The 72089-nt window shown below is 40.5% G+C and overlaps 1 long non-coding RNA gene across 1 annotated transcript; it reads left to right on the forward strand.

Annotated features, from left to right (window-relative positions):
* The first annotated feature begins 8728 nt into the window (after positions 1 to 8728).
* Positions 8729 to 29257, forward strand: LOC121322136. Its single transcript, XR_005951005.1, has 5 exons — positions 8729 to 9013; positions 20533 to 20558; positions 23205 to 23267; positions 23451 to 23524; positions 25782 to 29257. It is a non-coding gene; the product is annotated as an uncharacterized LOC121322136 (long non-coding RNA).
* Positions 29258 to 72089: the final 42832 nt, after the last annotated feature.

Consider the following 72089-nt stretch of genomic DNA (forward strand, 5'->3'; position numbering starts at 1 on the left):
AATCAAACCAAGTAGTGTACCAAGTTGCTTGTATCCTTCATGACATTTTTCAAATCAAGTAGCTTATATGTGTATAAAAAAACCACAGTAGAGTTGCAGCCTGTGTCATCTTACTAAAGGCACTCAAGCTGAAATTGTAAAGTAATTTAAAGTAGGCTACAGACATGGCAGTGGACTATTTCTCTTCAGCGCACACGCAAGAACTTGCAGACTTAATACAGCTGTGTTGAGAATTTAAAAAGAAAGCATTTTATGAGACATTTAACTGGAGGTTCCGGGAATATGACTCTGCATGCCCCAGCACAAATTAAGCACTGGTTTGCATGTGGGAACAATACATTTTTGGAAATTATTGCACATATGACAACTGCCGTCAGATCACGAGCATTAAAAATCCCAAAAATTGAGTATTTTCATTATTCTTTTTAAAATAGAAATAGCAGAAAGTGGTTATTGCGGTTCCATTGCTTATTGTTTGGGCTCTTCCTTTCCATTGCTTATTGTTCAGGCTCTTCCTTTCCATTGCTTATTGTTTGGGCTCTTCGTTTTATTAAGAAATTATGTCGGCTTGAAACAAACTTAAAGGGACATTATGTCATAAAAAATAAAACCCCAAAACGAAGAGCCCAAACAATAAGCAATGGAAACGAAGAGCCCTACTTATAGTCGAGCTTTGTTACAAAATACAGCACAGGACTGGATTGCACATATCACACACAGTATAAGTGAAGTTTGCATGTGTGTTGCATTGCAAACTTTTGGCATTCAGGACAATTTTTTCAATGCAAATAAGGGTAAAAAAAAATCTGTGTTTTAAACAACTTCCGATTTTGCCCTGCCCACTTCTGGTTTGACGAATACACATCTGAATTCGATCTGCCATTGTTAATAATAATAATAATAATAATAATAATAATACAAACTTTTAAAATGTTAAAATGTTTTAAAAATGAACAATAGCAAAAAGTATCATTATCAAAAAATATGTATTGTTTAATCTCAAACTTGTAGATTGTTAAACAACAAAACACGTTAAAATACACCAAGAGGTTTGTATCTGACCTATTTTCAACGTGCTTAAAATTATCAATAACTTTTAGTAACGTAATAACTGCATTAATCAAATTTGCATTACATCTATGCCTATCTTAAATTACATTTTCTATTATTGTTATTTATTAATCCTGAGAGTCACTTTCATGCTGATGTCACTAGCAGTTCATTACGCTCAAGCTCCTCCCCTTCCTCAGCTTCAATGGTAATGACAAAGACCTAGCATTTAGCAGAGATCCAACATTTATTTACAATGTTTCGCAGCAGACCTGGCAGATATTAGACACATGATTATTTGAGACCTGGCAATTACTTTGGTATTTAAGTAGTCCAGGGTAAGACTTGTAGAGAGTGAGGGGCTGTATGGAGGCCTGAGTGTATCATCAATGAAAATATCATTTGACTATCTATAAATAGATAAAAAGTTAATAGCAAAAAATCTCCAGGTTATTAAAAGTTGTTTAGGCGTTAAATAAATACATACATTAAAACAGTACATAGCCTTTAAACATTCAAACCTCTCAATCAGGTAACAAAACAAACACCTTTCAAAATAGGACCTCAAAATCTCTCAGAACGTAAATAATTAAAACAGTACAGTGACACTTTTTATATTGAAACTCACAAATCTATGCTATATTTTAGCAGGCTAACCAACCCTTTAAACAGACACCCCTCTCAATCAGTTAAAAAAAACAAGAATATTTTCTAATTAACAGAAACCAGCACATCTCAGAGCATTAATAAAAATAAGTGTTATTAAACAAACACATTCTGACATTACTTAAACATGCAAACTTCAGAAACCAGCACATTTCAAACAGACAGTGCTTATGTATTAAAGAACTACAGTAAAAATAACAAGCAGAATTATGATCAAACTCACCCTCAGTAGCTTTGAACATTGTTGATTTTAAAAGGTGTTCTGGTTAATTCAGTCCTGAAAGCAGTTTATATGTGCTGTGCCTGTAGATCGAGGGATGTGTGACTCATTAGCAGGGACCAGAGGGGTCATTTTGCATATGAAATGTAGTTATATTAAATGTCTTTTTAAATGTTTATTTTTGTTAAATAATGTCTAGGACAAACAATATATACATTTATTTTAAGTCTAAGTTAAATAAAATAGCCAGTGACTCTTTTTAGAAGTACTTCGGGGACATTTAAAACAAAAACAGTAACAGCACATCACCCATGCTGCTCAGTGTTCAAACAAAAGCTGCTACATTTATATTTGTAAGCCTTGCTTAGAATCTGTTCTAATAGGTGCTTGAGTGGCCAGTGGGTTCCCGCCAAATTATTGGGATAGCAAACTTCATGGCTCTCTTTTCCCCTCTGTACCATCCTACAAAAATACATTTATTTCACCCATGACTAATGCGTAAGAGAGTCTCGCAACATTTTTCATATATGATATATTTTTTCAATAACATTGAAAATTGTAAAACATTTTAAAATTAAAAACTTTTACAATTTTAAAAATGTTAACAAATTTTATAACATAAAATTCCGAGCAACAATTGTCCATCTTACCTTCCAGAGTTTTTTTGCCCCGCTCGCAGGTGAAATGAGGTGCCCTGGTTTGTCTTGATCCCCGACAGGCATGCCGAAATATGCCTTGTAGGCCTCACACATCTTAACAGATGCTTCCACGGAGTACTTTTCGCTCGTCATGATAAATTGGCCGCAGACATAGCAAAATGCGTCTGCCGGATGCTTGCAGCCTCTTGATGCCATCTCAGAAAAATGCAGATATGTATCCACTTAGGCAGCTGGAACTAAACTGAACTGGTGGGCTTAAGGCCCCTGTATTTATACTACTATTTATATTACTGGAAAGTTCTAGAAAGTTCTAGAAGTTACTCCAAGTTTACTCAGCACTGAATCTATCTGGAATGTTCTGGAAAATAGGTAAATTTCAAAATATCACTATTCCTGGTCACAAAAGCAAAGTTTGTGGGGAATAATAGCCATTTTCTATACTTTTGAGGCATAAGCAATTAGGAAATAACACTTACTACCCAGGAACAAAAATTGTTTTACATAGTGTTGTTCAACTGGAGTCCCGGTACAACTGCATGTGAATTAATAAAGTGCAATTCCCTGTTCTCACATATTATTTTACTTGCACGTGAAGTGCTGTGCAATCCTCGTGCCTAAATACAAATACACATATATTTTAAACACTTATATTTATATCCTGTGTATTTTATACATAAACACCAACATTAACACACTACAGACAACATAAAACACTCCACCACAGTTCCCTTTCAAGTACGACATGTAACCATTACAGAATGGGCAAGATTGCAGAATGATCGGAATTCTATAAGGCTAAGCCTTGTAAGGACTGACTGGGAAGCAACCCTTAAAACTAGTTAAGCTATACATCAATATAGAAGTTATAAAAAGGCAAATAGAATGTTAGGTTATATAGCTAAGACAGCTGAATTAAAATCAAGGGATGTTTTGTTAAAATTATACAATGCACTGGTACGACCAAACCTAAAATATTGTGTCCAGTTCTGGTCCGCTTATCATAAGAAAGATATTGAGGCATTGGAGAGAGTACAGAGGAGAACAACACAATTCCAGGACTGAAAGAGTATTTCATATGAAGATAGACTGAAAGAGCTGAATCTGTATAGCCTAGAAAGGAGGAAAGCCAGAGGTAACTTAATGGAGGTAGTTAAAATTGTCAAAGGGCTTACAAAGTAACTGCTGAGAATTATTTTTCACAGGTCACAGAGAGCAGAACCAGGGGCCAAAGACTATCGGATCCTTCAAGAATAGACTGGATACTGTCATGAACATTACTCTGTAACAATCTCTGTGACCATAATAAGACCTTAGTTAGCTGCCTCGAGGAAAGGCGGTCCGTTTAGCCAAGGATTCCCGGAGGTTTCATTTCCCCTAATAAATAAATGGTTAGGGTGTTTTTGTTTTTCCTCTCCTGAGTGTTAACGGACCACGCTTGCATTAAGCGAGCAAGCATAGGTGGGCCGAATGGCCTTTTCTCGCTCTAGAATGTCTTATGTTCTTATATTCAGACTGTAGAACCTAGTGAAGGTATTGGGAGTAGCCCACATGCACCACAGTATTGCATATGTCCTTGTCAGATGCATCCTGGAATAAAGCGCACAAATTTGCAAGGCCCCTGGTGGAATGGGCAGTGAGCTTTTCTGGACGGGCAAGTTGGCCAATTCATAGACATTCCTGACCATGTCTGTTATTCATTTTGAATAACAAAAATTTTAGGACTGCCTCCAACTTTTCATCCTGTCAACATAGTACACCAGGCTTGAACTAGGCAGGCGTATAAAGCTGTTGCTCTCTGTCAGACTGGAAAGGAGGTGGATGGAAAGGCTCCAATTCCACAGACTTTTGACATGGAACAGCAAGATAGTCTTTGGCAAGAAGGCAGAATTGGTGTGGAGCATGACGTTTGAAAGAAGGCTTTCGCAACAGAGAATGCCTGCATCTCACTCGCCCACTTTACAGAGGTGATGGCAAGCAAGAAAGCTGCTTTAAATGATACAAATTTCAACTCAGCTGAATGCAGGGGCTCAAATGGAGGCTTCATAACCTCTAGTGAGGAACAATGTCCTTGATGGGTAGCTGAAGGCACTGAACCACTTATAAAATTGCCACGCCAGGAAGTGAGCTCCTGAGGAGACCAAGTCAATCTTAACATGGCAAGCTAAAATTGCAGTATAACTGCCATGGGACAATTCGTGGGGTCAAACCCACGAGGCAGACACCACCTCTTGAAGAAGCCCCACTTGTACCCATACTTGGAACGCTTGGACGCTGCCCTGGCATTCTGTAAGATGTCAGTATCCCTGTTGGAAAGTCCCTAATGGTTCAAATGCAGCCATTCAGGGGCCAGACCCAGAGCTGCTGGTTCCGGTTCAGTGGCTTTAGCAACAGGTCGGTACAGTGATGGTACTTTGTCAGAACGGGGTCGTTTCGGTACTGGTTCGGTACCAGCTCAGTGGCTTTGGCATCGGGACGGTACTGATAATGGTGCAGTAACCTCAGCTGTGGTTCAGTACAGGGTCGGGAGCGGAAGTGGGTCAGTGACCTCGATACCAGTGGTACGGCTCCAAGCTTTAATAGCTGTTCCCCAATGTGACATCAAGACACTGGTTGTAATACAACCAACAAAAAGCCGAAGTTAGTATCTCGGTCATGCGCAGTGCTGCTGTACACATGCAGAGCACCACATTACAGAAATAAAACAATGAGAAAAAATTATCTGCTTCAAAAAACAGTAATTTAACAATTGCGTATATATATATATATATATATATATATATATATATATATATATATATATATATATATATATATATACAGTCTCGTATTGGCAATAGCAACAAAAATGAGACAAAATAATAAGCTCCAGCTGGAGCTATGCAGCCTGGAGGGAAGATTACAAAGTCAGACGATTTTTGTCGCTGGGTCCCTGGTAAGGAGCGACTCTAGCCACTGGCCTCAAGCGGGGCACAAGGCCGCAGTGGGACATAACTAGCAACAGGCTGTAGTGCACACAGATACAACTATTACTGCAATTTCTTTAATTATCACATACAAAATAAGTAAAAACCCATAAAATGTGAACTATATACAGATGGAAGAAACTCAATTGTACCTATCTGAACAAGGCTCTCAGTCAGTTCAGTGTTGAAAGGAAACATGGTGCTGAGATCTGTGATCATAGTCCTTTTGATCCCTCTGTGGCGGGGTCAATACTGGATCACAGGCTGAAAGGAGCAGCTTTGGTATACAATTTTCAGGAATCTGGTCTTTAGGAGGTAAATACCCATTTGGTATTGATTACATTTCGTACTTGAAAGGGAATATGTATTACAACATTTTAAAAAGCCGCATAGTATAAAAATAACAATTAATTATAGCAGAATCTTTTTGCCTTAAATTAATGACCCTAGACTTCATTAGTAAGGAGATAAATATGACAAGTTCTCAAAGTAGTGTAAAATCTGATTAATGTTATAATTTAGCATATGTAGCAGCAAATGGGTTTTGTGAAATTCTCATTAGGAATTTATGGGGCTGAAATATATGAAATGGCACTTAAAGCAAACTTTTCTCTTGTCTGATAATGCAATTTTCAATCTGTTTACTCTTGAAATGCAAATGCCAGTCTGTGAAACAACACAACTTTTAGAGAAACAGACTAAAATGGGGAATTCCCTTAAAACTTTTCAATAACTCTTCCTTGTCAATAGGATTAAATGTCCCAAATGAACGGCTTAATACAAACCGTCTGTGTAATTGGTTTTCTCAAATGTCATCAGGTATTGCTTTCATTTTAACCATTTCATTTATTGTTAAATATCTTACTGTATTTAAGCTTCTCTTCTGTAATGCACTTCAATTGGTTATTTAGGCCTTAAGTCAAATTTTGAAGGAAACACATGTTTTAAAAAAAAAAAAAAAAACATGAGGGGTGGCCTGATTTAAAAACTTGTTTTGGTCCTGAAAATGACTGTGGGTGGCACTGTCAATGGACTTCACAGTTGGGTGCAGACCATATTTGAAACCTGACAACTGCATGTTTTCACAAGGCCTTCTACTGAATTACATTTCTTATGGAGGATCTGTTGTTGTCTCTAAGTCTAACCAGAAGTAAAAATAAAATTAAAGAGCTCTGAAATAAACCTAGAAATGTACTCACAAGCCTGGGACTTTTTTTATTGTTTACTAACAGGCTGCAATGCCATTGAATCAGTTGGTCATTTTATTAAGACACAATTTTTTTCTCCCTAGGGATTGTTCCCTCACTTACATAAAATATACAGACATAATAGTAGCCAATAAACAAATTCTTCATCCAGGTGATAATACTGTAATTTAAACAATAACACAATGGAAATTTCTATTTTCATATAAAAGTAATGGATATGGAGAGGAAGTTCATCCTCACAGAACCACTGGACCACTTAAAATGCACATAAAGACAAAACAAAAGTTATTACTGTATATCACCGGGAAACAGCTGATTCAAGTTCACACTGGTATTTCAGAACACAAGGCTCTATTTGGTCACTGTTGGAAGTCAAGAGAGTGTAGTGATTGAACATGAGAAATGTATACAATGTTTTTGTCCAAAGTATTAATCCAGTAGGTTGTAGTAGATTATATGGCATATGATTTGTACAGGTAAAATGGCTGTTTTTCTCATTTAGATTTTTCTTTATTTTTTATTTTTTAGTAAGTGTTTTAAATAAGAAGCATGAGGTCTATACTGTGGTGGAAGTGTCAGCTTTGGCATTTTTTCTGATACCTGGAGATACAGTTATGTACTGAAAGTTTTCTTCAGTTTCATCTAAAGCTTAATGTACAAGGCAACAGCTCAGTGGAACCACATTTACAGGCTATAATTTAATCAGGCAAGGCAGAAATATCCAGTCATGGGAAAAAAAAGAAAAAGCTTTTATAAAGATTTCCAGCTGACAAGACAAACACAACCTGCAGTCATTTATTGCAGTTTATCTGTATGTAAAAATGATATATACCATATTGAAATATTTTAGCAGACAAAGTACCAGAAAGAAACCACTTGTGTGTAATTATAGCTCAGTTCAAAGATTTTTAATATATGTTTGCAAGCAAAATTAATAATATTTTAATAATAATGGGACAGGGAAACACTAGTTTAAATCGTCCAACAAGGTTTTCATCTCTGTCACTAAGAATTACAGAAAATCTGGCCACCACTCTCCGATATCAGAAAGATTGAAACAATATTCAAATCTCTCCTGCTCTCTCTGATGACACGGATGTTGGGCTTTTAAACAAGGTCTGGTTCGCTATACTACATTACTATTTTGCTTGCCTCGGACGGGAAGGACTGCACAACCTGACACGAAAGTTTCTCATCAATGCAGATGAAAATGGCCTGGAGTTTGTGACCCTGTCGTTTAATGAGCCAATGAAAAACCAAAATGTTGAAAAGCAAACAACATAGGCAGGAAAGCAAAGAGATGCATATTTAACAAGAAAGGCTTTAGTTTTTAGAATATTTTATTTTATCCTAAACAACGCTTTAAAATCTGCAGGATTGAAACATAAGAACAAAAGAACTTTCACAAAGACTGTCTACTTTTACGGCAGGTAACAGCAATGTATCATATCTGTAAGCAATAAGGAACAACAGGGTGTGTGATATACTCTAATATCACCACACTTCGTGTGCTTTACTAGACACGGGGCGTGGTGATATTAGAGTAAAAACTAAATTGAAAAAAAAAAAAAACACATTTTTTAATGAACAAAAAAAGTCATTTTTATTAAATATCCTGCCACCTAAAACTGAGCTATGAAAAAATAGTTCCATCAAGGAACACCTGCTTATTCATAATTCTGAATAGCAGAGCCTGGCCAGGCAATGTCTTTTCTTTTTTTATTATTAGCTCCTTTTTTTGTTTGTCTTATATAGTTATTCATGTCTCTTATTTTTAGAGCTTCTCAGGACATCTATATGTTTCCATTCAATTGTTTTGTTTTACCTGTGTTTTTTTATTACCCTTTTACTGGGGGTTTTATGGTAATGGATTGTTCTTGCTCCTCCTTTCCCTCCTCTAGTCACCTGATGGGGGGAAGGCCTTGAGTTCCTGTTTCCTGTTTTTAGGGGGAAGGGGGCGGGTAGGAGAAGGAAAGTTTTTAGAGTGTGGTAGTTGTCTCACCTTTGTTATGTTTTTTTGTTGTATTACTATACTTTTTTTTTTTATTTAGCAAAATATAGTTTTTGTTTTTCTCTTGTCAACTGCCCTAATAGCGCATGCTGCATTTTCTTGACCACCAGTTTTTCCCTGCATACCTTTTTTTTTGTTTGGGGTTCTCTTTGTTATTGCCAGTTTTTTTGTTGAAAGGATTTACAACAACTGCATTGCAGATTCACAGAACCAGCTCTGGATCAAGAGCAGCCATGGTGAGATCTTTTGCAATTGTTTATCTATTGGATTAGTTTTTTTTTTTTCTGAATGGCTATTCATGTGATTTATTTTTGGGATGTTTGCATAGGTTTTTTCTGGGGACATTGTTTTTTTGGTGATTTTTATATATTGCTTTTATTGTTTTGTTTGTTCAGGACTGTTACTGTGCTTTCTTTATTTTTTACTACTGGTGTTATTTATTGCCTTCCAAAACTTTGCTATTGGATGTTATTCAGACAACTTGTGTTCATTTCCTCAGCAGCAATAAATGTATTTTTGGTGGCCTTTGTTTGGCCCCCTTTTCATAATAATTTTCGCAGTGGCAATTGACTGCTATTATTAGTCAACTTTATTACTGAATTGGTGGCCCGTACGTAAGGGATTTATCTACGAGTTTGTTGAAGGATAATGGGCATAGGTTTTAAACATGTCTCTTACCCTGTCTACTACTGCTAGAGAGCTAGGGCCTGGTGGTGAACTATTTGAAATATCATCTATTGAACATGTGACTAGGCGAAAACCAAGAGAAGCAGTGGGGGAATTAACTACTTTATTGAGTGAACTTTGTTAGCGAGCCAGAGGAGCCTGAAGGTGTTGACATTGAAGAGCCAGTTTTGGCTGAGAAACTCGAAACTTGATCGGCAAGAGTCTGAGGAATGGGCTAACACTGTGGAGGAGATAACAGAACAGATTAGGAGCTTAGGGGAAGAGTTTTAAATGGCACAAGATAGCAGCATTAATAGAGAGTAGTCACTGTGGCAGTATATTGATACTCAGTTTCAGAGAATTGAAAATTATGTAGATAGTGTTGTCCTTTAGCTGGACAAGGCAGGGGTTGACTGCCTTCATAGGCGAGACAAACAAGGTGGCCAATACGCTGGAGAAACTAGAGAAGAAGATAAACACCTCCAAAGTTACTCTATCAACACCTTGTTCTCAACAGGTACAGCTCTGAGCCCTCTAGATTGGTGCTGGAAAATGTGGATGTCCCTCAAAAATCAAGTGTTCACTCTAAGTCCAAACTCCCTGTAAAAATTAACTTCCCAGAGTTTGGAGGGGAGAAGGAAGACATGGATGCTGTGGGATACATAGATCTCTGTGAGGAGTTTTTAGCATTGCAACCACTGGCTGACAAGGAAATAATGGCCACATTATCATCAGTTTTAAAGGGTTCTCATAAGAGCTGGTGGATGACGGAGCGGCAAGGAATTTGTACTTGGCTGGATTTTAAAAGTGCTTTCTTAAAGGCTTTTCTCAGAGTGGATTTCCTAACCAAGTTGGAAGATAAATTACGGGACCGAGTGCAAGCACCAGGGGAGAGCATAAGAGATTTTGCCTACGAATACTGCGCCCAGTGTCTCAGGTGGAAGCCTGACATTTCTGAAACAGAGATTATACGAAGAATACTGAATAGCTGCTACCCAAAGCTAGCGAACTGTCTGTGGGGAACAGTGATTTTGCTGTCAGAACTGGTTCAGGTTGGCACCATGATAGAGAGAGACTGGAACATGCAAAAGGATTACTCGGCCAAGGTAAATAGCAAGTCCTCCACTGATCGCGCAGAAAAAAAAGGAAGGGGGCTTCAAGGAAACCAGCAGAGGTGAGTGTGGTGCAAAATGTATGCCAGTTTATAACCACCTCACCTAGCCAGTCTGGACTTGCATTGTTGGTTGTGAAGATTGGAGTGAGAGATGTGAACATCCCTGTGTTGCTGGACACTGGTTGCACTTTTACATTGAGTAGAAACCAGCTCTGGAAAGAGATTCAAAAGTCCAATGATTCTGTGATGCTGTGTGGCGAACAAGCATTTGTGTTGGCTGATGGACAGACTCACTCATCTCTGGGGAAGACCTGGCTCACATTTGACTTTCACGGTGAGATTTGGGTCATAGACACCTATATCATGGCTGACGAACACCTGGCTTTCCCTTTGATACTGGGCCTTGATTTTTTAGGTAAAACAAATACCCAAATTGATATGAGAGGAAAACAATATGGAGTTAAAGGACCAAAAGGGTATAGTTTCTATCCATTTTTACCTAAAGTAGAGTGGGGGGCAGTCTGGAATATTGAAAAAAAGTCTGAATCACCATCTGTTATGCTGTACATGGCTGTCCAGAAGAAGACGGTGGCTACTGCTGGTTTCACCCCACTGATGCATGAGGAGGTCAGTGCCATAGGGCTAGGTCAGGATCTTTGGCAACTCATGGAGGAGTGAACCTCTGTGTGCACCTCACAACTGGGCAAGAGTACAGTGTGTACCCATAACATTTACAGAAGAGACGAGATGTCAGTGAGATGTAGGGCTTGTCGAGCATCGCCTCAAAAGAAGGCCCTGATTCAAGAACATCTTAGACAGATGGATGAGGACCGGGTTATTGAACCATCTTCCTCGGATTGGTCTGCCCTGGTAGTCCTCATTAAGAAGCGTGATGGATCCTTTCGTTTCTGTGTGCACTACCGGGAGCTAAGTAAGAAAACCCAGTTTGACATCTATCCCATGCCTCACAACCATGAAATTCTGGAGTCCCTCAACGGAGCCGTGGTATTTAGCTCATTAGACATGCGTTCTGGATACTGGCAGATAGCGATGGATGCAGACAGCAAAAGGAAGACTGCTTTGGCCACTCCCTTTGGTCTGTTCCAATTCAAAGTGATGCCATTCGGGCTCAAGAATAAGGCTGCAGCATTTAAGAAGAACATAAGAAAGTTTACAAACGAGAGGAGGCCATTCGGCCCATCTTGCTCGTTTGGTTGTTAGTAGCTTATTGATCCCAAAATCTCATCAAGCAGCTTCTTGAAGGATCCCAGGGTGTCAGCTTCAACAACATTACTGGGGAGTTGATTCCAGACCCTCACAATTCTCTGTGTAAAAAAAGTGTCTCCTATTTTCTGTTCTGAATGCCCCTTTGTCTAAACTCCATTTGTGACCCCTGGTCCTTGTTTCTTTTTTCAGGCTGAAAAAGTCCCTTGGGTCGACACTGTCAATACCTTTTAGAATTTTGAATGCTTGAATTAGGTCGCCACGTAGTCTTCTTTGTTAAAGACTGAACAGATTCAATTCTTTTAGCCTGTCTGCATATGACATGCCTTTTAAGCCCGGAATAATTCTGGTCGCTCTTCTTTGCACTCTTTCTAGAGCAGCAATATCTTTTTTATAGCGAGGTGACCAGAACTGCACACAATATTCAAGATGAGGTCTTACTAGTGCATTGTACAGTTTTAACATTACTTCCCTTGATTTAAATTCAACACTTTTCACAATGTATCCGAGCATCTTGTTAGCCTTTTTTATAGCTTCCCCACATTGTCTAGATGAAGACATTTCTGAGTCAACAAAAACTCCTAGGTCTTTTTCATAGATTCCTTCTCCAATTTCAATATCTCCCATATGATATTTATAATGTACATTTTTATTTCCTGCGTGCAGTACCTTACACTTTTCTCTATTAAATGTCATTTGCCATGTGTCTGCCCAGTTCTGAATCTTGTCTAGATCATTTTGAATGACCTTTGCTGCTGCAACAGTGTTTGCCACTCCTCCTACTTTTGTGTCGTCTGCAAATTTAACAAGTTTGCTTACTATACCAGAATCTAAATCATTAATGTAGATTAGGAATAGCAGAGGACCTAATACTGATCCCTGTGGTACACCGCTGGTTACCACACTCCATTCTGAGGTTTTTCCTCTAATCAGTACTTTCTGTTTTCTACATGTTAACCACTCCCTAATCCATGTACATGTGTTTCCTTGAATCCCAACTGCGTTCAGTTTGAGAATTAATCTTTTGTGCGGGACTTTGTCAAAAGCTTTCTGGAAATCTAAATAAACCATGTCATATGCTTTGCAATTATCCATTATCGATGTTGCATCCTCAAAAAAATCAAGCAAGTTAGTTAGACACGATCTCCCTTTCCTAAAACCATGTTGACTGTCTCCCAGGACCCTGTTACCATATAGGTAATTTTCCATTTTGGATCTTATTATAGTTTCCATAAGTTTGCATATAATAGAAGTCAGGCTTACTGGTCTGTAGTTACCTGGTTCAGTTTTGTTTCCCTTTTTGTGGATCGGTATTATGTTTGCAATTTTCCAGTCTGTCGGTACCACCCCTGTGTCAAGAGACTGCTGCATGATCTTGGTTAGCGGTTTGTAAATTACTTCTTTCATTTCTTTGAGTACTACTGGGAGGATCTCATCCAGCCCAGGGGATTTGTTTATTTTAAGAGCTCCTAGTCCCTTTAACACTTCTGCCTCAGTTATGCTAAAGTTATTTAAAACTGGATAGGAACTGGATGACATGTGGGGCATGTTGTCAGTATCTTCCTTTGTAAAAACTTGTGAAAAGTAATCATTTAACATATTTGCTATTTTTTTTTCTTCCTCTACGATTTTGCCATTTGTATCTCTTAAACATTTAATCTCCTCTTTGAATGTTCTCTTGCTGTTGTAATATTGGAAAAACATTTTGGAATTGGTTTTAGCTCCCTTAGCAATGTTCATTTCTATTTCTCTCTTGGCCTTTCTAACTTCCTTTTTGACTTGCGTTTGCAGTTCTGTGTACTCTTTCTGTGTACTTTCTTTTTGGTCCTTTTTTAATGCTCTGTAAAGTGCCTTTTTTCGCTGAATATTTTTTTTTAATTGATCTATTAAACCATTTTGGCAATTTAGTTTTACATTTAGATTTGTCTACTTTAGGGATATAATTGTTTTGCGCCTCTAGTACTACATTTTTGAAGAACAACCATCCTTTTTCTGTGGGTGTTTTCTCTATTTTACTCCAATCTACTTCTGTTAGTCTCTGTTTCATACCTTCATAGTTTGCTTTTCTAAAATTGTAAACCTTAGCTTTAGTCTTTACTTTTGGGGATTTAAAAAACACTTCAAATGAGACCATGTTGTGGTCTGAGTTTGCCAGTGGTTCTCTGACCTCTGTTTTAGTTATTCTATCTTCGTTATTTGAAAAGACTAAATCAAGGCATGCCTCCCCTCTAGTGGGTGCCTTCACAAATTGTGTTAGGAAGCAGTCATTTGTCATTTCCACCATTTCTATTTCATCCTTCGCGCTACCCACCGGGTTTTCCCATTTTATTTGGGGGAAGTTGAAATCCCCCATTAGTATGGCTTCTCCTTTGCTACACACATTTCTAATGTCATTGTATAACAGATTATTGTGCTCACCGTCTGAATCTGGCGGTCTATAGCATGCTCCTATTATTATGCCTTTTGAATTTTTGTCTGTTATTCTGACCCATATTGATTCGGTTTTATTTTCTTTGTCCAGGTTTAACACCTGGGCTTCAAGACTGTTTCTTATGTATAGCGCTACCCCTCCTCCTCTTCTGTCCTGCCTGTCTTTCCTATACAGTGTATACCCACAAATATTATATTCGTCCCCATCACTCTCAGATAACCACGTTTCGGTAACACCTATCACATCATAGTTACCTGTTAGTGCAGTAGCTTCAAGTTCTAGAATTTTGTTTCTGATACGTCTAGCATTTAGATAAATACATTTAATGGTTGTCTTACCTGAGTTGTTGTTCTTGTTTTGATGCGGTTTCCCTTGTTTTTTTGTTGATTTCTCCCCCCTTCCTTTCTAGTTTAAATCACATTTAAATTACATCAAGCCCGCCTCACCTTGGAGTGGCTGATGACTCAGAAGTCAAGAGCTATCCAGGAATACCCAACTCCCACCAACCTTAAGGAGATTCTGAGCTTCCTTGGGCTGGTTGGATGGTATCATAAGTTTATTCCTCTGTTTGCAGATATTGCAGCACCCCTTATCCACTTGAAGAAAAAAAAGATGTAAAATAGGAGTGGACAGCTGAGTGCCAAAACAGCCTGGAACAGCTTAAGGAGGCTCTACAAGCCCTGCTGGTGCTGGCACACCCTGACCTTTCCAGAACCTTCACCATTTATACGGATGCCAGTGAAATAGGGCTGGGAGCTGTTCTTGCACAGATGAGTGAGGAGGGGGAACCCGTAATAGCATATGCTTCCAGAGTGCTCAACAAGGCCGAAATAATTTATTCCACATCAGAGAAGGAATGTCTGGCAGTATTGTGGGCAGTGGAGAAATGGCGGCATTTCCTGGAAGGCGACCCGTTTGACATGGTCACTGACCATGCTGCATTAGCATGGGCTTTCAATACCCCTAAGACATCCTCTTGTTTAACTCGCTGGACATTGAGGCTTCATCAATTCACCTTCACTGTTTTGTATGGAAAGGGTAGCCTTAATGTGGTCCCTGATGCAGTGTCCCGGGCTCCAATCTCAACAGATGTGGAGGTGTCAGTATGTGTGAGTCAAGGGAGGAGTTATTGCTCAGACCTTCCAGCTTCCCTTGATGAAGTGGCTGGAGCCCAATCCAGAGACTCCATGATCTCTTGTGTACTTGAAGATCTGAAGATGTCGACTCCGGTGGCAACTAACAGAATTACTTTTGTGTTTCAGCAGGGTTTAAACTATTGTAGGGTCCCCATGCCAGACGAAGGGTTTAAATTTCAATTGGTCATGCCAACGACACTTACCTCTTCTTTTCTCTATTACTACCACAACAATCCTCTGGGGGACACCTAGGTCAGTATAAAACTCTACTGAGGATATTGGAAGTTGCTTGGTCATCTATCTGCAAAGACACATGGAGGCACGTAATGGAATGTGGCATATGTCAGAGATATAAGCCCACATATCATCCGTAAATTAACCACTGCTTACCACCCACAGGCAAATCTCACCGAGAGGGCAAATCGTACTATTAAAACCATGATTGCCTCCTTTTGTGGGAGAGAATCATAAGCAGTGGGATGAATGGTTGCCCGAGTTCCGCTTTGCCATAAACTCGGCCAGGCAGGAAACCACTGGTTTGTCTCCAGCTGAAGTGGCCATAGGGCGAACCCTTAAGGGCCCTCTGGATTGATTAATTGCAGCGGCTCCCCCTCCTGGTTCTCGGCAGTATTCTCTGTTAAACTGGCGGCTCAACCTACTCAGGGAAGTTCGACATAGGGTTAGCCTTGCCCAAAAACGCCAGGCCAAAAACTATAATCTCCATAGGAGAAATGTTCAGTTGGAAGAAAGGACATTGGTTTGGGTTCGAACACACCCATAGTGTGATGCCCTTGCCAATTTCTCTGCCAAGCTAGCACCAAAATGGTCAGGGCCTGCCAAAATTATTAAAAAGCTGGGTCCTGTCAATTACCAGGTACAGTGGACAGACCAGAAACAGAGGGTTGACACAGTGCATGTGGTCAATCTGAAGCCATATTTTGGAGCTAAACCCCTGATACCTCCGGTTGGGGGTGGGGGGCAGGGACTATGTGGCAGGAGCCACACACAGTGTTGCAGGAAATGCATCACCTGCTTATTCATAATTCTGAATAGCAGAGCCTGGCCAGGCAATGTCTTTTCTTTTTTATTATTAGCTCCTTTTTTTTTTTTCCTTTTTCGGAAAACCAGCCTTTCTAGACACCTTATTCAGAAAACCTTTTTTTTTTTCTAGACACACAAGTCGTCGTTTTATAATCTACAATATATAAGACAACAAAAACTGTGCACAAATATATTTGTACTCCAAACTATGCACAGGCAGAGATTGAACCCAGTACCTCCAGCACAGCGGCTACAGCGACAATCCGCTATACAAGAGATCCGCGACCCCTACAAGTGTATCAATATTGTTGTGTTGCATCACCTACCAGTCCTAACCCCTACCCGATACATGCTACAGCCTACTAATATGTAACATTGGCTATATAATTTATTTATTTTATTATCCTTGTAGTCACATTGATATTAAAGTCTCTTTTAAGAGTGAGACCTAGCCAAGCAAGTAGCATCAAGTCAATCAGACAACAAGAACAAATACACAATAAAATACAATAAGACACAGGCAAATTACATTTAAAACAATAATCTAAACACACAAAAGTAGTCAACTATTTAAAACAATTACAACTCTGTCACGAAATCATGCTGTTTACTCTTAAATTGCAATAAAGATATCTGGGTCTGCAGCTTTAGTTTGGACTGGAACTCATTCCAGGACCATGGGGCATAATAAGCAAAGGATCCTTTACCAGCCTCAGTACGCACATTTGGGATTTTAAAATGCAAAAAAGTATGAGATCTGAGGCTATGGTTACTTTGGGAAGCTACAAGGTATTCAGTTAAATAAGTATATATTCATATAATTTACATTGAATAGCCTTATATCCCAAAATATACCAGTGCTTCAACCTGCGTAAAGCCAAAGAAATCCAGCCTATCAAATTGTATAATATACAATGAAGAGTATTAAATCTTGTATTTGTATTGTACCTCAATGCTGCATGATATAGCGAGTCCAGTTTACCTAAAGTTGATGGTGATGCAAACCTATATACTGCATCACCATAGTCAATTTGCAGCAAAAACCTACAAGCAATAAGCCTTTTTTTGTTTCCATAAAGTATATAACATGTTCATATCATAGTGACGTTTATAGCTTATTCCCATGCCCAACGGACGAGTGTGGAAACATGCACTCGCCTCTGTCCAGCACACTGCCTTCCTTGTGTTCCTTTAATATGGTCCTATTAGCATATGGTAGTGCATCGGTAAATAGAAACATGAGATGCAAATGTATTCTAGGTGGACATTCAATATGCACGTAGCGGTTTGGCTTCTCTTCTGTAAAGAGATGTTCAGACCCCCCAACTCCCCCATCACATCTGTAGCAAGGTTAAGCCCAAGGACTGTAGTTCCCTTCTGAAATCTTTCAAGAAGGCCATTAGCTTTTGAAGCTGAATCTGAGAAACTGGATGAGGCCATTTCCTCCAAACCAATCAACACCGACTCTTATTGGCTGAGGGCAGACTGAATGGCTGGGGTGCGAACTGTCCACCTAGTGGGGCATAGAGGTTTGAGAGAAGTGAAATTTTCACTTTCTGATTTTGTTACTTCTGTAAAGATTGTTTTGAATTTGCCAGACTGTCTGAATAAGCGTCCCAACTCGTGAACCCACTGCATGGAATCTAACTATTGGAGAGGCTGAGCAGACTGCTTGAGTAATCAAATTAACACAGTGAGGACCACAATGGACATACATTGCTAGTGGTTGCTCTTTCCTTAGAAAAGCCTGTGCTGCTGAGCAGTGCCCGGTCATATTTGCAGAGCCATCACAGGTTTGCCCGCGCAGTCCTGAGGGAGACAGATTGAGACGTAGTAACACGTCGGTTGCAACTTTGGCAATTCTTTCCCCTGTTGTTGATGATACTTCATAAATACCCACAAACTCTTCGCATGGTTGCAGGTTGTCATCCACAAAGCACAAGCATATGGATTATTTCGTTACACTAATTTTTATTTCTTCTGTCCCACGATCACCTCAGACTCACTCTTTTCGCGCTCGTGCTCAGCCACGCCTCCCCATACTATATTCGTTCTGATACGCTGAGCATCAACATTCTTTTCTCCTGTCTGCTTTATAATTTAAAGTAACCGTCACATACATTATTGGGGGGGGGGTGGGGGGGTGGATTTTGCTCCTTTAAATATTGGGTGGAACGTGACCCCCGTCCCCCACGTAAATTACGCCCGTGGGTTTAACAGACTGACTATTCAAGAAAACCCTTAACAGTGGCTAATTGACCATACTAGAAACAAACACACACACACACTGACAGAATCATGACACAATCTCACAATATATACTGCAGATTAAAATGTAAATTATGGAATATACAATATAAACTATTGAATAAATTAGGTAGTCCCTCTGGAATTCTGCAATTCCGTGATCACGGACAAAATCACGGAATTTGCTCTTCTGCGAATTTTCAATTTTTTGCAAAATAAGCTCAAACATTTGCTCCCCAAATAGCCTTATGATGCCAGGACAGCTCAGGCTGTAATGCGGCACAGGCGGCTTGCAGTCGAAGTGGCAAGTAGCAGTTAGGCCAGTTCTGGCGCAATGAGTTTGCCACCGGCTTATTTTGAGAGATAAAACTACAACACGGGCCCAGAGCTGACCCAATGTCAGACAAAAGACACATTTTGAGTGATGTTTATTTTCGTACTAGCAGGTTACATTTACGAGAATAAGATTCATTTCATAAAATGAAATGAATCATCATTTTTGTGTTTAGTAAGTATTAACAATAATTATTATTATAAGAAAGTATAATATTGTAATAATATTAATTAATTAATTATATTATGAGTAAGTTATTATTAATCTTATAATATTAGAATATTAATATAATTTTATATAACAGTATTATAATAGTTTATCTACAATAAAAATGTAGCTATAATAAAAAAAAAATACCAATAGCTGTATGAAAATGTAATTGTAACGAGTTTTCAATTTAAAAAACAAAATAGATGCACGCGCCTCCAGTGCTTAAATCAAGAAACTGCTTGAGCGAAGTCGCAGAAATTGGAGACAGTTGGATAGAGAAGAAGAATATAGAGAAGAATAGCTTAGACAAGACGGTAAATAGATATATAGTATCTATAACAGTAAATAGATAGACTGTATAAATATAAATTTAGTTATAGATATTATTGATACTTATAGATAAATATAAATAGATTATTTTATCTGACTTAATCCTATCATCTAGAATTATCTTAAATATTTATGACTTATTTTGGATGAGCAGTTGTAAAAGAATAAAGGATAACAGTTAGACAACTATAAATTTATATAATTTATATAATATATAATATAATTAACATCTATAATAATAAATATTAAATATAGATAAAAATTAGTTTACCTTTTTTTCTATTGTATTTATATATAGTATATATCATATACTATTATTATAGAAGTGTAGCTATAAATACCAATAGATAATTACAAGTATTCTCATTTTTCTCAAAAGTGTCAGTGTAACGGCTTTTTCACCAGTATCGAGGTTTTATGTATTTATTTATTTAGTCAGAGGGAGTTACAATACGCTTTTCTATCACACTTATCATTTGAACTTTAATGTTCATTTTAGGTACTTAACATTACAAGATGCTCACATTTAAAATTTACCTCAGAGACTGAACATTCTAGTACATAGGGGACTAAACACACACACAAATATTCTCAGTCTGATTTTTAAAAAGGGCAAAATAATAACTGGGTCGCAAAATGATTTTGTGAATCAAATTTAAATGGCCCAGTTGAGGGACTGACAACGCATAACTATAGACTTACTGCTCCCCCTACAGGTTATTGCTCTATTAGATCCAGTTATATTTAAGATTTAAATTGTCCTCAAATATGTATGTATAATCAAAATCAGACCTAAGTAGTGAAACCCTCTGGTATCTTGTCAACTCTTTGTTTCTTTAACATAATATTGTACTATGTAAGTTATCTCATATTGTAACTAACAATGTTATATTGTGCACTTTAAACAAAGCCTTGTATTTTGTTAATTGCAACCCTTGGCTTAAGTTATTAGCCACATGAATGAATTGTAATAAAATACAAAATATCAATTGTAATTTAATACTTGTCATCTTATGTTACAGATATGAGTCCGCACCACAAGGGTCAGGTGTGTTTCTTATTTATTTGTTTTTAGAAGTATAGAACTGCATGAACTTGACTTAAAGATTGCTATAATAATACATTCAAACCATCATTATGTTAACAAAAATAATTGCTAGGGTAGATCGGCATATTGCAGAAATAGTTTGAAAAATGTCATAGAGAGTTAACTGCAGGTTATAACAATGACTGTCCTTATGTCTGTGATCCCAGGTGCTCAAAGTTGAGGGACACACACTTGAAATGCTACTTGTTTTACAACTGTCTAAGAACTTTACTGTTTTCTGACCCCATAAAATGGCTCCAGAGAAAATGTGAAAATGGCCACATCACTGAAGTTACAAAACCATGGGGCTTTTTTGTGCTTAGAGATGTAGGTTTGAATTAAAAACATGGTAAAAACATTGATTTGTTAAATAAATATTGAAAATATGTCATTGTGACAGAACGATGGCAGTGGTTGGTGACGGGCTGTAATTAAACAAAATACTTTTATTAAATGTTTGTAAACACAAAATAAGTCATAATCAATCCCATGTTACAATTAAGTTTGTTTGAACATTTACAATTGCAAAAATGTAATGTTAAATATTGCTGACGACAATGAACAAGTGAGCGCTGAATGTACAGGTACTTTATCTACAGAATCTGATAATGAGTTCACATATGACACTGACGGCCACAACAACAGTGAAGATACAAATCACTTGGTGTCTGATGGAGTGGCCACTAGCTGACATTGTATCAATTACATGAACTAACTCAGAGGATGAGTTAGAAAATGACCAAATTTCATTGTCAGATAGCTTGACTAACTTAGCTTTTCAGTATGCTATAACATTGGTTGGTTTGGCCTCACTGTTTATTCTTAGAATTCACCATCCAACTCTCCCAAGGACGCAAAGAGTTTGCTAGAGACACACAGATCTGTAGTTGTGCATGAAAAAGCTGGTGGACAGTACAACTACTTTGGAATTATTGGGGCTTTCAAGGACGTTTTAATTAAATTTATACATTCTATCCCTGCAGAAAAATGTTTGAGCTTACAAATAAACATTGACGGTTTGAAATTGTTCAAAAGCTCCTGTGAGCTGTTCTATTTTAGGACTACTTTTAGGGTTTAATAGAAGATACCAGTTGTGATTGGCCTGTTCTGTGGAAAAAAGAAACCCAGCTCTAGTTCAGAGTTTTTAAAGGAATTTGCTGTTTACCTGCAAAACATTCAGCAAGGAATTGTATTTCAAGGGAAAAATTAAGTACAAAGTTGTGTTCTGTTATGTGTGATACCCCTGCAAAATCCTTTACAAAGAACACAACATGTCACAATGAGTATCATGGTTGTGAAAATGTACCCAACCTGGACAATATATACATCATCATATGACATTCCCTCTAACAAATTTCCAGTTAAGGAAAGTGCTTAATTTGATCAAATGTTAGAGGAATATCATCATAACAGTCCACCACCTTTCCTAGGAGGCAATGTTGGTTTTATTACTAATTTTCCTATTGATTATATGCACTCGGTTTGCTTAGGAGTTTGTCAGAAATTTGGTGAATTTGTGGTTGAAAGGGCCCTTCTAATGTCATTTATCTGCACATCTTGTCAACATGTTATCCACATCTTTGACTGATTTTAAAAAGACACATCTCCTCAATTTGCGAGAAAGCCACAATCACTTGGGGAACTGGAACAATGGAAAGGTACAGAATTTAGACAATAATTGTTGTATACTGGTTCTGTCGTTCTGGCCCCTATATTGGAAACTTCTGAATACATAAATTTTTGTTGCTTTTTGCTGGAATTACGATATTGGCCAGTCCACAGTCATGCAAAAAATATGCTGGTTATGCTCATAGCTTATTAGTCACATTTGTTGAACATAATGGCCAACTCTGTGGGAAAGATCTCATAGCTTACAATGTTCATGGACTTCATCTTGCCTAGGATGTTAATAACCATGGCCCTTTATATTAATTTGCTTCATTTTCATATGAAAATTATTTAAGAAAACTGAAAACATTTGTTAGAAAACCAGTTTCCACTTGTGCAAGTGATTCGCCCTGCATTAAAATTTTCAGAAAAGAACATTTTATTGGACCAGCCCCATGTGAATATTAAAGTAAAAAAAAAAAAAAAAAACAGTATCATAAGATTTTTGGAAGAGTTTTGTCTAAAAGTGTCCGAAGGGGACAATGCTTTTTATACCGACAGTGACATGTGTATAGTACAAAATATTGTTGAATCTGTAACGGGTATATATGTTGTATGTAGAAGGTTTACCTTGAAGGCCCCACATTTTAAATATCTTTTTGATTCTAGTGTAATGGATGTATTTTCTGTTTCTCACCTATCTGATACTTGAATGTAGCTCAAATTGAAGAAATTACTTGCAAGTGTGTTCTTTAACCATATAAAGATAATTTTGTGGCAATTCCTCTTATCCACACTATTTAAGATATTTTTTCTTGTTTGGACTGTAGTATGTTGGTATTTCATCAATTCAGCTATTTTGAAAGTCATGGTTTGTTTATTATTGACAGTTAAGAATTTTATGATATTTCAGAATTTATTGTTCACAGTTGTCATTTGTCTTAATTAGAAGAATTGTATACAAAGTACTGAACTTTATTTTCATTGTATATATTTTAGATGACTTCTTGAAGTCTGATGCTGGAGAGGATTACTGAAACGTAAAAGAAGAAAAATTACAAAGTAAGTTCATTTATTTACGATCAGTGCTCAATTAATACCTGTATTAGTCTATACTAAGACCCGGATCAAACCAAAACTGACCCACACTGTAACTCAAAGACAGTAATTTACTCCTGATCGAATTCTGTGCGCTGTTTTCAATCCGGTTTTTCTTTATTACTTTTGTCTGTGACACCATCATAGCTTCTGTTAAAATGGGAGAAGACAGTGACAACAAACGTGGATAGAAAAATATTGGCTACTGAAGAAAGAATAAGGTAAGTATTATTATTTTACAAAATGATTTAATTATATATGTCATTTCTCTAGAACTATATTATCTTGCTGAAGAGTCAGGAACATAACCCCAATCTATAACATTGTTCCTATGGGAAAATGTGCTTCGATGTATGACACTTCGACTTAAAACACGATTTTCAGGAACCAGTTGTGTCGTAAGTGCGAGGACTGCATGTAGGTGATTTTTTAAAGATGAGCACACAGTGCCGTTTATACTTGGCCGCTGTGTTATTCAGCGGCACCGGGAGGTACTCTCTATATTTCGGACTGGGCACAAAAGGAACAATATAGTACACACTCAAAACTTTTTTTAAAAGTACACAGTACCCTTCAACCTTTTAATCCCCTTTGTCTGGAAGAAATCCCCCAATCAGAACATTAAAAAAAAAAAAAAGCTAAATTTAAATATTTGAGTTGCTTTTTTTAACCCCATAACCACCTACAAACAACACAAAAATTACACGATTGATAGGTCTAGGTGTCATGTAAACATACGTTTATGAATTATTAACCAACCTTTTGTGGACTTGGAGATAGAAGGGTTGGATTAAGTGACCCTCGGATATTTTCACTGGCACCTAGCGGTTTTTATTCAGTCTTTGCTAGGTTGATAAATCACAACGCTTTAAAAATGACTCATTTACGTATTTGGTGGGTGGACTTAGTGCACAGCTGATGTGGCTCACCTGCGGCTGCATCGGTGCCATGCCTACACGATGACGAACACCCCACATGTCAGACAAGGAGGTGCCCGAATTTTAGGAGGGCTGCTGCTTTGCATTAAACTTAGATCTTCCCATTTTAAATTTCCAATCTCTTCGGAGTAAAGTTTTTTTTTTTTTTTTTTTAAATGTATCACTGATTTAATAAAAAATAAATGGGCGGTCTTTATTATGAAAGCTTAGGACTGACAGGTGTTTAAAAAAAAAACCAAGATGGGGGCCTGCCAAACAAGAAGCTAATTCTGGTGCATTAAAAAGCCTTTTTAATTATTTGAAAACATTTTTTGGGTGTTTTTATTTTAGATATGTTTAAGTTAAATGAAAACTGTTTGCAAAAACGAGTTCATTGTCTATTTTGTTAAAATCTAAAATTACGATTGACTTCCCTATTATTATTAATGTGACTAAATATAGTCATATGTTTTGTCCATAACTGTATTTAATTTATTTTTTAAGAATTGTTATTTTATGTATATTTAAAAAAAAAAAAAAAAAAAAGAAAATGGCATCCAATAGTCAATGCTGTAAGAGTTTTAAAAAAAAGTGAACTCTCTTTGCTTTATTGTACGTTTTTTCAGAAAGAAGACATCCACTTAGTAGTAAAAAATAACAGCTTATTGGTTGCGAAAGATATGTCTGATAGCACATGAACAATTGGCAAACAGTTATGCCCGACATAAACAAGATAAACGACAGATACATAATACATTCACATTACAATTGGCCCATGGCCTTATCCATTGGAGCTCGACAGCCGCCCCTATGCTGGTCGAGCTGAGATTAATGCAATACAGTGATTAGAATGACTCGGCCAGCGGGCAGGACAAGTGGCACTTGGGGCCACCTTCCCCCTGGACAAGCCATGCAGCTGGGTGGAGGCAGGGAGGAGGAGGACCAAACAAAGAAACAACAGGGGTTTGTGAGCAGAGAGACCTATTTAACTGGTCAAACTGGTAACGTATGAGATTGATGGGTGGAGTCTCCTTTCGGAAAGACAACAAGTTTCCAATTCAGAAAGAAGACATCCACTTGTAAAAATAAGTTTATTAGTTGTGAAAGATATGCCAGATGAACAATTGGCAAACAGATATGACCGACATGAACATGATACACGTTTTGAGGAATGTGGGTAATGTCCATTGATAATGTGTACAATTAATTATACCACTGATCAATAGCCCAGACTGAAGAATGCAGGATAGAATGATATAATGGAAATGGAGCATGATTATTTTGGTCCTGCCTGGTTCAAGGAGCTAAACGATGCCCAATACTGACAGATATTCCTCCAAAAAGAATGAGGCAACCTAAGCCAACCCCACACTGCAGAGCTAAACCACATTGCGCTCAGGTAGGGAAAAATCCTCTACTCACCAGAAATAGGGGAAAACCGTAGGGAATCTATGGCAGAGGGTTACCCTTCCGGGTTCTAAAATAACGACTCCACTGATCCAGTTAACCACATAACATTTTTTGTGCCGATAATAGATCTGCGACATTCTCTTGATTGTAGAGTTCATATGCACCGGAAGTCCATCTCCCCATATCCTTGATTAGAAGAGGAGCGATGTTTGTGGAAGTTGCAGGCACCGATCATGAACGAATGTCCGGAGTAGTTGTCAGGAGGAAGCCCAGCACGAAGGTGACACAGATGAAGAAGGTCGCAGAACCAGTTTCTGGACACGACCTATCCCCGCTGGGTTAAGAAACAAGGGATCCTGGCTGCTGGCCACCAGACGCAGTGACAGATAGCTGGAAAGAGCAGAAACAGGACAAATAATACAGTGTGTGTTTGTATCCGAGGAAGATGAGATGGGGGAGGGATAGTGATTCCGAGCAAGCGAGAGTGAAACTGTAGTCCTGACAAGTATTGGCATATGGTGGAAAGGGAAAGATTGTGATTTAAAAAACAATAAGTGATTAATTTTATAATGGAAGATTCTGAAGTAAGGCATGAATGTGACATGGAGCAATATTTGGTGCAAGACTGCCACCCTGTGTTATAGGCAACTCTGGTGTTTTGTGAAACTGATTTATGAGATTGACTGCGGATTCATATATCTGGATGTTGGGAGATGCTTAATTTAGTACAGTATTAGGTCCTTGAACTGTGGACATGGATATGGTAGGGGAAATTAAAACAAGAGAGTAAGTCAGAGATTGTCGCAATTAAATGTTATAACCTTTTTTGACCATTTAAATTACGACTGTGACAATAATAGATACAACTCAAACAGTGCTGAAGATTGTTCTGTGGAAAGATGGGAAGAGAATTCGGAGGGCCAATTCCTGTACAACCACTTGGAACATGCAATACCACCGAAGCCCCGTGAGGGGGCAGCATCGGTGCTTGTAGGAAAATTATGATGACCCAGTAGAGAGAGGACTTCGTGTTTAGTACAGGATTTTCTGTCCTGAAAGTATTTTAAGACATCTGAAATACGACGTAATTTGTCTTGGGGAAGACGTGCCTCCATTCCATTGGAGTCATTTTCAATCCCAAGAAATTCCAGGCAGGTGGTAGATCCCAAGGTTTTCTCCTCTGATAGAGAAACTCCGAGTTCAGAAAATGTGGTTCTTAAAAAAAACGGACAGAATGAGGAAGGGGCTGATCCTTAAAGTCCACTAATAGAAAGTTGTCTAATGGATGGAGCATGAATGGCAATTTGAAATAATTAACCCTTTGCTGCTGACGCGCTCTAATTTCGTAACTTTTGTTACGATGACGAAACATGATATATCTCGGCTGTCCGATCAGCTATCTTGTTTATTTTTTTTTCAATGGGGCATAGCCATGGCTACGATGGATATGTAATTGGTTTAGGGTTGCAGTAGGTGTGGCTTTTTTATTTCTGTTTCATTTTTGACTGCCATTTTCAGGCTTCAATGGAAAATTGTATTGACACTCACCTGTTTGAAATGTCTATATCTCCCGTTCTACAAGCCCAAAAGTGCTGATCTATAACTCATCCGAAAGCTAAGAACTGGGACTAACTAGTTGTTTTTTTTATTTTTTCATGTTATTTCAAGTTTACTTTATATATGCTTTTTAAAAAAATACTTCCGGAATGTTTTTCGCCCCGCTGTGTGTCTGTGTGCGTATGAGTGCAGCTGCAGGCCATGTCAGATGCCGACTGAGACAAACAACTAGTTACTGAAAAGACAACTGAGATAGTCATCTTATAAATGTTTTACTGTTATTTTTAATTATAAATGTTTTTATTTTATTTTTTGTCCTGTTTTGAAAATGTTTCTCTGGATGGAGGCGAAAGTAAATATGACCTCAGTCTGATCTCTAGCTAGTTAACTTTGTATATTTGCTGCGTCAGTGTTATTTTATCATTGTTTTGTTTATTATTATTGGTGTACTTCGTTTCTGTTTGTGTAAATAATGGATAAGTATTTTGCTGTACTCATTCTTTTATTATTATTTAGCTGTTTATTATTGGTAGTTTTTTTAACCTATACAGTATTCGCAAGTTTCTTCTTAAAAAAAAAAAAGTAATAATAAACATACTCAACATCTTGTGTAGCATACATACTGAGACCTCTACACCTAAATAATTAACTTTAATCACAAATGGGATTATATTATATTTCTAGGTTTCTTCAGTTTCACTTTCAGTTCTACATCTGCCATTCCAGCTCTTTTATGCACATTTTTTTTACATTACAAAACCTTATGTAGCTCTGCAACTGTACAAGAAATTTCACTTCTGATTAAATATTTGAAATCCCTCATAAAATTGCACATCTCCCATATACTCTTCTTTCTTCTAAATTGTTTGGAAAAATATGAAAATGTGCACATTTGTGAAATTATTAATATGCCATGTTTCATTTTTTTTAAAGGTGTTGCTTATAAGATAAAATCTATAAAACACCCTACAAAAAAAACAGATAGGTCTACTCAGTACCTTTCGGTTGATATTTGGGGTTTTAATTTGTGATTTATGGTTATTAAACTACAAGCGTTACAATAGAAAGTTGTTGGATACATGCACAATTTACAGTCATTCCTTGTAGACAGCATATGGTCAAGTAGAATCCATCACAATGTTTCAGATAGTGAATTGAAGATGTGAGGACTGCTCCTGCAACCAAACGTGAGGCGAACTGAGAAATAGAATTGTTGTTTCCATTGAACTCCAAATAGATGCCATTGGGAAGGGTGAATGGGGATGACTTGAATGCATCTGCGATATCAGCCTTGGTCAGCCAGGCCCCTTTACCCGCTGTTTTGATAAAATGGATAGCATCATCGATTCTGGTATAATGTAGAGAAAACTAATCAGGGGGAATTAGGTCATTAATGCTGGAAACAGAACCTGAATGGAGAGAGGATAGATCGATGACTAACCTTTCTTTCCTGAATATTTGCGAGTTGCGACCCCCAGTGGACTGATACGGAGTGAGGGGAAGGGGGGGTTCAGGGAATGGGCAGATCATTAACCTTTTTGAAGTTTCTTTAAGCAAAATCAACAGAATCTGAATCGTTTAGTGCAGATCTTCGATTATTGCAAACGTTGGAAACAGTGGGAGGAGTTAAAATACCAGTGGGGAACCCTTCATTCAGACCTGAAATAATATAACTCAAACTATCAGGATGATCTGCGAGAGCCACCACCATCGCTACTGTATTAATGGGGGTGGACGGACGGCTTAGTCATTTCTGCGCAAACGCAGTTCGGGCGAGTGTGGGACAGAGGCTTTCGCTGTGGCTATCGCCGCAGAAGCTACAGATGTGAAGAAAGTTACACAGGGAATATGCACAGACGTTCTCATTAAAGTTATTGCATATTTGCCTCCCGCTGGAAAAGAGAACCTGTCGGCCTTGTTTTTCATTTGATTGGGCTGGTTGAATGAGCAGAGAAGGATTATAAGGACCCCGAAACTGGCAAGGTAAATTAACTGAAAACTGAGGTTGGAAGAAACTGCTGCATGGAACTTCAGGCGAGACATAGGATTGCATTTGCTGGTTTATGGACTTCAGGCCAGCGAAGTGGCGACAAAACAGCTCGTTGTCTAAAATGCCCCAGTTAACCCTGATATTGAATTGCTCCAGAATTGCAGCAGCTTTGGCTGAAAAGGATTTGTGGTAGTCATAAAAAGCTGAACCTCCGTATCTCATGGACAAGTCAGTTACGAGACTGAGATAGATGTCATAAGGTGTCATTAAAGAAGACTGTGCCCCTTATTGTAGAATCTGCAGACAGGCAGTTGCAACTCGAGGAGGACACACCTTCAATCTCTTTAGCCACCTCAGAGAGCATCATCCCATAATTCTTGCAGAAATTTCCAAAGTAAGTTGAGTGAGGATAACTTAAAAATACTAAGTTAGTGAATGACAGCAATGTTTTTAAGCCTTATTAAATGATGCGCTTGCAGGTGTGGCAGCTTATCAGCACAAGTGCAGAGGAAAGATAGCCGTGAATATAACGGTACTTTTCCTTTAAGTGTTTACCAACAAAATCATTTGTTTACCAACAAAATCATTTGAAAAGTTTTGTGTCACGTGTATCGGTAAATTAAATGCAAACACAACTTCTAATTTATATCATGTTATTTTATTATATGTCATTGTTGTGTTTGTTTCAACTGTATGGTACGAGTGCAAATAATAAGCAGTAGTCTGTTTTCTTCAGTATTCGTTCATACTATAATAACACACATTCAGATAGAAGGAAAACAATGCATACATTTATATTGAATGTCTCATAGGATTGTCCAAGTAAAAAATATACTGCAACATGTTGCTTTCAAATCGACACAAAAGCTGATAACCACATGTACATTTATAAAAGTATACTCTTTTTGTTCAAATTTGTATTATTGACTTCCATGAACCCATAGCCCTAACTAATTAAAAGAGAGGTTTTATGAAAGACCAAAATACTTTGCTTTCCAGAGTGTGTTGCTAATTTGGATTTCTGTTCTGGATATTATTAATAGGTCAAAACTTCTTGTCATGGGGTACAATAAAGTACATATTAACCACATATTTGTGTTTATTTGCACTTTTTGTTTGTTTTAGACTTTTCTTAAAAAATAGGTTAATACTGTGATATTGTGAAATTTCATACCGTCCCACCCCTAAAGTACACACATAACTCATCTTGTATTTAATTGGCCTGTGAACTTTAATTGCATACACTGGCAACAAAGAAGTCTTAAAATTTGTCTCATCTTCAACACCTGTGTCAGCTAACAATTGATGCACTAGTTGAGTTAACTGCAGCTGTTAATGAGATGCATTGACTGTTTTTTTTTTTTTTTATTATTATTACAGGTAAGCTCAACGCAACTAAAAACCAGTAATCATCTCGATTGATAAACTGACATTTTGTTTAGCCTGTCAGATGCTGCATGGGCTATCTTAACGGGATAGAGTTCAGTTATAAAACACCAACGTCACCAAAACTGATCACTCTCATCAGTAGACAATTCGTGCCTTTTTTAGATAATGACACAAACTGTTGTGTTCCAGTTAATGATACAAAACGTATTTGTCCTATATGCATTTGTTTATATGTAAAGAATGACTGAGAAAATGTACAGTATTAAAACATTGCTCTTTTAATTCACAGTTAGTTTTCAAAGTGGGTGCATCTGTATATAGGTTGATGGAGTAAAAAAAAAAAACTATCAACAGGAGAATGTGAAGCAGTGAACGTTCCGTTGCTGGAAAGGGTACGTCTAAATCCATTTTTTGGAAAAATTACGACAGTTATATTCACCGATAAAAGTCCATGTGGCTTTGTACAATGCAAATTGATATATTAACTGAGGGTAATTTTTAAAAAAATGTATTTACATTTTAACTGGGCATTGGGAATACTCTATGTGGAAGGTATTGGATTTCAGTAGCGTGTGTTTTTAGACTATATTTGTGGAGATGGTCAGGTATGCAAATATTTCAAAGGTCTCAGGTTCAGATTTGTTTGGTCGGGTTTGGATCAGGTTTTAAATTTATGCCCGAGCAGACCTCTAGTGCACACTGGCTAAGATTTATGGATTCAATGTGTTGGACTACTTTGATATTGGTCCCAAGGAAGGGTTCATTTATGAAGAAAATTATCAGGGAAATGTAACATTTCCACATAGACTAATGCCACCCCTTTATGACAGAGTACAGTCTTCACATTGTTTGGGAATTGCAAAATGTTCAACTGTTACCAGTCAGTATTAATATGAAAAACATTTTGTGGGCAATAAAAGGCCTACTAATAGATGTTGCTTGTTTATGAACAGTGTAAGAATGTATCTACAATAAACAATACTCTTTAGTTCTTTTTTTATTGATTTTTTTTTTTTTTTCTTTTGATAATATTCTTGACTTCCATTTTCACTGATGGAAATATGAAACTTTTTTGGGGGGGAAGAGAAGCAATATTCCTATTCTTCAGATGCCTTGGTTTGTGAGATTACATCAAATAAATGAACAGCAACAGCCTCCAAAGATTCAAAGCCTCCAGATGCAGCACAGCGAGTTTCATGGGGTTTGCTGATAAAACATACTGTATTTCAAATTTAAGACACGCTTTTTAAACAATTTTTTTCTGAGTACAGTATAGTGATGAGTGTATTAAAATCATCAACAGAAGAGGTGACTACCCGAGTACACAAGCAGCAACATGACACTGCTGAGAAAAAAACAAACCAAGCTTCCTTGAGGAATTCCAAGAGAAATGTTTACAATTTCAGCATTTCTTAGAAACAGTACCAGTTTGGACAGATCGTAAATGCTGATCGGATCCCTGTATTTTTCGATATGCCAAGCAATGTTGTGGTTGCTGGGTTACATGTTGCCTGAAGCCGTGGAGTGTTATGTCGTGCTTGCTGTTGTGTGTGATGCTGTAAGTGAGTGCTGGTATGTGTAAGACACCCGTCTATAGTTTTTGCCCTGAACTGCACCCTTGGGACAGCCTTCTGGACCCACCTCCTAGCTGTTTATGCTGAATGCCAATTGGCCCTTAATCTTGACACCCAGTTGGTCCCTAATTCTCCTGCCCCCGAGGCAGCCTCCTCGACCCACCTCCTAGCTCTTAATACTGATACCCAATTGGTCCACAATTCTGCATTTGCCATTGGTCTGTCTGCCCCAACTATTTTGAAAGCTGTTTTCCCGGTCATTTTCATGCTGTGCAAGGTTGCGAGCTGTTGTCTTGCAGGATTGTTGTTTTTTGCTGTTTGCTATATCAAATATCTACATTTTTTCAGGTAATTTAAGAGTATTTGTCTTCAATTTTTTATCAAGAACTATATATTGTGACACACTGGAGTAAGTCTGCCACTTGCAGGACTGTTTCCACTGTCTTCTTTAGTGTAAGATAGAATCACAGGATCACAGAAATGAAATAAAACAGTATGGTGTTTGTACCAAACAAAACAAACCTAAACAATATCTATCTCCATTAGGAGGTCTGACTTCACTCTCTCCCCCCCTTATATCAACTTATACACTGGGTAGCTAAGCTACTTATCAGTTTTAAACCTGTTCCTCTGTATTTCTTTTTGTCTTTTCCTTAACTTCTCCTTTCTCCACAAAGTCTAACTGCAACCACCATAAGCCTCCCCCAGCTCGACCCTGAACAAAGGAGATAATTTCCTTTTATTGTCAACCAGTCCAGCCACTTACAATAACACCTCTTAAACAGCTGCAGCTGTGCTGGTTTACATTTCAATTAAACCCTATGTACTCCTGGCCCTTGTAGTTTCTTTGGTGGCTGCCATTTTTGTTGACCCTATTAACTACAACTCCCGCATTGTCTCTTGGTAGATCTTTCTCAGCTCAGTCCAGCACTTTCCAATGCCCCGGTCCTGTATACCATAATATGCTAGGACCCACATATTTACCATTCATGACCAGCCTATATATATATACACACATACATACACAATGGAGAAAATGCAGTTTTGAGCTAAATGTTTTTAATGCTTACTAGAAGTGTTATTCATTTTCGGCTTCATTTGTATTTATTGCAGTGTATTTATGACATTGAAAAAGCTTCATTTTAAAAGGTACATAATAGAAATAACAGTATTGCAGATATGTTTTACACAGTCTTAAAAGGTATATTACGGTAATGTAAACAAATAAACAAAATAGCAATAGTCTATGCTACCTCCAGCAGGGCAGCAGCTGTTGCCGTTCTGCTTGTGCTTCCTTTAGGTCAGGACCTATTGGTGTTTTGCTTGTGTTACCTCCAGGGCAGCACCTGTTGCTGTTAGGCTTGTGTTACCTGCATGGCAGCAGCTGTTGTCGTTGGGCTCGTGCTTCCTCCAGGGCAGCGGCCGTTTTTGTGCTTGTGTTACCGCCAGGGCAGCAGCTACTGTCGTTGGGCTTGTCTTACCTCCAGTGCAGCACCTGTTGCTGTTAGGCTTGTGCTACCTCCAGGACAGCACCTGTTTTGTTGTGATTGTGCTACCTCTAGGACTATCACTGACCTCCTATTTAAACCCCAATCTCACACTCCTTCTCTGTCTAGCGTTTTGCTTTCTCCTCCCCTCCTCTCTTTCTCATGCCTTTGCACAGGTCTCCTCTGTGAGGGGTAAGTGCGGCGCCACTCCCCCGACCTCAGGTCAGCCACCTCGTCCTCACACTAGGGGGGTTCTCACCGAGTGAGTCAGGGTGGACCCCCAGCCACACTATCCTTTTGCAGCTCATGTGCTTATCTAACTCGCTATGTGCGGTGCTGTCTTTCCTTCGCTCCGGACGTGGCCTGCTTTACACTGTCTGTGCCCAAGTCCCAGACCTCTGGTGCAGTTTGCCTGTGGAATCCCTTCCCACACCCAGCTTCTGAGGCCGGTGCCTCACCAACCCAGGGAACCCTTTACTATCTCTTTTCAGTCCTAAACTGCTGGGCTGTTTTTTGGGATTATACAACAATGTTATTGTGTTACAGGCAGTTGGAAGATCTTCAGATAGCATGCTAGATTAAGTGCAGCAAGTCACAGGATGTCACCAAAGCTGCCCAAAGGATGAATTCAAAAGGACTCAGTCAAAATGGGGTTCACAATTCAGATGGACAGTTTAGTGTTCCTTCTGAAAAAGAAACAAGTTTATAATGTTGATTTGGTATATATGACCTGTGACTGTGTGTGATTTTGCTTCAAGAGGCAATTTGTGCAAACAGAGAGCTTGCAAAACTGATGTTTGCTGACTGTATACTAATACTAAATGTGATTTGTCAGGAAAAAGCTAGTTTATTACTGCTGTGCAAGGGTATGTTTTGTATGACACAACTTTAGTAGTGCATAGTAGTGGTCATTTGAAAGCTAACAACGTTCAAATGACTACCAATGAAGTTATTGAGAGCATGACACAGCCCAGCAATGTTCAGGAAACAACTACACAGTGCAGTACATCCAAGTGATGTGTAAAAAAAGATGATAAAGGATTTGAGGGAATGGTGTGAGAGCAGTGATTATAAACCATCTCTGGAAATGTTTTCAACCATGAAACATGCACATCAACTGGTGTTTGGCCAATACAGTGCAATCAATAAAAAAAAGAAAATTGAAAGGCTACATCTTTACAGGAAAGCAACTGAGCAATCAAAGAGGCGTGTTTTGGACATGCATTGCTACCACATTGTAGAACCAGGTAAAAAATGACCTTACACACACCGCCCTGATTCAAAATTCAAGGTGACTTGCAATAAGTGAAGACTAACTAGCGGCAGGGTTAAACCCATGATGGTATTACAGGAAAAGTGAACTACTTTGCTGTTATATTACTCAACTTCCTTCTGTATTATTAAACTAATAAATTAGCATGCAAATGTTGGAACTATGTGTGTTTGTACTGCTTATTAGTGTACTAGTGCAAGTTGTCTAATAGGTGAACCTCTGCAACAATAACATTTATGGATAAGGGGTCATGTATATACACCATGGTCACATTTGTCATATATTGTTTCATTTTAAGTGTGTTTTAAATCTCAATAGGTAATGTCTATAGGTTTACAATTTCATAAAGGCAGTCCACAAAGAAATGAGACAGAGTTTAAGTACATTTTGGACAAATAAATATGGATTAAATTGAAAAGGTATGGTTACATTTCAAAAGTAGAATTACAGAATAAATGAAAGAAATCAAAATCTAGATAACAGTTTTGTAGAACTGTAACTTAGAAAAACTTATTTTCTTCTGATTGGGTTAAAGGAAAAAAAATGTCATAGGAAAAATAGTATAATTATCAAAATAATGTAGTGTTTGTTGATTTGTGTCTTCTCCGTGCTTGGCGGGACATAGTTTCTAATGTTCTCTATCATATTAAAAAAATCTCAGTTGTAACTTTTCAACTAAGACTTCCACTGACTTTATTTTTACTCACTAATGAATGAAGAAATTTGCAACCTCTTAATTTTAACTTCAACAAGTAGACAACTTCAAAAACCTTGAGTTAATCTTTATTATTGTTTTGTATAAATTTCTAAGAAAAGGCACAGCCACCCAAATGTTGCTAGTTGAAACCTGGGAGAAGAGGCCATCATGAATGCAGTAGAAAAACAAATATAAATATACTAATTCAGTACAAAAGGAAATAATGTGTACAATGAACAAATACAATTATAATAGTGAAGCCTTCAGGTGGAAAATTCAAAAGAAAATATATAAAACAGTGACATCAATGTAGGAAGACATGCACACAATAACTTCAGTAATGAAATATGGTACATTAATTGTCCTTGCTAACTTGTAATGTTAGTACTTCTTCCAGATGATTAACATGCCCAAGGAGTACATTGGTTGAAAGAGCCAATATTTTGGTACCCAGCCCATGAGTTACACGATCAAAGTTGTCCATGCATGGAAGAAAGGATTTGCAAGCTTAATCCAAATAGAGTCTAGGAAAAAATGAAAAATTAACATGTTTAATGACAACAATACTGGCCAAGACATTTTAGATTGTCTACACTGCATTTACTTTCATTGTAAACTAGTATTGTAGTGAGTGGAAGGTATTATACAGAACATTGAAAACACAGTGGTGTGCATAGTTTAGGAAACTCATGGAAAACGGAAGAGAGAACTAAATAGTTTTTTTTTTGTTTTGTTGGACAAAAAAAGGACAATCCAAACGCAATTCTGGTTGTTCAGGAAAAATTTTAATTGAGAGACAGGAAATCTAAAAAATTCTAAAATCTAAAAATAATGAGCCTGTTTGTCTTGTGACAGCTCAGTTTTCACGTTCCATAGTGGCACAGCTGGTAGCGATACTGTAACAGGTTCATGATGTTCTAGGTCAGTTTTCACGTTCCATAGTGGCACAGCTGGTAGCGATACTGTAACAGATTCATGATGTTCTAGTTTTCACGTTCCGTAGTGGCACAGCTGGTAGCGATACTATAACTGATTCATGATGTTCCATGTCAGTTTTCACGTTCCGTAGTGGCACAGCTGGTAGTGATACTGTAACTGATTCATGATGTTCTAGGTTAGTTTTCATGTTCCATAGTGGCACAGCTGGGAGCGATACTATAACAGATTCATGATGTTCTAGCTCAGTTTTCACGTTCCGTAGTGGCACAGCTGGTAGCGATACTGTAACAGATTCATGATGTTCTAGGTGTAAGTCCTATGTAAGACACTTATTCCTTTTTATATATTTTACATTGAAATGGGGAATACTTTAAGCAAAATTGGAAAACTTGTCAAAAGGAGACCAAAGAGCATAAATAAAACAGATGTGGAACATTGTTACAAAGGAAAATAAAATGGGTGTTACCATCAGACGGAGTCACAATGCACACACACACCCTAGAGTTAATAGTGAATTTCTCATAATCAGGGATGTAGGAACATCAAAAAACCTCAAAAAATTACACACTCAGAGATTGCATGAATCATGAATAAAGTACTACATAAAGCACAAGTAAACCAAGGTTAACATGCCTGTTAAATCATTTTAGTGAATAAAGCCATTAATCTGCTTATTAAGATGTATATGGCCATTAAAAGTTTTGAACATTTACAAAAAACACAGAAAAACTACAGAAGCTTTTCAGAAGGCAAAGTGGTACAAAGGACTAATTGGTGGTATCCTACATACATTCTTGCCCTTCACTGCTGTTGTGTCTTCCTTGCGGTATTGCGAAATTAATTCCCTGTTTTGGTTTTGTAAATTAGTAAAATTTAAATAAGGAATGAGGTGGTATTCACATATGATAAGGTACAGAATTATAGCGACTATGACAGTCATAGTCGAACCGACCCTGTTCTTGAGCTATCCAAACATTTCTGAAATATTGTGTAACACTAATGACAGGCAAATATGCTGTACAGCCTTTTCCAGGCTCCACAAACGATGTTGACCTTTATTGCCATTCAACATCCTAGCATGCACACAGTATAATGCCCTTTTTAAAAAAAAAAAAAAAAGAAGAAAAAAATATAATAACAATTTGTTTATAAAGTAGATGCAAGTTGTTAGCAACCGTGATAAAGAAAACCTTTCGGTTATTAACAACATTTTCCAAGGAATCAATCACGTCCCTAGACTAATATTAATGGAATTCAGATATTGGTAACTGCATGCCACTTATTGACAGCTTAATTACTAGTTTCAGGGCTTGTGACAGGCTTGCCCTGGTCCCTGTGCGCATGGGTGCAGCTGACAGACATGCAGCAGGAGACGTGTGGCTAAGTGACCAGTCACTGACTTCACAGCTACGCATTTCTGGCAGCTTCCAAGCGTGACCTGTCTCGCCGATGAATTTTGGGTTCTGGAGACACTACAAGAACCCGGTGCTAGGAAAATGTGAGAAGCAAAATACTTTGCTGTCTCAAACCCGAAGAGTCTTCAGTACAAGAACAGTTACATGCTGTGGACATGCCAGAATCATAGCTTTGAATCTGGCTACAAAGCTGCGCTCAAAATTTAGACTGATTTACAGCAGGAGGTGGTAAGTCATAAAAAAGCAGACAATGCTGGACAAATCATTATTTTGAAATTGTGTGCTTTAGAATTGATTGTAAGTACACCACATTGTTATTGTTTGCTTTACTCATTGTAAGGGCAATTGTAGTACATCTTTGTATAGTTGTGTAGTACGCAATACTGCAGTATTTGTAACCCTACTCCCTTTTTTGTTTGGCTGTAGTAAACAGTTCTTTGGTTGGGTATTTTGTCTTTTTCATGTATTTTTTTTTTAAACTGTATTGAACAAACATCTAAAACACATGTATTTTAGTGCCATATGTGTACAACTACAGTATATATTGTTGTTCCATATAAATACACTTGATAACATACTTTTCTCTTATTAGCAACTTTTGGTTAATAACTTTTTGCTGGGAACCGAGACATAGCTAATAAGGGGGATCTGCTTTATATATGTGTGTATGTGTGTATGTATGCATGTATGTATGTATGTAATGCTGTGCTATTAGTAGACAGGAAAGTTCAGCATCTGAACAGCAGGAAAGCCTATGCTGGAAGCCATTCAACCCCTAATGTAAACTGTTAGCAACAATGTAGAGTTATGCCTATCAGATATGGAAATGTGTTGTAAGGTATTTTATTGACATAGTGGACCTACCTTCATGGCCACCATCACCCTTGTTAGTACTCTGTGGATTAGCAGTATTGCTTCCCTATGGTTAATCTGTGAAAGGGTGACAGTTGAGTTAGTGACAGAGACAGTACTGATTTTTCAAGGTGCAGATTAATCACATGTAAGACAGTCTGGCCCATTAACACTTGTAATGTACATGGTGTGTGCCAGCATGTCATTGTATTGGTGGTGGGGGAGATACAGGGCTAGAAACTGATGCTGCACAAGTCTTCTTGACCATCATTGCATTTCAGCCTTCTTAATGGAGTATCACTGCACATTCTTTCAACAGATGAAAGTTAATGAAAGAAACATTGAGGAAATTGAATAGATTTACGCCAGTTTGGCACCACCATAATAATGGGATATATAAATTGATAAATCTGGCAGTTTTTTTTGCACCAGTATAAAACTAGAATAAAACTTTGATAATAAGTTCACTTCAAAATGTTATGTTAAATTTGAGAATATTGCCATTGCGAACACCCTGTGAAGTTTCAATGAGGTTAGTACATATTTGGTATGCGTGAAAATAGCTCAAAATATGGACTATCAAAAATGTTAATTAGCAAATTTGATGAACTGCATGTCATGCAACTGATCTGTAGAACTGTAGAAAAGTAGCTATCCAGTATGTTGGCACTCCACATACTCTTAACAGACAGCAAAGTTCTGTATCAGCACTTCTGGTAATCATCAACAACGTGGAGTTATGAGTATCAGACATGGCATTATGTTGTGTCTTTCGTCATGACATTGCACATACTTTTGTAAACATCGTCGCGGTTGAGTGACCTACATGGAATAGCAGAGCAGATTCCCTGTACTTATTTCATCAGTAAAAGGATTACATTAATTATAATTAGTTAATGATAAAGGTGGTATTGATAAAGTGACAGTCACATAAACATTACGTTTATGCCAAGATATAATGTTTTTGTGGTGTATGGGAGACACAGGGTGGTATTATGCAAACTGTCCTTGACAGATTTTGATCTGGTATTGTAAGGATTAAAAAAAAATCAATCCATTGTAAGCTAAATTAAATTCTCTCTTGCTGTGTTGCACACCAGGTGAAAGATAGCTAGGACACTTGATAATCAATCTATTAGTTCAACTGCTTTTATGACTGCTTCCCTGTTTCCCGAGACTGAACGCCTAAGCAAGCAATTAGTAGGGCACAAGTCTCACTTTGAAACCTGCCAGGACTAAAGACAAGCTATTTTGACCCTGTGTCACAGAGACGACGTTGCGGTGACCCAGACCAGAAGGATGCACAACCAGAACAGAGGTACGGTGCAGTGGTGCATGCACCGTTTTATTAATTAACATAAATAAATAAATAAATAAATAAATAAAATATTTGAACAAAAATAAACAGTTGCTCACAGAGCACAAATAAAACAATTAAACAGAATAAATCATGAACACAAAATAAATGCTAAGGTCCGGCTGGGCAGTAGCCTTCACGCATCCTTATTCTTTTTATATCTCTCGCCTCTCGCTCTCCCGTTCTCCACTTCTGAACACCCCTAACATGGAGAGAGCTGTAGATATTTATACAGGTGACCATCTCCCGATTAGCAATAATTAATCAATGAATTCGGGAGAAGGCATCCACACTGCAAAACAAAACTTACGGCAGTTCGCCGTCATTTATAACAAATATATTTTTAAAACAATAACACAAAAATGCACGGCTGTGCCGTCATACAAAATAAAACAAATACAAAATAACACGGGCGGAGGGGAAGACCCCGTTCTACAATAAACACTGCAGGGCTGCTCGCCCTGTTACATATCCCCACCTTTGTGCAAAGCACACATGGCCCCAACGGCCACCTCCCCCCTCAGTCTCAATGTCCTGGAATAGGGGTCTGGAGTAATCCATGGGGGTGGCCATGATGGGATGTCCTCCTACCCCATGTCTTCCTGGCTGGTAGCTCCCTCTTCCGGGGCTTCAGCCACTGTTCCTCCTGCCACGAAAGTGCAGCTGGGGGCGCTGGTCTCCTGACTTCCCCCCCTTGCTTCATGGCCAGCAGCTCCCCTTTGTGGGGCTCAGACCACCGTCCATCCTGCCACGAAAGTGCGGCTGGGGGCTCTGGTCTCCTGACCCCCCCCCTTCTACAGCAGCGAAACTGCTGCAGTGGGAGCAGGTCTCCTGACCTTCCCCCCCTTCTTCATGGTCAGCAGCTCGCCTTTGTGGGGCTCCGACCACCGTACATCCTGCCGCGAAAGTGCGGCTGGGGGAGCTGGTCTTCTGACCTCCTCTCCTCTTGATGGCAAAGGCGGCAGGGGCCCCTGCCCTTCTGGCGGCGAAGGCAGCAGGGGCTCCTCCCGTTCTGGCGGCGAAGGTGGCAGGGGCTCCTCCCTTTCTGCGGCGAAGGCGGACGGGGCTCCTCTCCTTCTGGCTGTGAAGGCGGACGGGGCTCCTCCCCTTCTGGCTGCAACGGGGGGACCAGAAGGCACACTCCCTCTGCTGGAGGAAAGGGAACCAGCAGGCTCTCTCCCTCTGCTAGTGGCAGTGGTTGATGCAGAGGCTGCAGGCATTCTTCTGGTGGGAGGGGGCAGTTAGCTGGGAAATGGCCGCACTCCCCACAGAGGCAGCAACAATACTGTACTCCCATGCTGTGGAGGAAGGCTTCTCATCCATCCTCCTCCTGTGGCTGTGGCTCTGTTTCCACCTCTTCTTCTGCCGCTGTTTCCTTCCCTTTCCTTCACTCCCAAAAAATAACGATTAATTAAAAAAAAAAAAAAAAACGAAACTGCAGTACCCCTCTGCAGTACCTCTTCTGGCCTGAGTCCAGGAGGCGCTGGTGATCCCACGCTGGACACCACGTGTCACAGAAATGGCGTTGCGGTGACCCAGACCAGAATGGTGCACAACCAGAACAGAGGTACGGTGCAGTGGCGCATGCAACGTTTTATTAATTAACATAAATAAATAACATATTTGAACAAAAATAAACACTTGCTCACAGAGCACAAATAAAACAACAGAATATATCTGAGAGCTGCAGATATTTATACAGGTGACCATCTCCCAATTAGCAATAATTAATCACTTAATTCGGGAGATGGCCACCTTCTGCACAGGTTTTAATAAGGTGGATGGGGCTTCCCATCCACACTGCAAAACAAAACGCATGGCGGTTCGCCATCATTTATAAAGAAATATATTTTTAAAACAATAACACAAAAATGCTCGGCTGCGCCGTCATACAAAATAAAACAAATACAAAATAACACGGGCGGAGGGGAAGACCCCGTTCTACAATAAACACTGTGCAGGGCTGCTCGCCCTGTTACACCCTGTTACTGAACTTTGTGTAATAATTTGACTGCATGTGTATGATGGATCTGACATTCGATTGATAAAATATGTTAACTGACTTCTTGAGAGGCAAGGTTTGGAGAGATGTCTCTAACCAATGGTGATTGGATTGAGTTTAAGTTTGAAAACACTTACTTATAGGTGAGAGGGGTTTGTTTTTTAAATAATTTGAAATCTCTTTGAAGTGGTTTGAAATGAGAATCTTTGAGTTCCACTTTTCCTCTTGTATAACTTTGATACATTTGGCAACTTGGCCCATGTGCTCCAAGATCTCAGGTAAACAAGTAATACTTGTATAGCTGATACTCTTTATGGGTAGTGGAACTTATTTAATCATATTAATAAACATATGCTTCCTTTATGCAAGTATAGCTTAATGAAATAAAATACTCATGTGTTTAAATACTATATCAATATCTGGGCTTGTTTAATTTAGACCATAGAATAATACCTTATATTATACCCCAGAAGCTGCACCTAGTTTACCAAACACAAATTTGAGTGTAGACTGTGTACACACATATATACCAGTGTTCAAAGAGATGTAAATTAATTAGTTATTTTGAACAGTGACATGATACAATAAAACAAACCTTGTACTAATCCAGCTGCGCCTGCAGAGGCATGAATGATATCAATCGCACATGATTCTCCTGAATCCCTTTCTGCAAGGGATTGTACAGCCATGGATGACTCATCCTATAGGAACGTAGTGACAACAATAAATGCAATGCAATGCTAGGCCAAAAAAGTGAATACAAAGTTATTGCTTTCACGAGGCTATGGTAAAAGTATATATTGGTTACTCCAAGACATCAAGAACAAAATTTATGTAACAATCGTATGCACTTGTAAGACAGATGCAGTGGCACATGTGTAAAAGCAAGTCCAGGTAAGTAAGCTGGTGACTGCAATAAAGCAAATGATGCCATTCCTAAAAGTAGATTGCATGTTGCACAACCACAGGACTCAAACATCACACAGCTATGATCCAGTGACACGCCAGTGACAAAATGGTCAAACATTGAAATTTAAAAATATTTGGTTATATTAAGGATACCTGTAGATAATTTTTGGTTTTCTTTGCACACTTCATTGACTGTATTGCATTTCTCTTACATGGCATGTGTAAATGATAAAATAAAGCATGTATGAGTAATAAGTTTGCAAGAAGACAGAACGCTTCTAAATATTTGAGATCTAGAATTAGTTAGAAGAAACCACTGGACCCATCCAGAGATTTAGAGATATTGTCGGCCAAATTCACCTTTTAAGACCCTATGTGGTCTACGGTGATCCTCACACCTACTTACAGCTTATCTAATATACTCCCATTAAAGATATGTGCTGCAAAGGAGGTAGTGCATAACACACTGTCAGCTGCCCTGAAGGTAGCACAAGAACAAATACAACAGGTGCTGCCCTGGAGATAAGACAAGCCCAAGACAACAGGTGCTGCCTTGGAGGTAGCACAAGCCTAACAGCAATAGGTGCTGCCCTGGAGGTAAGACAAGCCCAACGACAACAGCTGCTGCCCTAGAGGTAGCACAAGCAGAACGGCAATAGCTGCTGCCCTGCTGGAGGTAGCATAGGCCGCTGCTATTTTGTTTATTTGTTTACATTACAGAACTATACCTTTTAAGACTGTGTAAAACATACCTGCAATACTGTTTCTATTATGTACCTTTTAAAATGAAGCTTATTCAATGTCATAAATACACTGCAATAAATACAAATGAAGCTGATAATTAATAACGTTTCGTATAAGTCGTTAAAAACATTTAGCCTCAAAACAGCGTTTTCTCCATTGTGTGTGTGTGTGTGTATATACAGTACCATGAAAACGTATTTGCCCCTTTTTCTGATTTTCTGCATTTTTGCATATTTTTGACACTGAATGTTATCAGATCTTCAACCAAAATCTAATATTAGATAAAAGGGACCCTGAGTGAACAAATAACACAGAATTTCGATACTTATTTCATTTAGTTATTAAAGAAAGTTATGCAACACCCAATGCCCTCGTGTGAAAAAGTAATCGCCCCCTTAGACTCAATAACTGGTTAAGCCACCTTTAGTAGCAATAACTGCAACAAAACACTTCCTGCAGTTATTGATCGGTCTCTCACAGCACCATGGAGGAATTTTGGCCCATTGCTTCATGCAGAACTGCTTCAACTCAGTGATATTGTGAGTTTTCGAACATAAACTGCTTGTTTCAGGTCCTGCCACAACATCTCAATGGGGCTTAGGTCTAGACTTTGACAAGGGAATTCCATTCCAAAACTTAAAAATGTCTTGTTCTTCAAGCATTCTGATGTAGACTTGCTTGCGTGTTTTGGATCATTGCCTTGCTGCATGACCCAGCTGCGCTTTAGCTTCAGCTCATTGCCTGACATTCTCCTGTATAATTCTCTGATACAGAGCAGAATTCATGGTTTCTTCAATGATGAGAAATCGTCCAGGTCCTGATGCCCAAAGCATCCCCAAATCATGACACTACCACCACCATGCTTGACCGTTGGTATGAGGTTCTTACTGTGGAATGCAGTATTTGGTTCTCGCCAGACATAACAGGGTCCATGTTGGCCAAAACTTTCCACTTTTGACTCATCTGTCCATAGAACATTGTTCCAGAACTCTTGAGGATCATCCAGGTGCTTTTTGGCAAACTTGAGACGAGCATTCATGTTCTTCTTAGTGAGCAGTGGTTTCCACCTTGCTACTCTGCCATGAATCCCATTTTTTGCCCAGTGTCTTTCTGATGGTGGAGTCATGAACACTGACCTTAGCTGAGGTGAGAGCGGCCTGTAGATCCCTGGATGTTGTTCTAGGGTCCTTTGTGACTTCCTGGACAATTTTATGCCTTGCTCTTGGAGAGATTTTGGCAGGACGGCCACTCCTGGGAAGACTCACTACTGTGCCAAACTTTCTCCATTTGGACAATATGGCTCTGACTGTGGTTTGGTGGAGCCCCAGAGACTTAGAAATGGCTTTGTATCCCTTTCTAGACTGATAAGCATCAACAGCTTTTTTTCCGGAGATCTTCAGGAATTTCTTTTGATCGTGGCATGATGTGCCTCCACTCTGATGGTAAGGGCCAAAGTTAGTCAGATTTACATTAGGCAGGGCTGGCCCAAATCAGGGCTGATTGTTAACCAGAGTATTTAAACAGCTGAGTCTAATTATCCCTTTAATTGGGTTGAGTTAACTAGGGGGGGGGCAATAACTTTTTCACACCTGAAGATTGCATGTTTAATTACCTTGCACACCAAACAAATGAAAGAAGCACCAAACTTTGGTGTCATTTTTTCTCTCAGACTCTCTAAACTACAATCCACAAAGAGATCTGACCAAATTCAATGTGAAAAATGTGCAAACATGCAAAAAATCAGACGGGGCAAATACTTTTTCACGGTACTGTATATATGTATATATATATATATATATATATATATATATATATATATATATATATATATATATATATATATATATATAGTTCCTGATAATAAAATTGAAGACAAATACTTTTAAGTTACCTGAAAAAATGTAGACATTTGATATAGCAAACAATCCTGCAAGACGACAGCTCGCAACCTTGCACAGCATGAAAATGACCGGGAAAACAGCTTTCAAAACAGTTGGGGCAGACAGACCAATGGCAAATGCAGAACCGTGGACCAATTGGGCATCAACGTTAAGGGCCAATTGGCATTCAGCATTAAGAGCTCGGAGGTGGGTTCAGAAGGCTGCCTCAGGGGCAGCGCTGCCCCGAGGGTGCAATTCAGGGCAATGTAAGACAGAAACGCCGTCTGTGATGAGTCAAAGGGATTTCGGTCTATGATTCAGCCTCCCGACAGTAGATGGCATCAAACCAATTCGGGACTTCCCTTACCAAGATCTTGTGACCATGGCAAAAGTCATCTTTTTGAGGGGTGGAAGTACAAGTATGTAAATTCCAGCCATTGGAGTCAAGTGAAGGATAAGGACACTTGTCAGTTGGGGATTGGTGTTCCACTGATTACAGAGGCGGGACGTTACATACTAAAGGGAACGTACTACCGTGTTCGGGGTTGGTCCGAAAGTAAAATAGGCGGAGTAACTGGTGGAGGGAGAGACTAGTTTGGTGCAGCCGGATTTTTGAAAATACAACATTTCTTTTGTCTTTTTTTTTGTTTATGTATGGTTCGCCACGAAGACGATTAAAGATCTCACAATCTGTTTTGGATTTCACCCCTGCACTCCCTCCCTCAAGCCGTTTTGTTTTCTTTTGTTATTTAATTATTTTGTTGTGTATAGATAATAAAAATAAATTATTTTATTTCTGTACACATAAATTACTGTCTGGACATTCCATTTAATACACTCACACCTCACACCGTCCTACGTATTATACAGTGTGCAGCACAATAAACAAACTCTGTGGTTAATATACAACAACACTGTTTCGTGTCAGTTTTGTACAATACGACAGCGTAGTTGAGGTTGTATTTTTGTAAATGCATATTTATTTGATGTTGTATTTTTTTCTCAAAATGAGGGTGGTAAATTTGGACTGCATCTTAAATTTGAGGGCGTCTTAAATTTGAAGGAATACGGTACTTTGTTTTAAAGGAACAGGGTGCACTTTGGTCAATTTATCAGAAATAATTAATCCCAGTGGGAAACAGTAAATGCATTAGCAACTGGATGGTGACAATGTCCCTGAAATGCATCCCTTCCTGCCTTTAAACAACCATCTACTTCTCCTAATGACTGACAATTCAGAGCTGAATTGACCTAGGGAGTATACGTTTACCGGACTACATGATGAACTGTTTACAATATTGGTTTTTCTTCTTCCAAAATAGGCCATGTGAGACCTATATAATGAGAGGAAGCAAGGCGAGATGTATAGAATTACTTTAATATCTACAGCCTCTTAATATTAGTAAAAGCCCTTTTTCAAAGAGGATGCATTCGTTAACCTTCCTGTCTTGTTAATTGAAATCGCAGGTGCCAGCAGATTTTAATTAACAAGACAAGAGGTCTAAAAAATGCATCCTCTGACATTAAGGAATTTTAAAATACATGCCCCACAGAGATTTTAAATGTCACATTTAAGTTGTTATTATTTAATATTTTAAACAAGTTTCTTAGTTGTTGAGAGGGTTCATGTTTGACTGGGAAGTAATTGAGAGACAGGTCTTATAGAGAGGTAGCTGGCTGAATACAAGGTACAAGAATGCTAGTTGTGTGGCTTTCTATCATTAGTAGGGAGGAATGTAACTAGTGGCATTGAAGGAGGGAGATATGTTAGTCTGATATATAGTTGTACTCCAGGTGACTTGTTGGCAACAGGAGGAAAGTAATATAGAACAGCAAATTAACTTTATCGGTTGCAACAAAGTAATGTACCTAAAGCTAAAAAAAAAAAAGAAAATGTGAGGTGTTTATGTTTTTCACTTCTGATAAAGCAATTTCTTTTCTGTTCTTCAGATGCCTTGGGTTTGTGAGATTACATCAAATAGATGAACATAACAAAGTGGATATCAGGCTTTTTTTTTTTTCAGTTATTTCATATTTTTGTGTGGATGCAAAAGAAAAAGAATTATATATATATGATATATATATATATATATATATATATATATAGATATTATATATATATATATATAGTGACAATTTAACAGGTTTTGCGGTGGAATGGAAAAATGGATCGTTTTGTTATAAAAAAAGAAGTTCAGAAACACAGTCCTCAAATCCATCTACTTCTGAAAATGAAAATGCAAGTGTAAGTATGTCACCTGCAACAGAAAGTTCCAACTCATGGATGAGGCAGTTTGTATAGTGATGCTTTTTTGAAATATGGTTTAATCAACTGTGCTAACACAAACCAAGATCCAAAGCCCCAGTGTATTATTTGCAGTGAGGTGCTTGCAAACAAGAGTTTAATCACTTCAACACCATGACGTACGCACGTACGTGAAATGAAAACCCATTTACAGTACCATGCCGTACTTGCGTACGTCAAGTTTCCGATTCTATTCTTTGACCAATTTCTCAGTCTAGCCGAACTCTGCACCAACAGCGCTCGCCTCGCCGGTGAATCGCTTGGAAGTGTCTACAGCCGGCACCGAACGTGCTACTATTGACGCCGAGTGCAGAAGCTTCACCAGCGAAGACACGTCGGTCCAGTCGACTGGTCCTTCGCTGGGTTCCACCAGTGTGACCAGTGCAAGGCAAAGCTGCCCAGGCAAGACGAGCACCAGTCCTGCGCCAGATGCCTAGGGCCAAAGCACTGGCAGGTGAGTTGGACTGCTCTCCCTGTAGAAAGTTCTCGAGGAGAAGTAAGCAACAGAGAGCAGCCATATATCCAGCAGAGGAGAATGAGATCAGTGGTCCAAGAGCCTCCACAAAGGTCATCCAGGACCCCCTCTGCTACAGTGACCAGGGAGCTCTCACGCACACCTGTGTCACCCTCCCCTTCCCCACCGCCGGTACAGAGGCGCAGACACCTCTCAGTGGAGGCGAGATAGTTACTGCAGAGGCAGTACCACTTGAGGGGATGCTCACCAGGGGACTGGCGGTCATTGCGCAGGCACCGCTCCCCTACCTCAAGCAGGATCAGAAGATCCCCGTCACAGTCGCCTCGAAGGGGCCCAAGCTCGGCCGAGTGGCGCTTCGCAGAGCTATCAGAGACTGTAAGGGCTCAGCAGACCATGCTGGAGACCCTATTAAAAACACAGGGCAGGCTGCCCCCTACCACCGGGCAACCTCAGCCCCCAGAGTCTCATTCCCCATCCCCTCTGCCTAGACCCTCTAGCCCAGGCAAGCTGTCCTTCAGGACATCCAGATCAGATGTCTCGGACACAGCCACCTCCATCTGGCAGGCCACGGTCGGGGACTCCTTACTGCCCTTGCAACACATGTCGCAGAGGGAAGAGTTCAGGGCGCTAATGCAGCGTGCAGCTGTAGCCACGGACATTGCCTGGCCAGCAGAACAGGAGGGAAAGGGAAACTGCTTCCTCCAGCAGAAAGGACACACACAGCATGCCCTCCCATTATGCCAGGACTTCCTGGAATTGGTGCGCTCCTCCTGGAGCAAACCAGCGTCTGCACCCTCCGCCTCTACAACAGCCTCTGCCTCCAGAACAGTCTCTGCTTCATACTGCAGGAGTCCAAGATGTGGGCCTAGTTACATTCCCCACTATCGGGGACATGGCCAAGGTATTGGTGCAAGGTTCCACCTTCACCAGGGGGATAAGGACCCAACCTGCCAACCAAGCCTTGCAGGACAACGGATGTGATGCTCAAAAAGGCGTACGCATCAGCAGCGCTGTCAATCCGAGCAGCAAATGCCATGGCTATACTGGTGCTCTACCCAAACCAGTTAGCAGAGAGGCTGCAGGAAAGAACTACAGAGACAGACACAGGGAAGCTCCAGGCGGTAGCTAAGGCGATGACTGACCTAATGGGGGAGTTAGGTCAGGCATCAGGGAGGTCGCTGGTGGCAATGGTGGCTGCACGCAGGCATTTGTGGCTGACAAAAGCCAAGGTCATGAAGACCTAGAAGGTGGCTCTACTGGATGCCCCCATTACATTAGGGGAGACTATTTGGGCAAACATTGATGTGAGCCTTGAGAGGTGCCAGAAGGACACGGCGGTCGCCTCTAAGTTTTCGCGCCTTCCGGCTTACCGTCAGCGCCCAAGGTGGCATTCACAGCCTGCTGGGGTAAAAGGATCTGAATATCGCCCTCCACCTTAGAGTAGACAAGCAGGCAGAGGCAGAGCCAACAGCAGGTGACCATCGCAGGCAGGGGTAACCGGTTCTCCGGCTGCCACCAAATCCCCCACAACTGGACTGACCAACAGCAACGACCCATGGCAAGACTGCACCCAGGACTCCTGGGTTCTATTGACAATGAGACAAGGATACGCTCTACAATTCTGCATAGGTCCGCCACCCTTCAAGGCTGTGCTCCCCACCACCGTCAAACTAGCGAGGGCGATACTCCTTCAACAGGAGATCGGCAATCTTCAAAGGAAGAACGCTGTATGCCTGGTAAGTCCAAGCCATGCCCTCAGCAGCTTTTACTCCAGGTACCAAAAGGGACAGCGGTTTTGGACCAATTAGGGACCTCAGGGTCCTCAAGTTGTTCCTCAAATAGAGGAAGTTCAACAGGTTGACAGCACAGCATATCCTCCAGTCCATCCAACTGGGTAACTGGTTCACATCGATCGACCTGCAAGATGGCTACTTTCAGGTCCCAATCCGTCACACGCACAGAAAATAGCTGCACTTCACCTTTCAAGGCAACGCGTACGAATTCTGCGTGCTGCCATTTGGCCTCTCGTTGGCGCCCCACACATTTTCAAAGTGCATGGATGCAGCACTAGCTCCACTCGGGCTGCGAGATATTTGAATCCTAAACTATCTGGACGATTGGTTAGTTTTCCAGCAGAGGCGCACACAAAACAGGTCATAGATCATGTGGTGAAGTTAGGGTTCTCAATACATCAACAGAAGAGCAACTTCGTATCATCTCAGTCCATAGTGTTCCTGGGCATCAAACTGATCTCTGTGAGCATGCTTGCCTCATTGTTGGAAGACAGGATTCGGTCGTTGGAGGCCACACTCCCTATTCAGAGAGGACACTCTTCTACAGGTCAAAGTATATCAAAGGTTGTTGGGTCTGATAACAGTTGCCTCGAGAATCCTTCCACTGGGATCCCCCCGCAGAAGAGAAGTGGTCACTACAGACACCTCCAGCCTGAGCTGGGGAAGGGTCTGGAATGGGAGAGGAATAAGAGGCCTATGGAAAAGACATTGGCAGCAAGCACACATAAATGCGCAAGAGCTGCAAGCAGTGAGTCTGGCGTTATACCACTTTCGCCAGCAATTAGCGCACAAACGTGTGCTGGTCCGGACGGACAATATCACAGTGGAAGCCTACATAAATCACCAAGACGGCCTGCGTTCACCGGGCTTTCACCACGCAGCGCATAGACTCCTGTCCTGGACGCACAGAAACTTGTGTTCCATTAGGGCAGTTCACCTCCCTAGTGTGGACAACAATATAGTAGACCTCCTATCAAGAAGAGCTTCAGACAGCTCGGAGTGGAGGCTGCATCCTCAAGTGGTGAAACAGATTTGGGAGAGGTTTCGACCTGCACGAGTCAACCTCTTTGCCACAGCCGAGTTCACTTATTACCCCCTATGGTTCTCCATATAGAGAGACAGGGGCCCCCTGGGAGTAGACGCGCTAGCTCAGCCTTGGCCACAGGGGCTATTGTATGCATTCCCTCCACTACCATTATTACCCCTGACACTAGAGAGGAGCAGGGTGGAGAGAGTACAGATTTTGCTGGTTGCACCCAGATGGCCGAGACGTCCCTGGTTTGCTCTCCTCTCCGACATGTTTTCAGATCAGCCTTGGCAGCTCCCACTGCGCAAGGATCTCTTGAGCCAAGCAGAAGGGCTATTATGGCACCCAAACCCAGCCTAGCTCCAACTCTGGGTCTGGCCGTTGAACGGAGCTGTCTATTCAGACAAGGCTTTCCAGATGCAGTGGTAGAAATACTTCCAATACTGGTGCCTTGCCGAAGGTCACGATCCTGTGACTAGCCCGCTTGAGATGACATTAATCTTGTTACAACACTTGTTTGACACAGGAAAATCAGCATTCACTTTGAAGGTATTCCTGCCATCAATATTAATGTGCCACGACAAAATTGACTCTGTCCCCTGGTCGCACACTTCCTGGCAGTGCAATTTCTTAAAGGGGCTCAGAGGCTTTGTCCTCCAATGAAAAATATGGTCCCAAGTGGGATCTAGAACTGGTACTGCGGGTCCTTACAGGTCCCCCATTCGAGCCCATGCTGTCAGCAGAGCTGCACCCTGTTTCTTTGAAAGTGGCGTTTTTAATAACCATTACGCCTGCCAGACAAGTAAATGAGCTTCTTGTGCTGTCCATCGATGACACATGTATGGCTTTCACTGGAAGTGACTTGTGAGTAACATTAAGAACAAATCCAGCCTTTTTGCCAAAGGTGGTATCTTCATTCCATATTAACGAACCAGTGGTTTTGGAAACTTTCAGACCTCCCCCGCACGAGTCAAAGGAGGACTGTAGACAGCACACGCTTTACCCAGTTCAGACTCTGCGCTGTTACCTGGACAGGACGGCGTCATGGAGACAGTCCTACCAGCTGTTTGTCTGCTATGGGTCCAGCTCTAGAGATCAGGCCGTATCGAAGCAATGTCTAGTGCACTGGGTGGCAGATGTCATACACTTGGCGTATGAACAGACGGACTCCCCTTTGCCGGGGGACATAACGGCTCATTCTACCAGGGGCCAGGAAACTTCGTGGGCTTTCCTTCATGGCGCCTCCTTGGACGAGCTATGCAATGCTGCTAGATGGACAGGTAGTCAGACATTTGCTCATTTCTACCACCTTGAAGTTGCAAACCGAGCAAGACCCTCTCTGGGCTCTTTACAGGCGGCATGTCCTTAGGCGTCATGTGGGCTCTGAGGCTATTGCCATGAGGCTGTACTGTCGGTAATGGTTGTCATTCCATTGAAAGGGAATGTTAGGTAATTACCATAACCCAGGTTCCCTGAAAGGGAATGACAACCATTACCCTGCCACTGCCACAGTAGTTATGCTCTTGATTTGGATGTTATCTCTGTACATTCAAACACAACCCAATTAAAAATGCACTTCCTTACCTATTGCCAACATGTATTTCATGGATTCATACAGCATGTTATTGGTGAGTATCCTTTTCTTGTGTTGCTGCATTCATCCTTATTGGATTCATTTTTTAAAGGCTTGCCGCTATTCTATAGGCAAGACCATGTCCATTGGTAAGCCCAAGCTCTTGGGATAAACCTCCGTCTTTCTGTCATGAAGTTTCTTTCCTCTTCCCTTACAGCTACATTTACTTTCAGGAGTCAGTGGGTCCCATTACCCAGCCTTGGCTGACCTGTGACAGCAGTTAGAGGGTTGAATCCTATTCCTGACAAAATAAGCACCACAAATGACTATATACTGCAGATGGAGACAGAGAAAGTAACACTTGTTTATTTATTTTTTTTGAAATTTGATTTATTGGTTTATCTACGAGTTTGGCGAATTGAATGCACCAGCCTTGTGCAATACATCAAAGAGGACTTCTTGGTATGTTAGTATTACTTTGAACAAATAATACACTACTAATTATTGATTACTTTCTCCAAAGAGTAATCTGTTATGGAAAATGGACTACCTGTAGAAGTAATAGATTATTTTATATTACTTTGGCCAATCAAAATACATAATAGATATAACTTTTTGCATTGGAGTTTTAAAAATGAAGTTTACTGACCAATACCTTAGATTTGATGATTGAAATAGCACAAAACAATCTGTTACCTTTGTCCCTGAAAAGTCAAACTTATAAAAAAAAAGTCATAGTTCTAAAATAACACCTTTTTTTTGGCACTAATAATGATTCATTGCTAGCCCACTCAAGACTGATACAGTACTATTATGTAACCTCATAACTCATCTCCATCAAATGTTTTTTTCAGTCTTTTCAAAACTGATTGGTCATTGGAAGAGTAATCTGGAACTGCTGCTTCATTTTTACCATATGCCGGGGTGCTTTGTTTATTTAGTTTGTCAGTTAGTTTGTTATTAGTTTATTAACATGTGTGCTGCTCAAATATAGGTGTTAGCCTCAGTGTTTACATAGTAGTAAGTGTACAGACAATGTATTTAATATTTCTTTTCCATGTAGAATTAAATGCTGCACACTTAGTGTATTATAAAGAAATGCATTTGCAGGCTTTTCTGATCAGTAACAAACATTATCAATATGTTAAAGTGTAATGTGTATGAAATTGCACTGCTAGTAGGCATAGAAGCTGCATTTTCAGCATCCCACTGCAGTAAAGGGGCATATTTTTAGAATGATTTCACCTATGACTGTGAAGCTTTGCAATTTATTTTACAATGGCTCAATGTTACACATGGAAAAGTTTAATAAAATGCAGGAACGATTGTGCTGCAGGGGTTCAGTCCTACCAAATGGAATGGCATTTTAGAGTCATGTATCAGTGTTACCTTTGAAGTTTACTTTTCAGTCAGTGAGCCGTTCAAACAAAAGAGTTTTATTAAATGAAGTGGAATCTTTGTTGAAGGGGCAGATTGTCTATTTTTGTGTTATTGCTGCTTCGGAAATCCACTGAACAACTGAAAAGACAAAGTAAAATAAAATGAACTGGCAACAAAAAACATGGCTTCAAGAAGATAGGGTGTCTTGAGGTGCTTTCACACAGTGGAGTTATGTTGGTTCAGAACCGCCACTGTGTGCCATCTCTGAACCACTTAGCGAGGTAGTTTAGAGACGGCATTGAACCATCAAAACTGTTTGTGTGAAAAGCTGTACCGCCACTGAAGCGCTATAAGGGGCGTAGATTGAAAGTCAATGTCATATTGTGACTGTATACCAGATCTGTTGTGAATTTTTACCGTCGGTGTTACACACTTTCATTTTTTTTCAAACACAACTGATGATCAAGTATGAGGTAGTAATTGGAGACCAGAAGAAGTTGTTAACTTTACAATTCTAGCAGTGACAGCTGCTAAACAGATGCAGCACTTTTGGGGGCACAGACCTTAAGCAAATCAAGTTAATGTGATCAGGGGTGAGCAAAGCAAGCAACAGACACAACAGGCTGCTATATATATATATATATATATATAAACAACGCATGAGTTATATTGTAGCTGTTGTAACATCGAGTATATACAATAGGTACAACTTTGTTACGGTCAACAAGCCTACAACTTTTAATACACTGCGGTATCACACGGCTGAATGAAAATATGTGTCCCCACTTCACCAGTGGTGTATACACACATATTATTAATAGAGAGAACAAAGCAAGCACAGTTCGTTCGTGTCACTTCAAATGTTATGTGAAGTCAAGAGGTCACGGTAATATATATATATATATTATATATAATATATACTATAATATCGAATTGGTGTTATAAGATATTCTACTTATTTGTTTGTTTTGTTCCCGTTGCCATGAAAATGATCTGTTGACTGACAGGTTTGAAAGTTGTACTCACACGATCCCTTTGCCTGTGTGAAAGGGCAATGATGGTATTATACTGGCATAGATTGTGCAATTTCATGCTGTGTGAATGGGTATTTTAAAGAATTTTTTTAACGTCTCTGAGACGGCACCGGGGCGGTATTTGTGAGTGAATGTGGTATCTATCTATCCAGTCTCTTTCCATGGAGGACTGTGCACACACATACCAATGTGCTTAGTGATGATTCTGGAGTGCTTTCAATCAGCCAGCATGAGAGAGGCACTGGGGTTGTTATCTCCCCACACTGGCTTCTGAAACACAACTTATTATTCAATTGATTAATCTTCTATGTGGGAGGCTGATGAAATGGAAAGCTCAGCAGTACTCCACTGGTGCAGAATGCTGCAGCCTGAATGGGGATGAGAACTCATCTAAATCAACGCCTATTAACATCCCTTCAGTCTCAGTTGTTATTACATAGTACCATGGTTGGATATGACATCACAGCAATGAGATTAACTAATCTTGTTCTTGTTTAGAATTTTTTATTTGCATGTCCATTCCTGTTATATTCATCACATTTTGGTGGCTTATTAAAACTCGGAAGTTTAAAGCAGCTGTATTAAAGCTCTCAAACATGTCTTCTCAAAGTACAGTTGGTACACCAGAGTGTGCCCATTAATCTGTCCTCTTCCAGCACTTTGCCTCTAATGGTTGTTAAGAGAAACATCAGATTAGAAATATTGCATTCACCATATTTAACTCCTTGTCAGCAGCAACAAGTGCAAATGCACCCCAGCATGTTTAAAATAAATATATCACATACAAATCCTGGGATATCCTGACAGCCAAATACTTATTGTCAGGAAAATCCATGTACAAGCTTGTTTCAATTTCTTCTGTTACTCTACATTCCAAACACTAAAATTGTGTTCCTACTCCTGCATAAATAAAAAAGGACGGAAGACGGACACAAACCCCCAGGATAGCCATCCAGTTTACAAGAGATGTGGGCTATTTATATATAGCTGTGTAAATAATTCAATTAGTCAGAATGGAAAAGCTACTAGAAAGTTATAAATCAATTACAAAGTGTCAGTCAATAATATATAAAGTGCACTAATCAAATCAAAGTGTAAAATTATAAAACACACAAGTGACAAGTAAATATGTAAAAGATAACTGGGGCATTATTGACTCTGTTACGGTAGGGATTGAGAGGAGCGGTATTTCCTTGTGCCAAATTATCAGTGAGAACTGCCACTCTCTACAGAGCAAGAATAGTTTACGTTTTTCCAGGGTATTGGCACAGCAAAAGTAAATTAGCCAAAATCACCATTTCACTTTTAATTTGTAGTTCCCAACACTCTTAGGTGAAATGTAGAAAAAAGTCAATGCCTGTCTGTGACAGAAATATAATGAGTTCTGGTTGGAAATCTCCCTCTTGACCTGGGAGGGCACAATATAGCGAAAGGGAAAGTCTTGAGAATGGCTGGCCTGACAGTTCATTTCTAGGGTCAGGAACTCGGTCAGCCTGGATGAAGGTGAGAGTTGCAGGAACGTATTGACCTGGAAGGTAATCGAGGTAGCAGCTGCAAGCAATAAAAGCAGCTGTAATCGTTTGCCAAGGGGTCATGCGTGATAGCACAAAGGGAGCTGGAGAATCAGTAATCTTTTCCTTCTCTTGGGTTTGTGCTTTAACGTGGAAGGACTGAGAGAGCTGCGGTAGTGACTGCAGGAGAAATAAAACAATAACTTAAAACAATATTCGTGAGTGTTGTGTTTGTTTGTATTGTCTGTTAGTAACTGGCTGTGTTTTATTGAATCACCTGACAACTAACACATATCTGGAGCTGTTGCCTTCGGCCAGCACAAGCCGAATCATCACTGCATCAATAGTCACAAAATAATGTTTATCACCCACCGTGCACGCACGCACCCAGGACTGGTGACCATGTACTGTATTATTGTGGGACAGATAAGTTTGTGATTATTGTTTGGGACTGTAACCCTGTTTTCATCTCTGTACAATACACATCGTTGTGTATTGCCGGGATTAATTATTTGGTCGCCAGAACGGGATTATAAATAAAACCACTTACCAAATTGGGTTACAATTGTCTATGATTAGTCTTACACTGCATCACCTCTACACCGGTTCACAATAACCAGCCACTTTGCCACATTGTCACACTAAGAGAAATTGATCACCAAATTAAGGTAACAATGTCCTTCTCCTTTTTCTCACAATGTATTTTTTTGCAGACCCCAGGCACTTTTGCATATGTGTATTACAGGACATCCGAGTTTAATTAAAATTAACTTTTTTTGTCAACATAGAAATATACTAGGGGACACATTTAGTTTGATATCATAAGTGACCAGATTGAGCACTGCACTTTTTCACTTTTCACTTTTTCACTGATTTGCACTGTTTATTATAATTTTGCTTTGATTTATTTGGTTGGTTTATTTTATATTATTTATTATGTTCAGTTTTTGCTTTGTGTGTTTTATTATTAGCACACTGGTTATCAAATGTTAGTACTCATTGACATTCTGAAGAACCTAATTGCATCACCTGTTACCCATTACATCAGTTAATTATGAACAGACTATGAAAGGTGTCTTGTCAGCACAGTGCAGGGCAGACTGTGTTGCTGGAGGACCCAGACCCAGACCCAGTCCCAGACCCAGACCCAGACCCAGTCTGGGACTGCTTGGCAAAGCTACACAGAAACATCTAAGTGTGTACAGTCGGATTAAATCACTGAAGACTCAACAACAACTCTAAACAGTCTAACTTCAAGGAACGAAAACTAAAACAGCTGCTGGACAAGCAATTGTCTTCTTGAAGAAAAGATCTTAATTCAAGCGATGAATAAAACAACTTAATCTGAAAGTATATTAAAATACGCCTAGTAAACAGAAGAATACTAAAGTGAATTTAATACCAAACTGATTTTTAAACCAGTTTGAGTTGGAGCTGCTGTAGCCTATAACAAGAAGAGGAAACCCCTTGGTGTGTTGTTACATTGCATTGTGGAACATGGCTACACTTCAGATCTCAAGTTTCTAAATTTAAACATTTTTACCAAGCTGAGAAAGCTATACAACACCGTGCAACAATTATTATTATTTATTTTTTTTTTGGTTCCTGGGTAGTAAGTGTTATTTCCTAATTGCTTATGCCTCAAAAGTATAGAAAATGGCTATTATTCCCCACAAACTTTGCTTTTGTGACCAGGACAGTGATATTTTGAAATTTACCTGTTTTCCAGAACATTCCAGATAGATTCAGTGCTGAGTAAACTTGGAGTAACTTCTAGAAATTTCCAGTAATATAAATAGTAGTATAAATACAGGGGCCTTAAGCCCACCAGTTCAGTTTAGTTCCAGCTGCCTAAATGGATACATATCTGCATTTTTCTGAGATGGCATCAAGAGGCTGCAAGCATCCGGCAGACGCATTTTGCTATGTCTGCGGCCAATTTATCAAGACAAGAGCGAAAAAGTACTCAGTGGAAGCATCTGCTAAGATGTGTGAGGCCTACAAGGCATATTTCGGCATGCCTGTCGGGGAACAAGACAAACCCTGGGCACCTCATTTCACCTGCGAGCACTGTAAAAAAACTCTGGAAGGTAAGATGGACAATTGTTGCTTGGAATTTTATGTTATAAAATTTGTTAAAATTTTTAAAATTGTAAAAGTTTTTAATTTTAAAATGTTTTACAATTTTCAATGTTATTGAAAAATGTTGTGAGAATCTCTTACGCATTAGTCATGGGTGAAATAAATGTATTTTTGTAGGATGGTACAGAGGGGAAAAGAGAGCCATGAAGTTCGCTATCCCAAGAATTTGGCGGGAACCCACTGACCACTCAAGCAACTGCTACTTCTGCATGGTGGACCCTTCCAAACGTCGGACTGGCAAGAATGCACCTGCTATCACGTATCCGGACTTTCCTTCATCCATTGCCCCATTGCCACACTGCCATGAGCTCCCCGTACCCACTCCTCCGGAGAGAGAGCAGCCATCTTTAGAAGAGAGGAAGACGTTGTAGATCCAGATGACAATTTCAGAGGTGGAGCTGAGGAGAGAAACCCATACTACCCCAACCAAAAAGACCTCAACGACTTGATTAGAGATCTTGGTCTCGCCAAGTCCAATGCCGAGCTTTTGATGTCTAGGCTCAAGCAGTGGAACTTGTTGGATGAAAGTGTGCAAGTCGCAGATCAGAGGAAGCGTCACCAACCTTTTTCCAGCTTCTTCACCCGTCAAGATGGGCTCTGCTTCTGCCACAATGTGACCAGTCTGTTCGAGGCAATCGGAATCGCCTGTAACCAGAATGAGTGGCGCCTCTTCATTGACAGCTCATCCAGGAGCCTCAAAGCCGTGCTGCTCCGTAATGGTAACAAGTACCCGTCTCTTCCCCTGGCTCACTCGCTGCACCTCAAAGAGGATTACAGCAGCATGAAGACCTTGCTGGATGCCTTGAAGTATGATGAGTACGGCTGGGAGGTCATAGGAGACTTCAAAATGGTGGCATTCCTGATGGGTCTCCAAGGCGGTTTTACCAAGTTTCCCTGCTATGTTTGCCTTTGGGACAGCAGGGACACCAAGGCGCACTACCACAGGCGGGACAGGCCACAGCGGACCGAGTTCTCTGTGGGGAGGAACAACGTCAAGTGGGAGCCACTGGTGGACCCCCGGAAGGTGCTGATGCCACCACTGTTCATCAAATTGGGCCTTATGAAACAATTTGTCAGAGCTCTAGATAAGGAGTCGGCAGCCTTCAAGTACCTTCAAGACTTCTTCCCTAAGCTGTCTGAGGCAAAGGTCAAAGCCGGTGTCTTCGTCAGACCACAGATAAAGAAGATCCTGGAGTGCAATGAATTCCCCAAGAAGCTCACTAGTAAGGAGAAAGCGGCTTGGAACAGCTTTTTCGCCGTGGTTCGGGGCTTCCTGGGCAATCACAAGGCCGAAAACTATGTGGAGTTGGTCTGGTGAAGAACTACGGCACAGTGGTCTGTAGGATGTCCCTCAAAGTCCATATCCTTGATGCTCATCTTGATAAATTCAAGGAGAACATCGGAGTGTACTCGGAGGAGCAAGGCGAGCGCTTCCACCAGGATATACTGGACTTTGAATGCCGCTACCAAGGACAGTATAACGAGAACATGATGGGATACTACATTTGGGGACTGATTCGTGAAAGTGATTTACAGTATAATCGTAAATCTCGAAAAACTACTCACTTCTAAATCTTTTGTAGTCATTTTTGTATTACTTTAGTATAAATACATGTTAATTTGGATTCATATGTTGTTTTTTTCTGACTTTATGTGAACGAAAAGACACAAATTTGCCTGTTTTCTCATTGGAAATAGGTACATTTCAAAATATCACTATCCTAGTCACAAAAGCAAAATTTTGGGGGAATAATAGCCATTTTCTATACTTTTGAGGCATAAGCAATTAGGAAATAACACTTACTACCCAGGAACAAAAATTGTGTTACATAGTGTAATTCTTCCTTGCAAAACTGTTTCAACTTTCTTCACATATAAGGACTGCTAACTAAATAACTTATGAATTTCCATGGTGCATAAATCAATTGCATGATTGTTTAAATGTTTAATTACATGATAGAATATGAATGCATTGTTGAATAGATTTAAACTCTTAATTACAACTGAATATATGGTAAATTTGTCTTGAACATAATTAGTATAATACTTTATTATTCATTGAAAATGAATTATTACAATCTACTTTTATTTGTTAAACTTTTATGAAAAAAGAAGGTTTTTACTTTCAACAAGATTTGTTGGTAGGGACAGAGTTAAAGCCTCCCTGCCATGGTAATTGTTTTGTTTAATTGTTTAATTATCACCTGCACCTGGCAATTATTAAAAATTAGAGCCAGGTGCAGGATATAAAAGGAAAGCAGTCAGTCTCCTCGGGGCGGCTGCTGTGGAGTGTAGTGCCCGACTTGAAGTCGTAAAGATCTGTGTAAAACATATGTTGGTTTTATAAAAATCTGTATTAGTGCTTGTTTCCATGCTATATATCAGGTAAGCAGCTTAGCTGTCCTGCATGTTAGTCAGAGACCTGCATATGTTTAGTTAGTGCTCCAAATAGGAGCTAGGTGTTTGTTTTTGATTATTCAATTTTTGTTTATTAAAAGTGCACGTGAGCGCTGTTCCTTTAAATCCTGTGTGTTGGGTCGTTACTTTGAAGGGAAAATAACCTGTGCGAGCCTGTGTGGTGAGCCGCAAGCTCACATAATATATTCATATGTTTACCGCTTTGCGGTCCTATGTCGGACCCTGTCCGACATCATCAAAAAGACGTCAAGCACAAGTCTCTAGTCGTTTTTTTTTTTTTTGTAAAAAGCAGAGAAAACCTTTCAATAGCCGAGTGAGACTGATAGGGGTCGAATGAAGCCAAAAAAAAGGGACGTATCTAAGAAATAAACATAGCCCCTGCACCACAGAGATAACATGGACACAAACAAAGGAGGTAGCTGCTTCCGCATCCAGCGCTCAAAGAATATCACAGACATTTGCAGAGCTTTTTGAGATGTTTTAGTAACAAAATAATGACTTGGATCGCATTATTGAGGAGTTTGGTGATAAAACAAGTGATCAGGAGAGGATTTATCATTAAGCACGTCTATGAAGAGGTATGTGAAAAATACAACAAGGGGTGGGGCTTAGCTGGAGATGCAGTGCTGATGTCCTTTTGCTATGCAGGGCCTTTTAAACCTATTTTACTCTGAAAAAAAAAATTTAAACAGTGTTTGTAAAATAAACAGCTCTTGTGAAAATAAATTGGACCTGACGCACTTGATAAGCGTTGAATAAATAGACTGCCAAGGGTTAAGTCTAACTTTTGATTGTACTTGGATATGAGTATAGTTTTGGTGGTAAGCTAGAAGGATCTTATGGTAACACCCTAGAACATTTTATAGTAAAATATTGTTCTAGGCCTCTCAAACCGTTCTGGCTGCGGTGTTGTCTCTTTCCCCTCCCGGATCCTTGCCTTCATTTACCACAGTGTCCGGTCCATAATCCCACTTCTGTACACCAATGTAGCGTTGTGTGGAATTGAAGGAAATGAAGAAGGCTCACACAGGATTTGAAGGGTCTCAAATTCATGGTTTATTAATCTGGGATCCTACGCTGGGCAGGTTAAGTGTGCTGCTTTACCAGCCAGTGGTACAATTACAGCTGAGCAGCGTAGTAAAGTAAAATAAAATCATGACAAAATACATGGCTGCGGCTGTCTGCTACAGCCACTAAGTGCAGTCTCTGGTCTTTCTAGTCCCGTTTCTTTTTTTCTCTTTCCCGTAGTTTTTTCTGCTTTCTTTCTCTCACTCTCCAGCTGTGTCTCTCTCTACAGCTAAGTCTGCTACTCATTTCTGTGTCCAGGGCATGCTCCCAGTGCAACAGCTACCAATCCCAATCAGATACAGCTTCCCACTCTCAATCCCCTGAAGTTGCAACATCTCATCCCTTGATTCTGACACCACTGTTGCAACTGAGGAGACTGATTCACCCGTCTGTGATGTCCCTGAACATCTGCTGCACGGAACTGTTGCCCCTGGGCCAGAACCTCCCCGAACATGGTTACAGCAGGTCCAGGGCCATTACAATATCTTTAAAATGAAAATGTGAGGAGGCCTATTTAATCAGAAGAGCAACATTCAGGTAAGATTAACACCATTTAAAAGAGACTTCCTTTTAACAGATATTGTTGAGTCTTTACACAACAAATGTGATATTTGTCCTTTATTTCTATATGTTTAATTGAATACAGCCATAAATCAATCATGGGTTGCATGATTTGATTGAATCCACCCCTTGGGGGTTTAATGAATCTACATTTTATAAAATTTATCCCAACAGGTTGTTGTTGTTAAAGCTTCTGTTGTGGTAATTTCTTTGAAGGGAGGAGATCGCACGCTGAGCCAGTTATCATATGCTCCCTAGATATCCTTTAAGTTGTTTGTACATTTGAAAATCATTTCCTCCTTGGAAGCAGTTAACTAAACTAAAGCTCATTAGATTTAATGTTTGCAAAAATATGTATATGCCTTAATGTAGGCCTGTCTGAGAATGCATTAAGATGCCTGGGAATGCTAAAGAATGCTATTATCCAAAGCTCTTATTTGTAAGACATTTTGATAATGATGCTGTACAATCAATCAAATTTATTTTGTATTGTGCCTTTCATGCCAAGGCATTCCAAAGCACTGCACATGACAAATAAATATACTATACAATAATATAATATAATATCAATTGGAAGATTGATCCTTGATACAGGTGCATAATGACTAAAGGCTCTTCCACCACAAGAGCTGCGTTTTATCACTGTAGTCCCCTGAAGCCCATCATCAGCAGATCTCAACTGGTGTCCAAGGACATAAGATAAAAGCATATCATTAATGTAAGCAGGGCCATTTCCAAAGACAGCCTTAAATGTCTTTAATAACGTTTTAAAAAGAACTCTGTACTTCACTGGAAACCAATGCTAGTGAGCAGGAACAGGTGTAATATGTACAAATCTTTTAGTACCTGTCAGAATTCGAGCAGCTGTATTCTGAACCTGCTGTAAGCGAATGATAAGTTTAGAAGACAGACCAGCCAATAGGGCATTACAGTAGTCCAGATGGGATGAAACAAATGCATGAATTAAAATTTCAAAGTCAGATTCTGCAAGATACAAACAGACATGAGATATATTCCGCAAACGATAATAAGCAGACTTCACTGCAGTTGGAATGTGATGCTGAAAACTAACAGCAGAATTAAATAAGACTCCAGGACTTTTCACAGCTTGCAATGAGCTAATGGGAGGCTGCCAAAGGTCGCTGGTTGTGCGATTATATTTAATGTTGATTAAGAGACAATTAAAAGAAATTCAGTTTTATTTGCATTTAACTGCAAACATTTGTTCGACATCCAAGTCCTTATTTTATCAAGGCAGATTTACATCATCTAAACTCATTTTAAAATAAATCTGAAAGTCGTCAGCATATGAATGGAAATTAAAACCATGTTGTCTGGTCACATTACCCAACGGTAGCATATACAAATTAAATAGTATAGGACTAAGAACAGCACCCTGTGGAACCCCAGAAACAACAAGAGAATTAGCCGATTTTGATCCTCCAAAGGTCACACATTGATGTCAGGAGGTTAAGTAAGACCGCAACCAAGAGAGTACTGTGCCAGTAATGCCAATAGCTTTCTCAAGGCGATCAAAAAGAATGGTATCAAGTGCAGTAGCTATATCCAAAAAGACAATCTCTGATAACAGTCCCTCATCTGCATTCAGCAGGATGTCATTAACAACTTGTATGAGTGCAAACTCTGTACTATGTTGTTTACGAAAGCCAGTGTAGCAGGGAGAGATCTGTGCTGACTCTGCTGGCGTGTTCACAGTACTGCAGGAAGAGGACGGCAGTCTTCCAACAACCGCCTGTGAGTCATGGCAGTGACACGGGAGGTGGGAAGGTAGGTGTGTGGACTTTCCCCCTCTCTGAATGGCTGAGAGGCGAGTCTTGGCAGATTGCTAGCCCTATAAAAAAATGCTCTGCTGTTTCCTCAGGTCTGCCCACTTAGACGCGCCGAGAGTGCGGAAGCTCTGATTCAGGACCGGGCATCAGCCGGGAGAAAAGAAAGAGTTTCACAGCGAGACAGTGAGAGCGAGGAACCCTTGGGCAGATCCCAGCGTATTGTAAAGAGCAGGCTAGTTAGCCGGCAGTGTAGGACGGTGATCCGGGTCGTACGGGTAGAGGCGACTGGGATAACGCTGCCGAGTGCAGCACCTTTTATTTGTAGTTTTATTATTGTGTTATTTTTTCTTGTTCTTTTCGCCTTCTGTTTTCATTATTATTTCTTTGAGCACCTGCGAGTGCACTTGCTGTTCGCTTACCAACTTTGGTATTTCCGTGGTGCTGTCTATCATCGTTGATAGGCAGCCCACGACCAACAGTGCCCTCTGCCGGTGAAAAATAAGAACTGGCCTAAAAATAAAACTGGGCACCTGTGTGGTGTTTTCAATTACACCTGTCTGTCTCCTGGTCAGTGAATTACCCACACCCCTTCCACACGTGGGATTCACTAGTACTGCCCCAAGCAGTGCATATTCAGAAGGAGCAGACTAGCATGGGTGCTACCCAGTTTGCCGCAATGATGGACCTCCTGCGCCAGACGCTCAACGTGGCAGTGCAGGGGGCGGCTAGACCCACAGCTCCAGACCACTCCATCCAGAGACCCACCAAAATGACGGCCGAGGATCGACCGGACGCCTACTTGGAGGTGTTCGAAGCTATGGCAATCTCGGCCGGGTGGCCGCAAGCCCAGTGGGCTAGCTGTGTGTTGCCCCAACTCACCGGGGAGGCTCAACCATCTGCAAGGACACTGTCCCCGGAGCACATGCTGGATTACCCCCGGCTGAAGGCAGCCATCCTAAATCGTGTGGGGACCACACCAGAGGGCTATCAGAAGAAATTCCGGGAGGAGCAGTTTGCAGCAGGGGAGCACCCACGAGCCATCGCCCACCGTCTGAAGGATTACACCCTGGGTTGGTTGAACCCGGATCTGAACACCAAAGCCAGGGTGGTGGACATGATCGAGGTGGAGCGCTTCCTGGAGTGTCTAGTCTTGGGACCTCGGCTGTGGGTCCAGCGGCAGGCGCCAGGCACTCTGGACCAGGCGGTTGAACTTGCCGAGCAGTACCAGGCAGCAGAGCCAACGCCTGCGAAACTGCCCGGAAGGAGTGCGGATACTGGATCGTCCCCTCAACTGGCCCTGGAAAGGGCCTTATCGGCGAGCCCCTTTTATGGCTCCAGTGTTTCCCCCTTTTGCCAAAACTTCGGGGAGAGAAACCAGCCCACCGAGGTGTTGGACATGCAGGGAGGTGGGCCACCTCACCCGGGACTGCCCCGTGATGGAGGTTGACCTCAGCCGACCAGGTAGGCATGTTCAATTACCTCAGTCACTTCAGCACAAGGGTTTTGTTATTCCTGTGACAGTGGATGGTACAAAAACCCAGGCTCTCCTGGACTCAGGGTGTGGTCAGTCTCTAGTACAGGAGAGCCTAATCTCACCAGGAGATAAACGAATATTGGGACGGGTGCATATTAAATGTATTCATGGGGAAGTCCGCTCCTATCCCAAGATCAATGTGTGTATGACTATTGGCCAGCAGGTGATGCAGGTGCAGGTAGGATTGTGTCCTCGATTGCCGGTACCAGTAGTTCTGGAATGGGACTGTGAGCAGTTTATAGATTGGTTGGCTGCCCTGACAGCCTCGTCCTCTTTATTGGCTAAGAAAGAGGAATTGGAGAGATTTTTCCGTTTCGCGATCCAGAATGGTTTTGCCATAAATTGAAACCTTGTAAAACTAAACAAGAGCACCAGATCGCTAAGAATGAGGGCTGGCAATGGAGGAAGTTTGAGAAGTTTCAGGTGGGGGCGGTTGGTGAAGAGTCCGGGGGGGAGGTCGCGAAGCCAGCGTAGGGGTCTGGCTCGGCTGCCTCTGCTCGGGATCGACCTGACCCCGAGTTGGAAGCCATGGGAGCTGATTTCTTAGCTCACTCCCGTGACTTCCGACTCGAGCAAGGGCGTGACGACGTGCTGGGCAGGCTCTTTGACCAAGCAGCGGTGGTTAATGGTCGGGTGGTCTAGCCCAGATGCGCCGCCACGTACCCCCACTTTGAAATTGATCGAGACCTGCTGTACCGTGTTGATAAATTACCCCAGACCTGTGAAGTGCGTCATCAGTTGCTCATTCCTCAGCCCTTTAGAGGATTTATTGCAGCTGGCTCACGCTATTCCCCTGTCTGGTCATTTGGAAAGGGATAAAACTAAAGCAAGGCTTGTGTCATGGTTCTTCTGGTTGGGTCTGGATGGCGATGTCAAACGGTTTTGTGAGTGTTGTGGGGAATGTCAAAAGGCCAGCCCTAGAGCCGTGCCACGAGCCCCACTGGTGCCTTTGCCCCTAGTGGAAGCTCCGTTTGAGCGTATTGGGATAGACATAGTTGGGCCATTAGAGAGGAGCATGGCAGGATACATCCACCTACTTGTCATTCTGGATTACGCTACACGTTATCCAGAGGCAATTCCCATCCGATCTATGTCCGCCAAGTCTGTTGCCAACGAGCTTGTGAAGGTTTTCTCCCAGGTGGGAATTCCCAAGGAGATACTAACCGATCAAGGCACCAATTTTATGTCCCGGCTAATCCGCGGAACACGTAAGCTTTTGGGAATTAAGACCATTAGGACCTCGGTGTTTCATTCTCAGACCGATGGTCTGGTGGAACACTTTAATAAGACCCTTAAGAACATGTTGCGCAGGTTTATTCGTAGTGATGTGCGTTACTGGGACCAACTGATTCCTCCCCTTCTCTTTGCGATCAGAGAGGTTCCCCAGGCTTCCACGGGGTTTTCACCATTCGAGCTGATGTATGGGCGGAGACCCCGGGGCGTGCTCGATCTGGTCAGAGAGATGTGGGAGGAGCAGCAGGACAATTCAACCAATACCGTCCGGTATGTGTTGGACCTGCGCAAACGTCTTGAGTCTGTGGGGAAATGGGCGCATGACAATTTGTAGCAGGCACAGCACAGACAGGAGACACAGTATAACCGAGGAGCCCAGTTGCGCACATTTCAGCCGGGGGATAAGATACTTCTATTATTACCAAGTTCTGAGTCGAAACTCTTGGCTAAGTGGCAAGGACCCTTTGAGGTTACACGCCAGGTTGGGAAGGTGGACTATGAGATCTGCCAGCCGGAGTGATGGAGAGAGAAACACATTTTCCATATCAATCTCTTAAAGCCTTGGTTACAACCAGAGGCGTTGTTAGTGGCGCATGCAGATGATGTCACGGACCTGGGACCTGGGACCTGATCTTTCTGTGTTGACAAGAAAAGGATCTGTACAGATTGCTGAGAATCTGACACCAACGCAGAAACGTCAGGCTCGCGGTTTGGTGGCGGAGTTTCCTGACGTGTTCTCTTCCATCCCGGGGCAGACTCGAGTAGCCCATCATCACACTGATATTGAGGGGGCGCTAGTTCGCCAGAGGCCGTACCGTATATCTGAGCGTAAAAGACAGGTAATAAAAGCGGAAATTGACGAAATGCTGAAACTGGGAGTAATAGAAGAGTCCCAAAGTGACTGGAACAGTCCAATTGTTTTAGTCGATAAGCCAGACGGGTCAACTCGATTTTGCATTGATTTCAGACGAATCAATGAGAAATCGAAATTTGATGCTTATCCGATGCCCCGGGTAGATGAGTTGCTGGAGCTTCTAGACACAGCTCATTTTATGACGACACTAGATTTAATGAAGGGGTACTGGCAGATACCCCTGACTCCGGAAGCTAGAGAGAGGATGGCGTTTTCGACTCCTTCGGGTTGTACCAATTTAGGACCATGCCCTTTGGGTTGCACGGAGCACCCGCCACTTTCCAGCGGATGATGGATTGCATCTTGCGGCCCCATCAGCAGTACGCCGCTGCTTACATAGATGACGTGGTTATCCACAGTGAGGATTGGTCGAGTCATCTGTGTAAGGTGGCGGTGGTGCTGCAATCCTTGCGGGAGGTGGGGCTCACTGCTAACCCAAAGAAGTGTGCCATTGGGAAGAGTGAGTCGGAGTATTTGGGGTATCGGGTAGGGGGTGGCCAGATCAGACCGCTAGTTGCTAAGGTGAAAACCTTGGCTGACTGGCCGGTTCCTACAAGAAAAACCCAGGTGCGCTCTTTCTTGGGACTAGCAGGCTATTATAGAAAATTCATCCCGAGCTTCGCTACGCTCGCTGCTCCCTTGACAGACCTCACCCGGAAGGCTGCCCCAAATACGGTTCAGTGGACGGAGTCGTGCCAGAGGGCCTTTCTCGCCTTAAAGCGGAGGCTGTGTAGTAAGACAGTACTGTGCAGCCCGGATTTTGGTAAGAGGTTCACCCTGCAGACGGATGCATCAGAGACAGGTCTCGGGGCAGTGTTGTCGCAGGAGGTTCGGGGAAGCGAGCACCCAGTCCTGTATATCAGCAGGAAGCTCCTTCCCCGAGAGAAAAATTATAGCACCATTGAGAAGGAGTGTCTCGCAGTAAAATGGGCAGTCGAGGCACTCCGGTACTACCTCCTGGGGCGACACTTCACCCTGGTTACAGATCATGCCCCTTTAGCATGGCTTCACCGGATGAAAGATAGCAATGCCAGAATCACATGGTGGTACTTGGCCTTACAGCCCTATGCCTTCAAGGTAGTCCACCGCGTAGGAAAGCTGCATCAAAACGCAGACTTTTTTTCTCGGGAAGGCATGGGGGTGTAGGAGTTTTTTCTGGTGGTGTCATTCTGAGGGGAAGGATATGTAGCAGGGAGAGATCTGTGCTGACTCTGCTGGCGTGGTCACAGTACTGCAGGAAGAGGGCGGCAGTCTTCCAACAACCGCCTGTGAGTCATGGCAGTGACACGGGGAGGTGGGAAGGTAGGTGTGTGGACTTTCTCCCTCTCTGAATGGCTGAGAGGCGAGTCTTGGCAGATTGCTAGCCCTATAAAAAAATGCTCTGCTGTTTCCTCAGGTCTGCCCACTTAGACGCGCCGAGAGTGCAGAAGCTCTGATTCAGGACCAGGAATCAGCCGGGAGAAAAGAAAGAGTTTCACAGCGAGACAGTGACAGCATGGAACCCTTGGGCAGACCCCGGCGTATTGTAAAAGAGCAGGCTAGTTAGCCGGCAGCGTAGAATGGTGATCCGGGTCGTACGGGTAGCGGCGACTGGGATAACGCTGCCGAGTGCAGCACCTTTTATTTGTAGTTTTATTATTGTGTTATTTTTTCTTGTTCTTTTCGCCTTCTGTTTTCATTATTATTTCTTTGAGCACCTGCGAGTGCACTTGCTGTTCGCTTACCAACTTTGGTATTTCCGTGGTGCTGTCTATCATCGTTGACAGGCAGCCCACTGCCAACAGTGCCCTCTGCCGGTGAAAAATAAGAACTGGCCTAAAAATAAAACTGGACACCTGTATGGTGTTTTCAATTACACCTGTCTGTCTCCTGGTCAATGAATTACCCACACCCCTTCCACAGCCAGATTAAAATTTTTCAAAGAGATTATTAGCAGAGAGATATGAAGACAACTGAGCAACTGCAACCTTTTCTAAGACTTTTGCAAAGAATGGTAAATTAGAAATTGGACGAAATTTAGACAAGACATCAGGATCCAATGAAGATTACAATTACAAGTACTGGCTTTACAATTGTGAACTTTAAACTAGATGGAACAGTTGCAGTTATTCAGGAAAAATTCACAATATTACAAATCACAGGAGCAAGCATATCTGCACAATGATGGACAATATTAGTTAGCCAAGGATCAAGAGAACACGAGGTGAAATAAGCTTTATTGATAATATCTAAAACATCAGTAATATCAGTTATAGCAAAATGTGCAAGTCAATGTGGAGCAACTATGGTCTCAATGCCCACATCAGCTAAATCTTCACTAGATAGAGTAATATAATTCCTTATTGTAACATCTTGTCAGTAAAGAAATTAGCAAAGTTATCGCAATCCAATACTGAAGCACCTGCAACACATTTTGGTGTTATAAACTGATTAAAAGTGTAAAATAGTACTCTAGGGTTTCCCTGTCCCTCAGTTATAATAGAAGAATAATTAGACCTGGCAGAATTTAGGGCTAATCTGTAATCAATGAGGTGTTTTTTCCACATTTCTTTGTGAACAACAAGACCCGATCGCTTCCCCTGGACCGTTCTATGGTCTGATGAGACTAAAATAGAGCATTTTGGCCTCAACGCTAAGCGGTATGTTTGCCGAAAGCCTAACACCGCACATCATCCTGAGAACATCATCCTCACCCTGAAGCATGGTGGTGGCAGCATCATGCTATGGGGATGCTTTTCTGCATCAGGGCCTGGAAAGCTTGTGAAGATAGAGGGTAAAATGGATGCAGCAAAGTACAGAGAAATCCTGGAGGAAAACCTGCTGATGTCTACAATAGACCTGAGACTTGGAAGAAGATTAATCTTTCAGCAGGAGAATGGCCCCAAACATACAGCCAAAGCCACACTGGAGTGGCTTAAAAACAAAAATGTCAATGTCCTGGAGTGGCCCAGTCAAAGCTCAGACCTCAATTCCATTGAGAATATGTGGAAAGAGTTCAAAATTGCTGTTCACAAAAGGTCCCCATCCAACTTGACGGGGCTTGAGCAATTTTGCAAAGAATGGGCAAAAATTGCAGTGTCCAGATGTGCAAAGCTGGTAGAGACTTATCCATATAGTCTTATGGCTTTAAATGCTGCCAAAGGAGCCTCTACCAAATATTGACTCAAGGGGGTGAATACTTACGCAATCAATTATTTTCTGTTTTGTATTTGTAATTAATTTAGAACAATTTGTAGATTTTATTTTTCACTTTGAAATTATGGACTTTTTTGTGTTGATCAATGGCAAAAACTCCAAATTAAATCCATTTTGATTCCATGTTGTAATACAATAAAATGTGGAAAAGTCCAAGGGGGGGGGGGGGGTGAATACTTTTGAAAGCCACTGTATATACATTATTTTCTCTAGAAGAGTAAGGATCTGGTCCTGTTTGCCCGAGATCTGATATAATGTAGAGGATATGTCCTTCAGACACTCCAGCATTTCCTTTTCACGTTGTTCTCTTTTTTTGTCACACAGCATTTTCCTCCTTTCTTGGATTTTGTTGTCATCGCATCTATGCAGCATGGATTGCAGAACAGCTGTACGTGTCTGGGTGTGTTGGTAATACTGCTGTAGAAATGTGCTTGTTGGAGGC

This window comes from Polyodon spathula, chromosome 10, assembly GCF_017654505.1.
Source record: "Polyodon spathula isolate WHYD16114869_AA chromosome 10, ASM1765450v1, whole genome shotgun sequence".
Taxonomy (NCBI): Eukaryota; Metazoa; Chordata; class Actinopteri; order Acipenseriformes; family Polyodontidae; genus Polyodon; species Polyodon spathula.